Source organism: Diuraphis noxia, unplaced genomic scaffold (assembly GCF_037042655.1).
Source record: "Diuraphis noxia isolate RWA-SAM2 unplaced genomic scaffold, SU_Dnox_SAM2 contig0003, whole genome shotgun sequence".
Taxonomy (NCBI): domain Eukaryota; kingdom Metazoa; phylum Arthropoda; class Insecta; order Hemiptera; family Aphididae; genus Diuraphis; species Diuraphis noxia.
Window position 1 is genome coordinate 34778860 of NW_028301713.1, and position 72089 is coordinate 34850948.

At 28.4% G+C, this 72089-nt stretch overlaps 6 protein-coding genes and 1 pseudogene across 11 annotated transcripts in view; 2 read left to right on the forward strand and 5 right to left on the reverse strand.

Moving 5' to 3' along the window:
* The first annotated feature begins 11642 nt into the window (after positions 1-11642).
* LOC107167851 (uncharacterized) lies at positions 11643-35131 on the forward strand. Of its 6 annotated transcripts, none has more exons than XM_089224648.1 (8): positions 11645-11815; positions 16849-16928; positions 19228-19371; positions 19629-19709; positions 20722-20970; positions 28343-28657; positions 30639-30853; positions 34957-35131. In XM_089224648.1, the coding sequence occupies exons 1-7, from the start codon at positions 11797-11799 to the stop codon at positions 30783-30785; spliced, it is 1035 nt and encodes a 344-aa protein (XP_089080774.1). In that variant the 5' UTR covers positions 11645-11796; the 3' UTR covers positions 30786-30853; positions 34957-35131. The 6 variants fall into 6 exon arrangements, with proteins under 6 accessions (XP_089080778.1, XP_089080774.1, XP_089080776.1 ...); XM_089224650.1 differs by having other exon boundaries at positions 30639-30756; XM_089224649.1 differs by lacking the exon at positions 34957-35131 and adding an exon at positions 33590-34314.
* Positions 35132-37455: 2324 nt separating this feature from the next.
* Positions 37456-43700, reverse strand: LOC107167837 (glutathione S-transferase-like; annotated as a pseudogene).
* LOC149057262 (uncharacterized) lies at positions 41052-42351 on the reverse strand. Its single transcript, XM_089224656.1, has 2 exons — positions 42079-42351; positions 41052-41772 (listed from the first exon to the last, which is right to left on the reverse strand). The coding sequence occupies exons 1-2, from the start codon at positions 42100-42102 to the stop codon at positions 41416-41418; spliced, it is 381 nt and encodes a 126-aa protein (XP_089080782.1). The 5' UTR covers positions 42103-42351; the 3' UTR covers positions 41052-41415.
* Positions 43700-47975, forward strand: LOC149057263 (uncharacterized). The gene is made up of 3 exons (XM_089224596.1): positions 43700-44767; positions 44952-45034; positions 46233-47975. The coding sequence occupies exon 3, from the start codon at positions 46310-46312 to the stop codon at positions 46652-46654; it is 345 nt and encodes a 114-aa protein (XP_089080722.1). The 5' UTR covers positions 43700-44767; positions 44952-45034; positions 46233-46309; the 3' UTR covers positions 46655-47975.
* A 12158-nt stretch (positions 47976-60133) lies between these two features.
* Positions 60134-64857, reverse strand: LOC149057264 (uncharacterized). The gene is made up of 3 exons (XM_089221917.1): positions 63348-64857; positions 63082-63164; positions 60134-61876 (listed from the first exon to the last, which is right to left on the reverse strand). Exon 3 carries the CDS (start codon positions 61797-61799, stop codon positions 61455-61457), a length of 345 nt encoding a protein of 114 aa, XP_089078043.1. The 5' UTR covers positions 61800-61876; positions 63082-63164; positions 63348-64857; the 3' UTR covers positions 60134-61454.
* Positions 64858-65002: 145 nt separating this feature from the next.
* LOC107167255 (NIF3-like protein 1) overlaps positions 65003-72089 on the reverse strand; it is a 10102-nt gene continuing 3015 nt past the window's right edge. The window contains exons 2-7 of the mRNA XM_089221916.1: positions 69532-69848; positions 68194-68302; positions 67924-68080; positions 67720-67843; positions 67082-67220; positions 65003-65316 (exon numbers count right to left, since the gene is read on the reverse strand). Of these exons, the coding sequence (XP_089078042.1) occupies positions 65051-65316; positions 67082-67220; positions 67720-67843; positions 67924-68080; positions 68194-68302; positions 69532-69848 (1112 nt within the window). The 3' untranslated portion in view covers positions 65003-65050. The remainder of the gene's footprint in view (positions 65317-67081; positions 67221-67719; positions 67844-67923; positions 68081-68193; positions 68303-69531; positions 69849-72089) is intronic.
* Positions 71355-72089, reverse strand: part of Ciao1 (cytosolic iron-sulfur assembly component 1) — a 3745-nt gene continuing 3010 nt past the window's right edge. The window contains exons 2-3 of the mRNA XM_015516222.2: positions 71904-72089; positions 71355-71833 (exon numbers count right to left, since the gene is read on the reverse strand). The exon at positions 71904-72089 is cut by the window's right edge and continues 513 nt beyond it. Coding sequence (XP_015371708.1) covers positions 71502-71833; positions 71904-72089 — 518 coding nt within the window. The 3' untranslated portion in view covers positions 71355-71501. The remainder of the gene's footprint in view (positions 71834-71903) is intronic.

A 72089-nucleotide genomic window follows, 5' to 3' on the forward strand; every position in this document is an offset into this window, starting at 1 on the left:
AATGAGTAAATAAAGGCAAGTTATGTTTTTGTTATCTTGTGCTTTATAGAGGCAATAAATATATTAATATAATAATAATACAGAATTATTAAGAGTAATAATAATAATATAATGATATATCACCGCTAAAATATATTCAAATGCAAAAAAAAAAAAACAAAGCATTATTAATTTAAATGTTATCAGTTTTATGGACATCTTAATCAATAATCTTTCAATCGGTTAGTCGATAGGACTACGGAAGTCTTATTTTGTACAAGTACACTTATGCTTCCATCATGATCATCGAAATTATATTCTTAGTATAAAATTTCAACATAATTTCTTGAAACGTATTTATCCAAATATTTAAATTCATATACCAAATATCAATCATTATAATTATTACAAATTTTTTACCTGGGTTACTAAATATATAAAATACGGTAACTATAATTATATAAATTTGTACCTAACCATACTGGCTTACGTGCTGTCTTCATATATACTAATTACCATAACATTATCTTAATAAAAACCATTAGGTACCCGTGATACACAAAAAAAAAGTTGCCATAATGATTAAATCAATATTAGCAAGTTGCGTGTAAAAATATAATTTAATATGTCCGTTGTTGATGAAATTAATGTAAGTATATTTTTTAATGATATAAAAACTAAATACAAAATCATATAATATAACACATGATAATAATATTATATTCTTAGTTCATATTTATACCGAGAGCTTTATATTTAAAATTTTAAAAATAATCTAAAGAAATTATTTAAATTATGTTGTCATTATAAAATATATAATACGTTAAGTTGTTAAGTATATGCGATATGTCTTTGTACAAATTTCAACAATTAGCTTAATTACTTACACCTTTTACACAATCACATTAATTGTATTTGTATTTATATCTTAAATGTTAATTTTGAACAATTAGTAGTTTATATTTCAATTATATCTGTCCATCACCAAACCATGGATATTAATTTAATGAAAACGAATTAAGTTAGTGTAAGGTTTAGTAGGCATTCTTATATTAAAAGTATGATAAAAATCTATACTTATATATAGATGTAGTCATGTATAATAATATATTTTTATTATAACATGAGTATTATTTAGCAAATATTAGTTGGTAGTTTGGTACTAAATATTAATTAATATATGTAATCATCTAATTTTTTTTTTATTTGCAGTTTCTATTAAGTTTATCGAATATTCTATCAGTAACTTATCATTTAAAATTTTAAAAGATGTTAAGCATTAGCCATTAAGGATCGAATAAAACATACATATTATTATCGTCTGTTTGTATTTATTCTTGAATTTAAAATTTAACGATGAATTACAAATAAACTAGGAATAAAATCTGAAGGACATTAAATTATTAAGAATTTGATTATGAATTTATTATAAAATAATGGTTTTTAAACTTTTGTGGTACTTGACTTTTTGAGAAAAAAATTTAAATAAAATACTCAATTTATAACATTGTTTAATAGAATTTGCGTATTTTTTTTCAAATACAAGCATGCCTATATCTATACTTTTATACTTTAATATTATAAAGAGGAAAGATTATTATTTGTGTTTGTTTGTAACGAAGAAACTCGAAAACTAATGGACAAATTTAAACAGTTCTTTCACCATTAGAAAGCTAAATTAAGAATATAGGCATTATTTATCTTATTACTAGAAAAGAAAATGGTCCCTACTAAAACTTGAATAATGTAACCCAAGGTATAAACAAATTAGCCATAAAATGTCTTTCATCGCATGCGCTGCAGAAACTATTGATGATAGAATAAAAATATGTTCTATAATATTAAAGAACATATAAATATCTACAAAAAACTTCATAACATTATATGCCCAAGGTCCAACTATTATAATTATGTCACTATATAACTACTTTTTTACATTGTTATTTTAGTTGATATAAATACCGACCGAAATCAGACAATGATGACATTGTTATCCATGTACCTTTTTATTATTCCTTATGCAAAACATTTTTTCGTGTTCAAGACTGTTTAATATCTGTAGATGACTTTTTGAATTATTCTAAACGGACATTCCATTCAAAAGATATCACGAATAAAAAATGTCAATCTCAACAAAATACTAATTGGAAAAATAACACCACTAGCAATAATTATTAACGGTCCTATAAGGCCTGTTCGCTTGCTCATATTCTGCGGATCTTGATGATACTCACAGATTTGAAATTTCTTTAAAAAGATTAAAGTTTCCTCTAAATGTATCGTCTGCCCTCACATTCTCACAATAAATAAATCCCAGGAATAAACACTTCTCGATGGTTGGCATCAACCTAAGAAAAGAGTGCTTTTCTCATAGATAATTGTATGTTTCCCTCTCTCGAGTATATAGGATCATCTGAAAATAAATATGTTTTGTTGTCACCTACAAATATCACTGTCAACGCAGTATACAGTGAAATTTTAAGGAAAAACTTGTATAGTAAAAAAGTAAGACCCTATAACATTTAAATGAAGCTTTAAAATAAAAATGTAAATAAATAGATGTAAAATATAACACGACTAAAAAAAATAAAAATAAAATAGTAATAATAATAATATAACTAGCAATAGCAAAGCATTGCTGGGGCATCAAGTCTATAATAATTCAAAAAAATAATTAATAATGAGAATTAATATTTGTGTATTATATTAATGTGTGTGTATATACACCAGAAAGACGGTAGTGTCGAGGACTCCTGTCATAGTCCATGGGTGAGACTGCATGTATATAATTTTGAAAATAGCAACATGCATTTTGATGGCATAAAAAATAATTATATAATTAATAAAAATGCATGTTGCTATTTTCAAAATCATATACATGCAGTCAATAATTGCAGTCCACAAATCACAAATATCAATTTTATAGTGCATATTTTTAAATTTTAAATGCATATAAATCATTTTTCCCTGGGACTCAAATTACCTACTACCTTATTTTTTCTGGGACTCAACTTACCTACTACCTATTTCCCCCGGAACTCAATTTACCGAGTAGTGTCATTTGGGACTCAATTTACCAACCCCGGTTATAACATAATGAAATAATCACTTTAAAATAGCATTTATTATTATTTAATTAACAGATAAAGGTGGTGTGACAGCCCCTCCAATTTGCTCCGACAGTCTGTTAATAATTAATGCTTATGATTTTATTACTATTTATAGTAGATACAGTTCAGAGATTAAAGTTATAAGACGACGTTAAATACCTATTAATCAATAATCAGTTATCCGCGTTGGATTTCGTACAGATATATTTTATCATAAAATAAACTGAGCGTCTGAGCTGATAGTATAGGTACAGGTAACAGATGCGAATAGAATCGGGCGATCGTAAGTACAAAGAAAACAATGATACGTGTATACTTACTTTAAAGGTTTGTACCCATATAAAGTGTAGGTAAAGATATAATATTTATAATATAAGTGAATTATCTAATTTAAATTCACTGAAACCTATTATGTACTTTTAAAATAATTTAATATGAAATTCTACATGTAGGTTTCTATCAAAATATAAATTATAATTTTATGAAATCATATACAGAGTGATTCAACAAGTATGCTCATCTTAATTTTTTTTTTGATTCTGGTTTTTTGAATTTTTAAGTTTATTTAAGGACCATATTTTTTAACTATTAGGTTTTTAAAACAATTTAAGAAGTTGTAGCGATGGTAATTTTGTTTTTACAAGAATCACCCTTTTTTATGAATACATTTTAAATATGATGATTTTTTTGAAAATGTTATTGTATTATCTACATCAAACTTCACACGAGTATTTTTTAATTTTTTAAGCTTGTATACCAAGGATAATACGTAATAATAATGGCCAATGGGTTTGGAAGATACAGGGGATATGAGGATTTGAAAATTATATAATTAAATAAATATAAAAATAAATTCATCGTTTTATAATTTGTAAACCTTTTTGGAGTATAATAAATACCTAATCAGCCCTAGATTCAAGATTCAGTTTCACATTTATTTTGTATTTTTGTCGAATTATTTTTAATGTCTATATATTATCCTTAATATATACATTTTACTATAAAAATCTTTAAGAAATTACGAGTTAAAATTTTAATTTAGATAAATTGAAATATAAAAAAAATGTATTAATGATATGACAGTAAAACAGTTAGGTATAAAAATCTATGTATTTGAAAACACTGTTCTTAAGTATATTTAAAAATTCTAAAATAAGAATTTAAATGAATTCATTATTGAAAGAAAAAATAAGAGTACCTAATAATATATGCTTGGTGAATCATCCTATTTAGAAAATATATAATAAATGTATTAAATCGGTTGTTTAAACTTGATCAGCGGTGTAATCAATAAGTTCTGACTATGTATTTATCACTTTCAGAAATAAAAGTTTATAATTAAAATATAAGTTTTTAATTTTAATATGCTGTGAATTTCATAATATACTAATCATGAGCATTTATTAATTAATTAATTTTATTATAAATTTATGCTCCAACATGTTTGTTATTTGATTATTATAATATAATGATAGTTGATGAAATAAAAATTAACAAAAAAATTATACTTGAACTATTCAAATATACGTCAACAGATATTAATATTGTATTTATACTTTTATTTTAAATCAGCAAACGTAGTTTATTCTTTTAGCTTAATCAATAAAATTCAAATTATAGAATAACAAATTAATTTTCATTTTCTTAATTAGGTATTTACGACTTTGCGTCACATATACGCTCTCTTTTCTTGCACAAGCTTAGCTTTTGAAAAGATAACCAAACATTAGTTAATTTATGCTTTATATAACATGTTTGTAAATTAAATTTATAATTTGGTATCAATAAATATTATTATTATTATTATTAATTTACTAATTTGATGTTTTAAATTAATTTTGTGTTAGGGAAATTATGAGTTTGAAACTTTTGAAATTGATAAGATTTCAGTGTGAGTTTTCAAAAATTGAAGTTCGACCGGTTTTAAGTTAGGTATTACAGTGTATGGGGTGTATATGGCTATATATGTATATGTAATGAATAATATTAATATTTTTTATGTTATTATTAAAATAATTATTTGCATAACATAGCTTGATAATACTATATTTTATAATTCTAGACCAGCGTTTCTTAAACTGTGTTCCACGGAACCTTGGGGTTCCGCATAGATCACTTCAGGGTACCGCGAAGCTTAAGTAATTTTTTTTTAAATGTTCAAGAAAATTACTTTAAAATATCCTTTATGGAAAATAATACTTGTATATTAAATAATAATGCATAAGCCATATGGAATAATCTATCAGCTAACTCTATACATTCAATAATCTATACTTCTACTCAATATTATAATTTATTTGCAAATAATCCTAAAAAAAACTAGAAAGCTAAAAAGAAGTAGGGGTTCCACGATAAAAGTGGACATTAAAAAGGGTTCCATGGATAAAAAAGTTTAAGAAACGCTGTTCTAGACCAATAATTCTTCACCAGCCTATGCTTCGTACAAACTATAATCTGCAGGGTTCAACCACTTTTGACTTACACCTTCATAGGGCTCTGTCCTTCAATTATTCTTTACTCGTATCACCTTTTTTTGTTCATTCTATCTGTTCTGTCCTTCCATATCTTATTCGATCTCCCACTTCCCCTTCCATCCTTCAAAAAAAATATTTTTGGGGGATAATTATAAAACATATACATATGAAAATATATGAATATAATAATGTTATATACTTAAATACTTTACTGATAATTGATACTCATGGGGTGAGACAGGAGTCATTAATAACGCAAACAAGTCACAGTCATCATAATCATCTATATTTTATAATATTTCATCTAGAGTGATGGGAAATTGTCTTTTCCCGTTTACCTTATTAGAAATTAATGGAAATATACGGTGGGAATACTTCTACTTGTATGATTGTATCATATTATGTTATGTATGGTATACACAATTTAATATAAGAAAACGTTCATAATTGTATAGATTAAATAATAAAACCTGGTTAAGTCGCTAAAAATAATATTGAATTCGTTATTTGACGTTTTATATTATAAATGGTACGTTTCAGAAAGGTTACATTGATTGGATATAACGCAATTATTTATTACTAATTTTACTTACTATTTATCACTAATTGTTTTAATGAAAATCAAATAATATTTAAAATGTTAAGTTTTTCAATTTTATGGAGGTTTTAGTTTACATAACTACTCAAGCTACCCAAGTTGTTGCTGGATACGTGCGTTTCATGCAAAGGTTAGGTCAAATCAACAGCTATACAGTAATGTATATTTATACATATGTTTGAAACCAAAACTATTGAATAAATATGAATAATTATTATTTAATTATAATATGTTGAAATACCCACAATAACAGTTATTTATAAATCACCATCTACAGTTATCACTATTCCAGATGTACTTATAGGTACAAAGGGTACAATGTACAAACATAATATAGTTGCTATACTGCGATTTAATGGACTAAAAGAGTGTCTTACACATTCTCGATATTAGATATTATAATTACGGAAAAGCTGCAAGATAAATCAATATTTATTTACAAAATATTATATAATAATATGTTCGACTAAAAGAAAACATGTGTAATTTAAACATATTATTTAGTTCAAAGTTCAAATAAGACTTTACTAAAAAAGCAGCGTAATAGCCAATAGGATGAAATTAGTATTTTTTTCCTGGTTAGAACCGACAGCAGAGGAAGATGAAATTAGTTTAGCGATGTTAAATAAACAATAAATTTATATTCCATGTAATACAATCGTATTATTTTTTAGTCAATGTACTAATTTAATTAAAAATGATCGAAATATGTAAGTAAAATTACTGAACATTTTGGATCTTTTTATTAGGTCCTATAGGTATTTATAAACATTTTTAATTACATTTTTTGTCGTTTTTACTTCTTACAATTTTTGGTCTAACTTTCTAAGTAAATTCAAAAGTTGACACAAGGTTATTAAAAGTTTAAATTAGATACAGATATATTTTTGAAATATGAAAAATGTATTACGATTTGTTTTTATAGCATTATTTGATATTTTGAATTTCAAATTTTATATTTATACGAATAATATAAATTTTCCTTAAACTTTTGTAACTATTTTTTTGTAAAAAATATTAATCATAGAATCTTGGTCATGTATTTATCTTTAAAATACTTAACACTACCATTACAATTACAGTTCCAGTTTAGTTGCTTAACATCTGCTCAACTATGAGGCTACAAAATATATTCGATACTTACTTTACCTTTACGAGATCGAAGATTCTCTGTATGTTTTTTTAAAATAATAATATTTTATATCATAGATTCGTACTGCATACTTATACATATACGATATACCTATGGGTTAACATGTATGGTTAGGTATAAACACTATAGACCATGTGCAGTGTGCACTATTCTGATGATTTGATAAAAAAAATTTGGGGTTCATCTTTTTTTATGCACTACAATTTATACATGATATATATAATGTAGCTTATAGTAGTTTGTAGGTGTATAAGCACAATAATGTGTATAAGTTGCTTTTTTTACATAGAGTTGGCTATTTGAAAACTTGATAATGTGTGGTAGGTATAGCATATGCGTCCTTAGGGATGACTACGTGGCACTTGCCCCCCCCCCCCTAGAATTTTAAATTTGTTTTCCAAAGCATTCCTATCTGTAATGCACCAATTTAGTAAATATAGATTAATTTTAAAATGTAAGCATTAAATTTATAAAAAGATCTTCATTTATTGAAGATAAATGCTTCCCTCTCCCCCTAGAAAAACGTCTGGAGACGCCCATGATATGCAGACAATAATTGTATGAAATAACATTTTGTTTTGCCCGTTTAGTATAAATATCATAAATCACTTATTATCACCACGTTACTGGGTTCGCATGGTTTATGTGTCAGTCCCTAAAATTGTGTGTAGTACGACACTCTTTGTGTAGTACGAGAAGTTCAGTGTGTAGTACGAAATTTAAAAGTTTGTTATTTACATTAAACCTTTATAATAATATTCTATAAAATTGTAAAACAACAATATTAATCAGGGCTCTATTTAGGAATTTGACACCAAGGGGCAACAAAAAAATACGCCTCATTAATCATTATACAAAATACAAATTTAAATTATAAAAAAATTAGCCCCCCCTCTCCTACTCAGCCACCCGGGGCAACAGTACCCTGTAGCTCCCCCCTAAATACGGCTCTGATATTAATACAGGATATCAGTAAGTTCTTCGATCACAAAGAATAAAAAAAAAACCATAATAATTTACATACTTAATATAGGTAATTTAAATTTATTTTTATTTATTTACTGATATTATGTATTATTATTATTATTACTATTTCTATTTCACAAATTTTTTTAAATAACCTTTACATTTGTTAAATAGAAGTTCTACTTTATTTAAATAAAATTATTTATTGTAAATACATATTATTATTAATAATAATTGATAGGTACTATGTATAATTTAGATTGGACTGATTTGGGACTATGTGTGTAGTACGAAAATTTGGATATTTTAGGGACTGATGGGTGTAATACGCGTAGACATTAACTGTATAGAATACGCGTATATGCGCACAATATTGCGTAAATTATTAAATTCACACAACACACGAATATATTCTGATATTATAAAGATTATGAGTATTATGTAAAAATATTTTCCCCGGCTAGTCGTGGTGTAGGCGTTTCACTGCATTCGTAATTCTGCACGCATCGATATGTACACCAAAGAGGCAAAGAGTATTGGATAACAGCTGTACATCCGCCGAACGGTCAATCTACGACGCAGGTGACCGTGTGCATATGCCGTATGTATAATATACTATAATATGTATAAAAGATGTATAAGTATATCGATGACGACCTCGTTCGTCTGGAATACATATATAATAATAATATGTATAGTTTAATCATCGTTTTGAACAAAAGAACAACAGCGACGATATTTTTGTTTATGAAAACGATACGCGCAGGTAAAAAATATATATCAGCTGTATACGACTATACCTATGTTTTATCTGTCGACGATAATATGATTAAAAATTAATATTATTGAATTGGTAATCGGTGAAACCTGTAACAATAGCTTGTAGGTGTCGATTTTTATTATTTTAGCAGATGAAATAGAGTATCACGCATGTATACAATATAATATTATACATGTTATTATACTGCGATCATTATTGCAGCGATGGTTGAATCGATGCGGGTGACTGGACGGACGGAGGTACTCTAATATATATATTTTATGTTTATATTTATTTTTAAAGCACCCCTACTAATTAGTAAATATTTTCACTACATCGGGAAACGTTCTTTTTACAAAATATTTATTTATTTTTTTATCATATATTATTTTTGTAATCTCAATCTCAAAACATTTTATTGAACACGATTATACCTTATTTCGAATTTCCGATTATTATGATACTGCATTACAACATAATAGTGAACTGTGTAAAAAATAATTAATTATTATTAGGAATTTAATCTAAAAAAAGCGGGAAAAATTTAGGTTTCTAAAATAAATTCCAAATTAATCAAATCAGATTCATCATGCACACGACTCATCCAGTAATTCATGGTAGGTAATTTAAAGTACCTATGAATAATATTTTTAAATTTCAATAGTATAGCTAAAATGTTTATTTTTGGTTATTTAATAGGTAATTTCATCCAAATTCGAACTTAAAATAACTATTAAAAAAACTGCATATTTGTATAGTTTTTAAATTTTTTTAGCGCAGAATTAACTAGTTATGTGGAAACTTTGTTTTTAATTTTCAATCCTTAGCCATAAAAGTTAAACGTTTTATAAATTTTTAACAACCAAATGATTTGTTAATTTTCAATCCATACATTTTGTCAAAATTTGATCTTTAAATGGTTATATATATATATAAAAAAAAAAACATGCCCATGTATTTTTAATATTTTTCAACTGCTATTATTTCAGCTTATGGGAAACCTTGTATTAAATTTTCAAGTTTTTTAACCCAATGAATACAATTTTATTGACATTTATAGAATATAAACTAAAAAAACGGAAAATTTCAAATGTCTGCTTTAAATAACTTAAAAATAGTTGAAATATTTTGAATATTTTATAAAGTATAGGATTGATAAAATAAACATTTGGTGTAAATTTCAAGTTTCTGCAGTTATTCGTTTTTGAATAACAACAAAATAATTATCTTTGAATTTAAAATATATAAATTGATATTCAACTAATACATTTTTAATTTTATTAGTTCATTTTTATAAGTGATGAGCAATATGTACCAATTATACTAGATACAAAAATAATATGTGATAAAAGTTAACAGGTCATGAGGTTTTGTTGAAAGAAGCCACCCATTGATAACTAACACTTTCTGTTAGGTTAGCTTGATAATTAATTTAATTTAAGAGATCACGATACCATTTACGCTTCAAACGTCTCAGATGATTTTCAGGTATTGTGGGAATGGCAAAGTATTTTATTATTTGATTTGGAACTAATGAATTTATATTATTTTTATTAATGTGAATAAATTACAATATTGTCAAACATATTCATTTAAATCTCTGAAACTATTAATTATTTTTTGATGATTATTGGATGTGATACTTGAGACTACAATTCGAGCACTGATTTATTGACATAACAATGGTAGAAACTCTGGTAAAAGGCAGATAATTCTCACTAAAAAAATAATTAAAGTAAACATTTGTAAAACTAGTTCCCACCCCTCTCGCAAACTAATTAATGTAATACTATAGACAAAATAAAAAAAAAATGTTCAAAACATATTATACTTATACTTAGTGTAATAACATTTTTGTAATATGTTGGTATAAAATGCACACTTGTATTTCTGCCACTCTCTACATCTGCTGCAAATGTATTTAAAATGTTTTTTTTTGGTAGTTGTATTTGATATAATATCTATTTTAATAATATTGTATATTGTGATATGATTGCTAAATGTTACCAATTTTTAAAATAAACAATAAGGACAATGGGGGTATAAGCCCCCTTTAGCCACCCCTGGCTAACCTCTGCATGGTTAAATACTCGAACTTACAATCGTGTTTCGATAAAGAAAAGCGTTAAATAATTCAATATAATTATGTAATACAATAAACTATAATACGTATTTTATAGGCGCGAACAATTTGCCGACGAGCCTTTAACACTGTTAAAGATATTTAAGGGGAGTAGCTCCACCTCTCCCCTAAAATGTTAATCTCTTGTCCACTCCATTATATTATGATGGTTGTGCTAATGTGCGTTACGACCGCAGCTGATACACTGCTGCAGACTGCAGAGTGCAGACGAAACACCTCTCAAAACGAACCGGAGAGGAAGAATATAAAATAATGATAATATCATCTATACATAATATGTGCTGTGTGCATTTTAGATGTGCACGCACAAAATTGTACATAATGTAGGTACGAGGCGGCGATTTATCGATTTTGTGTTTTGGCGGCGCAATGGCGGCGTTGACGGAGGCGGCGGCGGCGGGTCGCTCGAGTAACCAAGGTCACGAGAGAACACCCGCCAGCGGCCCCGGATATTTAACTACAAGTCTGTTATATTTGGACAGACATTGTCGAACGTACCGTCGTCGCAACTGCACGCGCACTATATTTAAAAAAACGATTCATTAAATACATCGTATTGTAATATATTATTTTAAACTTTTAACTCGTGTGGCTAATCGAATTCACGTCCAACATGTTTAACTTGGGAGGAGGTGAGTGTATACATTTTTTTTACGGTTTATCGTTTCAATTATATATATTATGTTATTTTTGTCGATTTCTATATCTATAATGCGCTGGATCGACACAAATTATAAAATATACCTACTGCTTACCTAAGTAGGTATTATTTTATTAAACTCGCTCCGACCAAAAATCGCGGATTTGCCTGAAACTGTATCTTGTATTCTACGTCTGTAATAGTAACGTCTTACGATATGATTTTACATCGATTCACATCTCTCATCGAAAAATATCGACAAATAAATATACTCGACGATACGTAACCTCGTGTATTAATATTATAAACACTTTTTGTGTTTCTTTGTGCGAGCGTCGCGCGAATCGTCACGATCTCGTCGAAAACCGGTCACACAGACCGCGACGTATTATTGCGGTTTTATTATGATTTTTTACGAGTACCCGAGACCAATCAACTAACAAACTCTCAGTGGATACGACAATAATTATTTCATAATCCGTAATAAGTTACAATAACTGCGTTATACTAATAACAAACGATATAATGCGTAACAAGTCGACCGCTGATCGAAAACGCCGCGAACATTGTGAATATTATGCGTTTTACCCGAGACTGCGACTACTTTTAAAGATACAAATAAACGGAATAAACAGTTCTCTTTACTGGGCTATCCTTGAGCCGCGTTATTTTTTTTTTTTTTTAGCGGAATTCCGTATGCGCAAACACACACGGGCGCACGCGTTTTTTTACTTGTCTAAATAATATTAAGCCCGAAGATTTTAAAAGAAAAAATTGGCTTAGTGATAGAAACGTATATTATTATTCGAATTTGACGTCATGTAGCGGTTAGTCGTATAAATAGACGGCACGTATAAATATAGTATATATTATGTGTATAATAATATTGTATACAATAATAATATATATTATAATATCATATGTGCACGTATGCAATGATCGTGTTATAACAGTGCTAGCATATATCATCTATCACGGCCATAAAGCATTCAATATAATATATATGTCGTAGGCATATAGTCAAATCAGGCATTTTATTAAATGCCTAGGCATATAGTCAAAGAATTTAATGTTTATGCAATTTCACTATCCGCCTAGACATTTAGTAAAATGCCTAGTCATTTAATTAAGTGACTAGGCATTTGACTAAATGCCTATTTCATGCCAGGCAAATAATAAAAGAACATTTTGTATTATTTTAAAAATTTAAATATATTTTCTATCAGTTATTTATTGCTATTTTATACATAAAAAAAGCTGTGTATTATTTATTAATATGAAAAACACGTATAGATACTCGTATATGAAATAATATGTTTAATTTTGTGTCATTATGTCAACTATTACTATTGTTTTAAAAATGAAATAATAAAAAATAAATAAAAAGTTATATTATAATTACAAGTTTTTGTTACCTATTACTTGTTGTCACATGTTGTAATTTGGTGGCATTTGCTGGAACATTTAAGATTTTTCTTAAAACACAAGCACCTATTGGTTTGACATTGCCGCTTTCCTGATTGACATTGACATTTAACAAAACCTTGACCGTTGAAAATTGATAAGTTTGCTACTGCTTCACGTATGGACACGTATTTGTCTTTTTGTATTTTGCTGTCTTCTAAACCATTATTTGACACTAGTTGAAGTTCTTCTCTTGAACACCAATTTTTTATTATACCAACTTCTGTGCCAATTTGGTAAACGCCGTTCCGAATGTCTATCACTAACCCATTTATATTTTGACTATCGAGAGGTCCTCGGTCTACTTTTGGAACACTTAATACTATTTGATCACCAACCTCTAGTTCTTTAAATAGTTTTTCACTATTTTCTGCCATTTTTTTAGCTGCTATAGTTTGTCGTTTGTAAGATTCAATGCGGTTAACTTTTATCTGTTTTTCATTATTACATAGCAGACAAATATTTTCAATATCGTTACTATTATTTATAGAATAGCTGCAATTATCATAATGAATATTTCTTTTACATATAGTACATTGGAGTTCACTACCTGATTTTTCACAAACACTGCAGATATTATTTATGTCACAATATTGTAAAATATTTTCAAAATCTTCTTCACTTGATAATTTTTGAATAATTTCGGCAGGTAAGTTTGTAGAACTAAGACCTACCTTCGGTTCAGTGCCAAACAAGGCTCGATATGGCGAACGACCTAAAATTCGATGATGTGAAATGTTTTTTTGCCATTGTACAAAATAAACTCCGATTGACCACTTGGTACTTTTATTGTCTACGACCCAAGCTCGTAACATGTTTTCAACATCTTGATTTGATCTTTCTACAGATCCCTGACTCTGAGGGTGCCGCGGCCGCCCGTGTACTATTTTACACTCAGGCCACAATTCTGCTAATTCTTCAATTATTTTCGCTGTAAATTCTCGCCCATTATCAGATTGAAGTATTTGAGGTGCTCCTTGTTCCAAAAAAATTTTTAAAAGTTCGTGTGCAACTTCGGTGGCTCGTTTTGAAGTAAGTGGTCGAAGATATAAATATTTGGTTGCGTGATCCTGATAGTTCATAACCCATTTAAAATTTCCATCGGGTGTTGATTGGAAATCAATAAGGTCAATTTGCCCTCTTGAATTAAAATCTGCCGATAATATTGGTTTTATAACGACGCCTTTACAAGGTTTTGATTTTTTTTTGTTACAAGTTGTACACAAATTTATAAATATTTGGATTGCTATTCGAGGAATATTGTATTTATTTTTTAAACTCTGCTCAACTTTATCCCTTCCACCATGACCAGTCGCTTTATGACTTTCTTCGATTTTTTCAAAATAGTTTTCATATGGTACAACATAAATAATATTTTCGGTTTTAGTTTTTGGTTTTAAAATAATATGTTTAACATTTCCTACTTCAATCAGATCATATTTACGACATAAATAATATTGGTTTTGAGTTTTAGTTTTACCTGGATTCAATTTCGCATCATTGATTTCATTTAGTGCTTTGTCGTAGTCTTCCTGACTCCATGCCTTTTTTTTATCTTGGTTGTCGTAAATTGATTTTAATTTTTCATAAAACAATACACTGTGTGACATTATATTATATTTTAAAATACAAATAAAAACAATCAAAATTTTAAATATACAAAAAATGTCAATAGGTATACCTATGTTACAATATTACATGCAATCGCGATCACACTACATACGATTTACGTAAACGTAATAGACGTACTAAACTAAATTATTGTACAATTCAATCGCATGTTCTGTATCTTTTTCCGTAACGTCATATTTTTATCGTTATAATCGATAAGATTATAATTTGTCCCACAGTACTCAATATCTATAGATAAGGTTCTCATACAACCTAGTACCAACGTTAATTTTCCAAGGTAAAAACCAATGGAACTTTTATTTTTATTTAATAAGAATATATAGTACTCACTACTCGTACTATAGACTTTACTGACTATACATATATGCTATACAATATACTCGTACCATCATTTATGTCTATCACACCTAATTAGTTATTACCTGAATATATTTATTTTTTATTATTTCATTTTTAAAACAATAGTAATAGTTGACATAATGACACAAAATTAAACATATTATTTCATATACGAGTATCTATACGTGTTTTTCATATTAATAAATAATACACAGCTTTTTTTATGTATAAAATAGCAATAAATAACTGATAGAAAATATATTTAAATTTTTAAAATAATACAAAATGTTCTTTTATTATTTGCCTGGCATGAAATAGGCATTTAGTCAAATGCCTAGTCACTTAATTAAATGACTAGGCATTTTACTAAATGTCTAGGCGGATAGTGAAATTGCATAAACATTAAATTCTTTGACTATATGCCTAGGCATTTAATAAAATGCCTGATTTGACTATATGCCTACGACATATATAATTATTGTAGGAGCAGGCTTTTCGAATTACATTTCATGCCTAATATATAGTAACATCTTTATGTATACGGCCTTGCCGTTAGCAGAGTTGATGTCGTTGGTGCTCTAACAGGAAATTAGCTTTTTATAATATAATTATTATTATTTGTCATCCTCGCAATCGACCGGAATTTGTGCGATTGCATTTTACCGGCATTTGTGGCAAAAATAATATTCAATTCGATTTGAACAAAACACTGGTCTGCTTTACCAGCATTTGACGTGAAAATAATATTCGATTTGATTTGAATAAAACGCTTAGGTGCAGCTTTTGATGCTCGTCATTAAAACCTAAACGTTTTTCTCATGGAATCCGAAATGATGTTTTTAAAACAGGTTTTTTCGCATAATTTTAATGTTCCTACATTGCGCATTTTCATAATATCGTATCATTTGAAATATACACATGTAGCAGATCATAAGTGATTATTAAAAATTTATACATAATCATTCATAATCATTCTTCAATTACTTTTATTCTTATACACCTTATACACATTACACATAGAAACAAATGTCTTAATATTATAAAAAAAACTCTGTGAACTCCGAATTCAGTAAGTATTTTTTATCCAGGAGTTCAGAATTCCTTTGTAAGAAACAAAGCGAACAATATATTACAACTGGAGAGTATTTAATCCTACACGTGCTTATGGAAATACAAAAATGACAGTCCTAGAGTAAGACGGATTGTTTTATGTAGGTGTCTTTAGACCATCGGATAGAATAAAATTATATTTTTACATCTAAAAATGACTTGGTAATTATTTACGCATTAACGTCGAACGAACTTTAGCACCTACCTACTTACTGGTAACAACGATCTGTTAACAACGTACATTTCAAATTCGTTTAAGTCAATTATTATGGCGACGTAAAATTTGAAATGTGTTGTGAAATATAATATTCATATAGATAACATACCTATATAGTTCAGGAATCTGATTTCGAAACTTCACTTATTTGAGAAATATGTCTGTTTATACAAGAAAACCATGTTTCATTATAATTAAAATACCTACTTTTCAGTAATCGAGGAATTGAATTTGTCAAACTTATGTATGTTTTTATTTTATAGCGATGAAAAATATTACAGCAAAAGCTGAAGAATTAGTAGAGGAAAAGAAACATGCTGCAACTTCACTTCTTGAAAAACAAGTATGTTAATAATATTAAGTGGTTAAATAAAAATTAATTTAAAATAAAAATTCCATTTAATAAAAATCATCATGTTATGTTTGTTACATATATAGTAGATTTTTCTCATTTTTTTGAACACTCTAGTTTTCATATATTATAAACATTATAAGAATGTAATAGATCATAAAGAAATTGACATATTTTCCATATGAATAAATGTAAATATCATCGATAATTTCCGTATTTAATAAATCAAATGAAACTAAAAAATAACTGTATTAGCATCAAAAAGTAAGTTCCCTGGTATTTTTTATTTACATTTATTTCAGTTTTGTTAAGTGAATCCTTATATAAAATATATTTATATATATATTTGTTTGTCTTTGGATGATCGAGCTCAGTCTATGAAGTAAATCTGAATTTACTTCTTCTTAATTTTTTGAAAATTAATATTTAATAAGTTCCATTGTATTATACAATTAGGTCTATCGACTATCATTCAATTTTTTATGCAAATATAGTATTACAGAAATATATAATAGTTGTATGACCTTGTATTAATGATGCGTTATAAATCTTAGTATAGTGGAAAACAAAAAATATAAATAAAAATGAGAAAATAATGTATTCTGACAAGTTAATACGTTTTAATATATTCTATCCATAATCCATGTTGAATTTGTATAACAACTTTTGTTAAATCATATGATAAACTTCATGAAAAAACCTGTATTTTCGTGGGATGAGCTTCATTGTTTTGATCACAGATTATACTGCCTTCAAATTATGTCAGTAATCAATAAACGTATGTATGTAAAAAAAGCATGTGCCTATATATTTTTAAGTACATTAACAATTCATCGTTTATAGTTTTAATATGAACTAATAATTTTTTTTAATTTTAAACTACTTGATTCAGTTTTTAACTAAGAGCATTTTCGACCCTTTCCATTTTGAGTCTATTTAGTTCATTTTCCAGTGATTTTAAAGTTATAAGAACTGGGTTGTTCAGAATCAGAGGTTTGAGAGGGGGTCTGTGATGTTGAATAAGAAGTTAATACGTAAGCAATATGGTAGAAATGGCAGAATGAGAAGATAAATGTGTGCATTTTTAAACATACTACTTGTTCAATTTAAACTAAATTTTAAAAATCTTTTAGTCTTCATTTTCTTTATTATATTATTGTGACTAATAATACTTTAACTTCATAATATTAATGGATTAAAAAAGTTTTCCATAAAAAGTCATACGGAATTTATAAATACGTATATTGCAAATTTTACGAATTTAACAGATGCTAATAAAACAATTTACAGTCTACAATAATAATATCAATTTTCAATATAAATTTCAAACAATTATTAGATTATTTTACGATGAGAGTAAAATAACCAGTTGTGGTGACATCGTAAATCTCAAACAAGAGCTCGAGGTAAAATTGTTTTTTACCCCCCTCCTCTGAACGTTCCTGTATGATGTATGTGGCTTATACAGATAAACAATTTATGTTGACATCATATACGTACAGTTAAATATTCATACATGATGTACATGTACCTATTATGTATTATAAATATTTTCACATTTGAATTAGCTTTTGTGCTTCTTAACTTGTTATAGTTCATATCAATTTGTACTATTTGTAGTCTGTACCAATAATTTTAAATTAAAATATTAAAGTATAGAAGAATACAACCAATTTATTTTGGGAATGTTTCATGTTTTAGTTTTAAAGTTCGAAAATTGTAACTATACACATTTACAGAAAAAATAATCTATACCTATAGTTTATTTAGATATATAAATTGGTTTTATTTGGTAAATTCGTAATATCAATATAATAAAGTAAAGCTCGGTGAATAATAAGACACAATGTTCTCTTAAAATTTTTTGTTGTCATTTATAGAATTTAATATGGGTATGAAATGTTCAAAATTGGAAGCATAACACCAATTCATACGTGATAAAGATAAAAAACAATAAATTTTATTGTGGTGGCTTTTAACATAATAATCTATTTCGATAATTGTTAATTGTTATTATTCTTTTACGATTTAATGTATATATGTGTATATATTATTAACTATTTATACTGATAAATATTAGACATTGATACGTAACCATTTTACATAAGTTGTATAAAATACATGAATAAATTGCAATAATAATAATAATAATTTATGTATTATTAATAAATCATTTTTTCATCGTACCATTGTATTGTATAATATTGTTTTTTACAAACAATGCTGTGACAAAGTGATACAAAGTATATACACATATCATATACACTTGCGTTGACTATGAAATTCTTAGGTAAAAGAAACCGGTGAGTTTTTATCTAACACTCTCAACGAGGCAGAAGGCAAAGCTGTGAGCGCCGCTGAAGAGGCGAAAAAGGCAGCTGTGGACGGCTTTGACCAGGAGGTCGAAAAACTTGCTGATAGTGCCTTACAGGAGGTATTAGATGGGGCTTTATGGATTATGATATATTGCTAGCTGAACCTATATATAAAAGCTTATAGCGGAAATAATTTGTTTATCAAACTTGGGCTTATAAACACAACATTCATATTTATATTTTGCATTTTATTTTGATCACTGTGCACGATTATTTTAATATAATTTTTTTATACTTTTATGTTACAAAATAATTTGATACTACTTAAACCGTGTATCGAATGGCTTTGTCTGTAATTATTATAATTTTTTTGTAGACTTCTAAACATGATATTGGTGGTGGTGGTTTATTAGGTGGAGTTAAGAACTCAATTGGTCATGTTGCTAATAAAGTGGAGGTCAGTATACCGTAGAAGCAAAATTTAATGAAATTGTATACGAGTTTTTACAAAGAGACCGAACAAATATGTTTTAAAAGTTATAACTTATAACTGTTGAGGTATGATTTAAAAAAATTGTTTGTACCAGGTAGAATATTATTTTTATTATAATTTTACTATATATAAAAAAAAAAAAATACAACACATAATTTATTATTGGTGTTTGATTATTGATGAATGATTATTATTGTCGTATTATATAATATTATGTTAGAAAATGTAATTAAAAAACATGCTATTATAAATTCCTTTAAAAATATTTCATATTTTATATTAATTATTCTTTGGAAAACTATTTTCATGATTACCTTAGTTTTGTTAGTAAAAAAAAAACTTATTTTAATGTTGTTTAATGTATGATAACATTGTAGATTTACTGATCTAGGAAGACTTTACATACAATGTGTATGACATATAATACAACGAAACTGAATGATTGTATTTATTATTTTATTAAGTGTGTTATTTAACTTTTTTTTTTATTGAAATTTATTATCACGAGTATTTACAATAATTATTGTATATTTTTATATACTATTATCGGTTTTGTTATGTACTTTACTACTTTGCATTTATTATCTATAATAATTATTTTATGGGTTAATTGCGAACGAAATTTCGAAATTCTTATGTACGCGCTGTTATATTATATACGTTTATACTATATAATATTAAATTGTATACTGTTATAGTCTGGTGGTAGTCACGCGGGCCTTGATTTTGGTTCACTGATCGGAAATACGGTTAGAAGCGCCATAGCTACACAAATACCCGTAAGAATTCTTGCAGTGTTGTGTGTTTAAATTTTTAATGTTGTTAACATGTTTGTCGGTGTCTTAAAGTATAAAACTCGCATATAACGATAATACAATAATGTACACCTATTACCTATATATATATAACCAAGTTAAATTTTTTGATTGCAACCTTGCTTGTGTGCACGTGTGTTTGATTCTGTGTAATATTTTAGCATAATATCGAGGGTTCGATGCACAAATTAGAAGGCGCAGCAAGTGCGGTAACCCATAAATTAGATGATTCAGTTGTTGGTAAGGTAGCGCATTCGGTAGGTGATAAAGCTCATCAAGTGACTGATAAAGTCCACGAAGCGGCCGATGGGGTTATTCACACTGTGGAGGGAGTCAAAAGTACGGTAAAAGAAGTCGGCAACGCGGTTAAAGGAGTCTCCAGTATGATTCAAAGCACTACCAACGGAATGGTAAATACAGCACAAGGGATGGTTAACACGCTAGGTGTTATAGCTGGAGGAATGTCCAACGCAATGGGTAGTATGACCAACGGTATAAACGGCATGCTTAATGGAAGTATCGCTGCTTCGAGGATTGCTATTTTGTTAGCGACCAAGGTCGTACCTGTGGCCACGACCGTTCTCAACCAGACGTCTAAAGCCACAGGACTTATATTTGGCAGAGTGGTGCCCAAGGTATGAGTTAACGACTAATCTCCCCATCCACCGAAACACACCTTCTGACAAAAACAATGTACATCGGTTTGTAATAACGCGGGCTGCAGTGTCGAGACGAAAATATTTCGGTTCATTATTATTTTTTTACAAGTATACTTATCAGATATTCTGAAACAAAGAAGCACAATATAATCTTATGAAATAATTTTCTTTGAACACTTTTAATGCTTCTAGCAGCCCTTCGTTAGCGTCAAAGATAAGGTTTGAGTGAAGTCTATTTTGTATCTGTTAGAGTTTCATTATAAGTTATAATCTTTTTTTTCTTTTACTAAGTAAGTACTTACTAGATATTTTTCAAGACGATTTGTGCGTGACATAGTGTGATAATAATACAATAGTGTTACTATCACTGCTCCTATTCAGTTTTTCCTTTTAATTTGTCGATGGTTCAAAATTAATTTTATCTTGATCAAACAACAATGTGCTTAACAGTTAACGTCCAATTTTTTTTTCAAATAAGAGTTAAAACAACACGAAGGTGGGAAAAAATTCAACTTGGTTTTTAAAAAGTTGAAAGAAATAAAAAAAAAAAACACAATACGTAATTTCGTTTTAGTTCTGAATACAGATAAAATATTTTACTGCCTATTTTACACTGCCCGTGAGTTTTGATTGCAAATGAGTTGGCTATTGAAACCCTTCGAACCGATATCTATACAATATTTGTACACGAAAGGCGTTTAAAATACTTATTATAAGAGTATGAGAGAACGAATTTGCATAGGATGAAAATATTGAAATGATTGGCAATTGCAGAAAAAATACTATGAATTCTCTAATATTATAATATAATGAAGATGAAATGTGGTCGGAAAAAGGAGTAAGTTGTAGTAGGTATATAGTAATTGTACTGCAAAAACAACACATAGGTACAATACACGTACACTAACACGTATTAACACACCACTGTCCCCGAATAACATGCATTTTGCTTTGTAGATTGTTTGTTTAAATGTTTGTTGTTTTTTAGTTTGTTGATCGGGTCTCTAACTGTGTAATACAATAAGCACATTAACACGGTGGTACGGATTTGAAATCAATAATGGTTGAATCTATAATATGTATCTATTCGAATTGCCAAGAAAGATACATTTTATGATGTTTATGATCTGTATAATCTTTAAAATATAATGCTCTACTCACATAAAATTAAAAAAAATATTATCCTATAATATTAAAAAAACAAGCTTATTACAATATCATGTATCTACAGATTTGAAAGTCCAAAACTATAAAGGTGGTATAAATGTGTTAAACGATTTTGTTTTTTATTTATTTTATTTTGTTTAATTTTTGTTATAATATTACCTACTATATTATATTGTTATTTATATTTAAATAAATGTACGCTTTATATAAATAAGTGATAAAAATTTTAAATATCTACACTCTACAGACAGAAATCATATAATATATCATCATTATCTCACTGCAATTTATATTTCCCAGAAATTCATTAACCTAATAAAATTATGAAAGTCGTGATATTAACTTTATAAATAATATTGCAATAATGGTATATTATGCAAACTCTAATAATTTAAAAACGCTTAATATGTTATACTGTACCGAATCTTATCCAAGTTTATTTGATTTATTCGTTAATTATTTTTTTCCGACGGGCCTTTATAAATAAAGTGTCTAAGACGTATAGATAATCACGATCAAAAATTTACTACTTAATAGACATAATATTTCATTACCTACTCATGAATCATGATATTATGTAAATATAAACTTCCATAGACATTCATACGATGGACGGCTCGTTGATTTGCTGAAAATTAAGAATTCCGGTTCACTTATTAGTTATCGTAGAGTCTTCGTAACAAAAAACTATACATTATCAATATAATTTAATATTATTACTCAGAAACTGATCATTTATATTACTACAGAAGAGATTTTTTTTTCTGATATTTTCATTTTGACCCTTTAGAGTTCGGGGAATCAAATATTTGAAATACCTTGGAAATATTAAATTTTGGTTACATGAAAAATAAACGGGACACTAAAATAGTACGTCTGGTGGCAATCCTTATAGATATTACGCGGTATAGTGTAAAATATGTATAAAATACAATATCAACAGTAAGTAGCTTCTGGTTAATATTATGTTTCGTAGTAATAATAATAATAATAATAATAATAATAATATAAAAAATATCTTGCAAGAAGCTATATGTATATAATAATAAAGTCGTGCAGGTATATAAAGTGTATATTATAGGTATATGCGCATTTTGTGTTGCCTGTTCTTTAAATCGCGTGGAATTTTAGATTCGAACAATACAATCGTGACGTATGATCGATGCACGGAATGTGGGTTAACCGTACGAACTAATGGTAATAGTATATCATTATGGTGTTTTATTTTATTTTTTATTCTCACCATGTATTATTTCCCGGCTTCTCAAGGTTATTATGCTCGGCGATTCGCCAGTTTAAATGACCACCGAATCGCGTGATGGTGTGTATTAATTTAACATTGTTTAAACTGGAATTCGGTCATTTGTTATCGATGTAGCGTAGTATATTAATTATTTACCGAGTCGGGCGAAAGGAATACCGACAAATGACAATATAACTCGAGCATAATATTTAGATAAATATGTATAACTTACTGATAACACAAATATTTCAAAATTTTTAAAGTGCCTTCAGTGGAGTGTTCATGGACATAATAAAATTGTTCTCCTTATAAGTCAATATTACATAATAATATAATATGCTTAGGTATTCAGATTATCTACTATCGTAACGGAATCATTAATATAAGTCCATTTTTATATTAATTAATGCAGGTATTGATGAAATCATTATTGATTTATAGTTAGTATTTATATGAGAATTAATGTTCTATAAATACGTCTAATTATACGTTAAAAAAATTAATATAATAAATTATTGGTAATAAATATACGAAAGATATTAAAAAAATCATAAAATAATATCCAACAAATGTTAAATATAAATTATATATCCACAGATTAGAAAATGTTATAAATTATAAAATATATTATAATGTAATATAACATTATAAACATTCATATTTATGTAGTTGTATGCAGAATTAAAAAAAATAAACACATAAGGTAAAGTTATCGAAACGAAAAATGCAATATTATACAAATAATAATAATAATAATAATAAATCAAATTATCTAACTATCTCTTTATAGTCGAATGCTAATAAAACATCAAACGTCAGATTATATATGAATTCTAAATAATATTAATAGATAATGATTAGTGTATAATAAATAGACATTTATGATTGATAAAGCATTTAAATACTAATTAATCAATTTATTATTAGAGAGTAAATAAATGGGTGTTGGCAGACTTTGATTATTTACTACACATAATTTCTAATATTCAAAGACTTTTTGACCTTTGTTTAAAACTGCCCAAGACCTTTAAATCGTTTATATCACCTTTATAAAATATCAATACGTTTGGAAACTGTTTATACTTTTATTTTAAATTATCTAACCAATTAAGAGAATACCTAAAGGTTAAAATTGATCATTAAAATATAATCGTTACAAATCATAGATTCATTATTAATGTTCGCTTTTTTAATGTTGCATGCAAACGGTAATGGGTAATTTGTTGAGCGTTATTATAGTATATAATATATTGTTATTGTTAAAAATAAACGACGCTCGAACTGCACCAGCTGTATACATACATAGGATAACTTGTACAGTTGTTGTACTTTATATAATAAAATATGACTAGATTATTTACATTTTTATACTCGAATCGGCTCAAAAGTAATAATATGATTTTTATTTTGCTCTATAATAATTTTTGGCGGCATACGTTATAAATACCATGACATTTATTATTTAGATAATTTCTCAATTTTACGGTTATCATCTATTCGAGGAAGATGCTGCTGCGATTGGTTATTAGTTTTTACCCTGGAGAACTTTAACGATATTATTAATCGTATTCTACGATCGCATACGATTTTTCATACGCATATGCAATAATCGAGTGTATATTATTATAAATTATATTATTATTTATTTTGTCATATTATGTTGAATACACCGAATACGTCTGTATCTGGAAAATCAAATATAGATATTATAAATATGCACCTACGATCGAGTCGTGTCATCAACAAGTTCCGAAAATATAATAAATATAACGTAGTAGATACTATAAAATATAGATACTAAAGTGATAGAAAAACTTATATTAATGAGGCGGGATATGACAATTTTACAGTGTGAAAATATAATTTAGCAATACTATCGCGTACCTCTCATACGGTGTACCTATTATATGCTTCCTACTCTAATGTTTAGTGTGTGAAGTGTCGCATATTATATAAATAATATAGTCGGGGCCACTACTGCCCACGATTTTTTCATCCTCCTATAATGCGGACATATGGACATAAACTGCCACAATACGGGGTGATACATTTGACGTACGACATTTTTTATTTCAGAAAAAAATAATGATTTTTTTAAATATTTCTCTTACGTAATAGTATGAAGTCGTTACCTACTATAAACATTACATTTTAGGAAAACATTACATTTCTTTCTATTTTTATTGTTATCGTTTTTTTTTTAAAAGTATTTTACTGTTTTAAAAGACAATAAATTAAAATTTCATGTAGGTACCAAATCAGGATATTATTCCAAGCATTTCGGTGTATAAAAAATAAATTCCGTACGAATAGTTTATTTTATTAGTTATTAGTATTTAAAGTAAAGATGGGCAGAGAAGTGGACCAACATTTTGAGGGCACCTCTCTACCACTTCATTTTCAACTTTGAATACAGTATAACTATAATATGACTGTAAACTTAAGTACTTATAAATCGTAACCTGACGAAATTCGGTTTTTATGTATTATTGAAGTACACCAAAAGATATTCTGCTTTAGAGAAATGAATTGAAAAATGCGTGTTACATAAAAAAAAAAAAATTTTAAGCGATAAAAATAGTAATAAATATCTTTTATTTTTATTATAACGTTATTGTTTATTATCCGTTTAAAATGAATTGAAATAAAATATTTTCAAAAACGTTACTAGTTTTTGAAATAATGATATAGTGTCTTATATTAAACGGATCACCCGGTATCGTAATATTTGGTATGCCATAAAATAACATTATAATAGACTTGACCTTGCAGGGAACCAACGTTTTATATATAATAGTGTTAAGATAATTTGTTTTGTCTTCCCCTCTTCACAACAACGTATAATATTATATTAATTTTGTACAAACATATAGACGTACATATATTTCATAAAGTGAAAAATCTTAATCGTGTCACTGCGGTAGTGTCTCCACGCGTAGGTACATATATTATTATATTCTGCCTTTTGTACTTCTGTAAGTACGCGTATGTGATTTTTCTGTGTGATTCGAATTTAATTCATCAAAAGCGCCCACGACTTTCTTGTTTTCTTAACAAAATATATACTCAAGATGCGTCGTCATTTATATGATCAAATATTATGTATTAGTATTATTATGTTGTATCGCTGCAAAACATTGTATATGAATCGGTCATCTAACAACTCCTCCTACACGGCCTAAAGCGAGTATAGGTGTGTAAGTCATTTTGGAGTATCGTTTCATAGTATGATTAATAAGTCATAAATCATAATATACTGCGGACGGCCACCAAATCGCGAATTGCGGTATGTGTACGGAATGTAATTCGTCTTAAAAATGCCATTCCCACATTATATATTGAAAATAGCAGCAGCAGTATTCGATGTATTCAATGATTGTGTACACGTTTACGCATAATATGATATAATAATCCGAATATACCAGCGATACCACCTGTGGTATATAGTCGCAGTTTACTTGTAGCTACTACTACTGCAGCAGGTACCTATTCGGACGTTTCCTCCCCCGTCTGTGATTTTCACCATAGCCCAATAAAGGCCACAGCGCCGCCGCACGTATGCATCGGGCATTTTCCGCAATGCCGTACAACCCCCCCCCCCCCCAACTAGGTAGTTTACCCACAAGCAAACGACGAAAAGCTTTTGCGTTCTCATATTTCCACTACACACTTGATTGTCTGTGACCCGTATAATAATATTATGTATATTTTTCAAGGTTTTTCGTACAAAAATATAATCGACTTATATTTCCGAGCGAGTGATTCCAACGGAATTATTTATAAAAGTAATTTAGGTATTACCTAATTGATCTACCTATATATATATATTAAAAAATATATATTTTCGATTTTTTGCCATTCATAACTGCCAATAAGTCCCGAGCGTGGTTTGTTCATCCAATGACGTCATATTATTACATTTGAAATCATCCGTCCGGGGCGGGGGAAACGTCTTTGATATATTATATACTCGGCGGAGTATTCTGTTAACAGTGAAATTATCACAAATAACAGTTCGGGACGGAGTTGAACAGAAATTAAGGGGCCGCCAGGGGCGTCTCCAGACCTTGGCTATGGGGGGGGCGAAATAATAAAAAAATAAATATTAATTTACATGAGAATATGGGATTCAGATACTGAGTGATGAACCATTTTTTTTTCAACTTTTGTAATTTAGAACTATAATAGTCTCCTATCTATAAAATATTTGTGTAATAACTAATAATTACTATGCAAGTCAGTCACCTTACGGGGGGGGGGGGCGATCGCCCCTTTCGCCCCCCCCCACAAGGACGCCCCTGGGGGCCGCAGGTTATAGAACTTTGCAAAAACGGATTTGCAGCAATGCAACAAACCATCTCACAGGTCTATCGAGATGACAACCGTAGTCACCGCTAGTGCAGTTCGTGATGTCGTCGTGCAGCGCCTCGTCCCCTGTCCAAAAGTATAATATATTACTGCAGTGAGACCTCTAAAATATACCGGACAATCTTGGGCATTTTGTCCGCTGTTCGGAGGTGTCGGCTATTTGTCCGTTATAGGTGATGGGTTTCACTGTATAAGCAATAATATATTACATTAGACGATATCGATCGTTATTTTACCTTTACCTATATCACCCGTTAACGAGCACTGCGCGTAAACTATGATAATAAACATTTTGACGGGACCTCCGAAATATACAATTTTGGACCGATATATTGTGATGATTAGGAGAAACCCGCCGCACCGGCACCCACCCCCGTAGCCGCCGCTCCAGAACAGCAGTCGACCGTCGGCCAGGTGGCGTCCGAGGCCAAGACGCTGGTGGACAAGACTGCCGCCGAGCTGAAACCGGCCCTTGATCAGGCGGTGCATGACAAGATCAACCCTTTGGCGCAGGACCTGGCCAAGAAGCTGCAGCCGATCACAGGCGACGTGTCCGCGCACGTCAACACGGCGCTGGCCGAGGGCGTCAAGCAGTTGAACCCGATCGTCGACCAGGTGTCCACCTCGGCCAAGGGGTTCGTCGATGATGCGGCCAAACAGGTACGGTTCGCCCGCCGATACCTATAGATAATCGATAAAATCGATGTTATGTGACATATCGATACAACCTACTTTCATGCCCCCCCCCCCCCCCCCAATAGAGAACTCCCAAAGATTTCCTAAATCTAAATCAAACATTGTTATATGTATTATGTATGATATAATATGTATATAGGTACGTCCGCGCGCGTGTTCGCTGTTGTATAATAATATATTTTTATAAATATATAGCAACAGGTAGGTGTGTCTCGTGCGTATAACAGACGCAAACGTTTTATTGCCATTGCTGTTATATGATATTATGTATTATTTCACGTAATGTTTGCGGTCTATAATATAGATTTATAGTTAAAATAATAATAATATCATTTAACGGCTACAGCAAATATAGACGAGGTGAGACTACTATTTATATATGCATAAATATTATATTGCTAAATGGTTTTCTGATTTTTGACGTAGAGTAGTATACCTGTATTATACCACACACGAATGCGATGATGACTATTGCGGTCATTTTTTTCATATTATGTTTTTATTTTATTTTCATATTTCCATCACACGCCACACCCGGTTTCAGTAGTTATTGTCATGCAGCTTTGTATAGACGCGTATATGTATATATATATTATATACACATTTTACACATAATAAATAATTTTATAAATATATATCATATATGTATGTATCACATTTTATAGTTCAGTGTTTCTCAACCCCTTAATATATATAACTGACATTTCTCACCATAAGTGTTCGACGTGGGGATTAAACTATAAACGTAGTTCCCATGAATTATTTCAAAACAATTTTTTCTTTCATACGTCACGGTTTGGTGCCAAAAGTTTTATAACTATATATAAATGAAATGAAATGGCTATCTAAAAAGCTTTTTGCAACTGTTGGGTTGAGAACCGCTAAATGTACATTATAATGAGTGTAATTGCTGAAAAACTTTAAATTGTTTTGAAAAAATGTTTTTACATACATTTTAGTTGTTGTATAAAACAAAGTTTGAACTATTAAATAAATATTTAATGTCAACATTACTTTTAATTTCTATTATTGCAAAGCAGAATATTTTTTAGATGAGTAAAGTATTTTGATATATAGAAATCAGAGTTTGGACGTGTAGTTTTTGAGTTATAACATAACTACTCGTCCGAAAACTTGACTGTATGGAATATAAGATATTTTACTTTAAAATTTGAATTTAAAAAAATTATGTTATTGAGAAAAGAAAATACTAAACAAATTATAACGCTGAAAAATTCTATAAAATATAATTTTTATTTGAAAATTTCGTCTTAAAACGACTTTTGATTATGTAAAAACCATTTTCAAATATCAGTTAATAGTTTTAAAATCAAAGGGTGATTTGAGTTAAATTAATCATCCTTAGTTACTCATTTGATCAGTTACTATATTATTATCATTAATTATCATATTGCGCATTACCTGTATACACATACCTTGTGTGTATAGGGGAGCCATTCTTTGGTCGCAGAGAACATCGTCCCTCGATATCCATCATACCCAACCCGAAGCTCTTTAAATATTTAAATGGATATTCGTCCTATTTATGTCATCGAGTTGGGTCGATGAGCGATATCGGGTGATGCGTTCTGCGACTCCCTTGCAGCAGTATATACACTATTATAATCATATGTTATACAGAGCGAAACTTCCATATTACGAATACGAATTCTCGTCGTGGGCTGCAATCGAAACGATTCTTACTGTAGAGAATTCCGTTATAAATAAAATAAAATAAATAATTTGGCTCTGAAAATATTTATCTGAACAAAATTCGTTTTTGAATGGAAGTTTTGCTGTATTTTAATATTACCGACGGTCGGTGTGTATTATACACATCACTGCTTATATAATGTTATGTGTACGACGACGTTACATTATTGAATATTAATCGTGCGTTTTGTTTTTGTTTGCGCCTTTGTCGCGCATAAACTCATATCCATAGGTGAGCACAGTGGTTGACGACAAGCTCAAGGAGGCCGACCAGTTGCTCAGCGAGAAGCGCGAAGCTCTCGGGGAACCGGCGAAGAGCATGATGTCCAAGGCCAAGGGATTGTTCGGCTGTAAGTTAGGTTGCTGTACTATCATGTAGGAAAAAAATTTCTCACACAAACCCGTGTACGCACAGTCTACACACACTGTCGATGTATATTATTGCCAGTAAGGATAATCTTTATCGGTTGAACGTTTGTTTATTTTTATTTTCATTTTTTGACTTTTTATTTTTCACACATAATCGGAACGATTGCGGATGATGCGTGTATAAAACGCATGCCATGCGTGGATTTTGTATGGTGGAAGTGTATTATCGTAGCATATAATAATATTATCGTGTAGTATAACGCATTCACATTTTTAATCGCGTCCTATAAGTATTTATTTTTTGCAATATAATATACATTCAATACATAACATACAGTAGTATAACATTGCATTATGCATATTGCAGTGTTAACATTATAACAACTGTGTTCGAGTAACAAGTACCACATAAAATTATTAGTGCAAAATTGTATATAAACTATGACATAAAACCATAGATGATAATATTATTATATTACCTATGTCTAAAATGGTGCAGGTAAAAGTTTGCAATAACATGTATGTAGGTACTTACAATTCGGTATAATATAACGACTACCAGCTTAGATTGAAATTCTCATTTTGATTATCACGATCGATGTTAATCGATCAACTCGTATGTTTTAATGACACATAATTCAACAGAAATTTATCTGAAAAACAGTGGTCGAAATTACATAATACTCTGAGATAAAATATAAAATACTACGTTGTAACCTGCAGGGCTGAGGATTTCGAAATTTCGATGTATCGATTGATTTCATACTGCTTCCGAATTGAGCGTGAGAGATAATTTTGACTATCAAGACATTACCATTTTATATATGAATTTTATTTTGTCTATTTGTTAAATTTTTTAATGCATGTTTGAGAAAAAAAAATTAGGTATCTATTTATTTTGTTTCGTTCGACGATGACGAGTGTTGTCGTAGATCTAAATATTCCACACACACGTTTATATAAATTCATTTTCTATGTTTTATATTTACTGGAAACTTATACGCCATAAACACAATAATATTTGTGTTTATATTTTGTTAGGTTTATTTCGCAGCATCTTGAATGTCTTGGAATATTCGACTTAATTTCCCATAGTGAATATTCGTTTCATGTTTTTTTTTTTTTTTAGTTGAATGCACAGCCTCATTGCAACCTTTATTAAATCGTCAGTATAATAAATTCAATGACATTATAACAGAATCATAGGAATTGTTTAAAAAAAATCTGTTTTGACAATCATTTAGTTTTTATCAATATAAAAATGTATACAAATCGTTTTCAACTAACTACAATCATACATAATTACACAAGTATTATTATTTTGTACTTTTTACACATAAAAATACAATATAACAGTCAAAGAAATAAAGTGTACTTATATATATATATACAGTGTTATACACAATACGTTAAATGATGTTCATTAAAAATACATTGTACTCATTTTGATGATGTGTCGTTATTCATTACTTGATGGAGTGGACTAAAGTGATTAAATAATTACGATTTTACTTAAAATTTTCCACTAATCAATCCCAGCTAACGCAATTAACACATAACGTTATAATACACATCATTCAAACATATAACATTGCATATATAAAGGTTTGCAAGGTGATTTTTTTTTTGAAGGAAAACACTCATTTCCTAGAAAAGTATTAACGTTTTTGGAAATATTTTCCTCATATAGGTAATTTGAAATTCTACTACATTATGAAACAATTTAAAAAAAATATATTTTATTATAGGTATTTCTTATCGTTATTATTTTTATGTTTTTTTTTTTTTTTTTTTACTTATTTTAACGACGATATAACAAGTTGGTACATTTTGAATTTCACATTCCGATGCAAAATGTTTTCCTGAATCTGTCAATGTTTCATAATAAGTTAAGTGAACGATACACTGACATTAATTGTCATCTATGTCTTATAAGTGTGCATTATATAAAATTACGCTCTCAGCAGATCACATTGAGCTCCGTTAGCTTAAAAATTAAAGATAATTTACAATTTTAAAATACTTATAACTCGCTTTAAAATTTAAATGTAATAAAAAACTTATGACGTTGCAAGCTTGATAATTATTTTACTTTTAAATTGTATAAGAGATCAGTTCACTAATTTTTAAACTACAGAGCTAAAGGTGATCTGCTAAGTGTAAAACTTGTGAAAATGCAGAGACAACAAATTTTGGTGTAACGTTCCCTTAAAAGTTGGCCAGTTAAAAGTTTTCAAAGATTTGATGGCCTGATATTTTGTAGGTTATTCAGGTTTTATAACATTTTTCATTAATGTTTTTAACTTAAAACTAATTAACTAGTCGTTAGGAATTTGATTTTGTACATTGAAATTTCTAGAAAAATAATTTGCATAGGAATATGAAATTAAAAATGTATTTCTCTGTAATTAAAAAAAAAGTAAAATATTAGAAAATTATATGTATTAAAAATAAAAAACAAAATTGGTTTTTTTTAAATGTTATTTTGTAATGACTTATAATTTATATATGATTATTTTCAAATTATATTGTAACGAAAAGATTTACAGAAACGTTCATTAAGGGAAAAACTTAAAAACAATCACTCTGCATAACTATTTATTTTTCACCCTCATAACACAATACACATCGATATTCGATTGTACATAATAATATAATATATAATAATATTATTAACACCTTTGTGTGATTCCAATCGAGTCTATATAATATATTATATTGTTAATGGGACATATCGCGGAACACCTAACACATTTTCTCTAAATGCTTATGTAACTATCTCATCTTTGGTTTTTTTCTGTTTTTCTTTTTCAGGAATCAATCAACTACTAATCACTACATATTATATGCGTATAGTGGGAATAGCGACTTGGCTATAAAACTTCTATAGCGTGCTAACTGCTAAACCATTTTAATTTTACTCATATTTCATGATACCTGCATAATATTCCACATCTACCTACTATACTTATGATAAACGAGCATTACTTTAAGTTGCACACGCGTTTAATGTAATGTATCTTTTTTTCTCTGAACTTTATTTTTCTCAGAAATTGTAGTCATTTTAAGGTGCACTCTTGATTTTTAATATGATTTTTTGTTTATATATATACGTCCCATACAAAAAGATTTATTTTATATTATCATAATTATTATTATTATTACCATTATTATTATATACCTTATTTTATTAAGTTTTCTTTATTATTTTCATTCATTTATTTCTAGTCGTTCACAGTATAATGATTATTTATATTCATACAACAAATTCAAATAACTCATACCGTATTTTTCAGTTACTTACCGCTCACGGATTAATAACAATGTACCAACATCAATATTGTATAACAAATCATAATATTATAATATTTTAATGTATAAAAGGCACAACTAAAATAGCGGTCGAGTACACTGATAATAATCAATATGATATTATAAGCATAATCGTCCACAGACATTATTGTTGTAATATTTTTGTTTACTTAAAATCATTATTTGGTATAATATACGATTAACACGCTTGCTATTTTTTACATGAATTCATATATGTTGTTGGTTTTTTTCATACTATCGTCGGGAAGCCGATAATATTGGTTACCTGTGATCTTTTTAAACGGTGGCGTATTTATGATGGAGTGGCGTGTAAGTGTTTCCAGTTTTTACCCCTTCCCTTTCGTTATATTTTCTTAGGTAATGAAAATATCTTAATTTTTTTTAATTTTTTAAACCAAACAAAATATTTCATAAATATTATAATAATTAAAAACTTTCGAAGGTATTTTAAATATCTTTGGTACGTATAGACACTTGCCTAACTATCTACACAATACTATTATGGGAAATTTAACTGGGGTGTTAAGTGATCAGCTCTGTATTTAGAGAATTATTAATTTATATTTAAGTGTTTTAGCGGGGCTTATAGAATTGTTACTTATAATATCGAATCCATTTCATAGAAAAAAAAGTCGTAAATACGCCAATCTGGTAATCAAAATCTATTACAACAGTGCTCTACATCATAGTACGTGCGCATGTCGAATTGCGGTGGTAATGGTATTGCAGTAGTTAGACGTTTGTTAACGGTATTTTGTATCGTGCTAAAACAATGAGATTGATATGATAAAATACCCTCAACACGTTTTGTTCTTTGTTTCTAATTAAAATTTGTTTTTTCTTTTTAGTGAGATGAACACATTGGGAATCCACGTTCAATAGACGTTCATAAATAAATTGGGGTCATTATTATTATATATAGGTACCTTAAACGTTATTTTTTTTTTAAAACATTAATTTTATATTGTAATACATATTTTAGATACTTACTTATAAAAAATTATACTTTTAATAATATTTTAATTTTTTGTTTATTTATTTCCTAATTATTATTACGATATGGATACTTTTAACTACGAAATGAAATAATCACTGCACAACTGTGATTATTTTTTAAACATGAAAATAAATAATAAAATACTATTATAACACGAAATACATATAAATTTAGTTTACTGTTTGGAAATATATTGATATGGCGCAGCTCGAATTAAAATGTATACGTATTTATAAAATAAATGTATCGTTGTTTATTTATTGTATTATAGTAATAGGAAGAAATAATTTTTAATTTTTAAATTGTTATTTCAATCATTTAAAACCAAAATCACAACCGTATTCGTATACTTCTAATTTATAACTATAATATAGTTTATTGTAGTCTGAAATAATTAAATATTTTAAGATTTAGTTTATACGATAAAAAATATAATGCATATTTAAAAAGATATAATTTTAAACAAATTGGTATCCTAAATATTTTGGTAGTTTATCTATATTAAATAGTTATACAACAAGTAGTTATCTTTATCAACAACCGAAATTAAAATATTTAATATCTTTAATACAAAAAATTGTAACTATGTTAAGAAACTACGAATAAGTGAATTAATATCTTAATATCAACAATCGTAACTATATTATGTTCTGTTTAGTATTAAATAATGTACGGAAGGACATAATGGGGTTATAATAAGGTATTCTAAACTTATGTTAACAAAACCTAAAACTATGACTATTATAAATATGATATTGGAGTCGTAATAACTACCATTAATATTTTTCGTGATATAGTTTGTAGTGGAGGAATACTATATAAAATATTGTACAATTCAACTGACGTGGAACATTTTATGGGGGTTTCACTGAGTTAATTTGGGTCAAATATATCAATAAATTATTAGTTTTTTAACACGACAATGACGTATCAAATTAACATCATATAGGGGCTCATCGTAGACATCAATACGTATAATATTGTAACTGTAAGTTAGTACTGTTTGTAATTTTACATTAATCAATTTACAATCGTAATCACTCGTATAATAATTAAAGTTATGTATTGTCCTATTGTGTGTTTAGTATTTAAATATTTTACATTTTTATGTATCACACGACAATTACACCAACTTTATATTAGTACTTAAAGTTCATTAATCAAATTAAAGAAGTTTTAATGCAAATAAAATGCATGCGTATGGTATAATAAAAATGTTAAAAAATTAAGTTTTTTTATCGATGGAGGTGGCAAAACCACTGTTGATAAGCTTATAGCCCATGTATTTTATGTTTATTTTTGATTTTGAGGGAGAAAATTTTTTGTATATTAAGTTTGCACGAATGGTAAACTAAATATTTGAAGCGAAAAAAATACGAAAAAATTAATTTGTATTAGGAAATTTAATAAAATGATATGATTCTGGATATTTGTCTCATTCTTTTATCCTATCTATGATAACTGCAATTTCAATCGATTACTAAACATAAGTTAACAATGTTAACATCATTAACTTCATTATTCTTAAATTAAGATCATTATATATAATTTGCTGAAACATTTCAAATGAAATATATCTAAAGTTCTAAAGAATATAATAGATTATGTTGATAAAATATCTATTTCAATATAATATTATTTAGTACAAGAGGGTGCAAAGGTATATTTTAGCAATCAATGTAAGTAAAATTTCCCAGTAAGCTATGCTAGGCTTATATTTCAGTATTAATGCCCCATGTTTTGATAAGGAAGGAAGAAAGGTGCTAATTTCAAAGATTGACATGAAGGGAGATTCGTGTGTACAGCACAACGAAAAATGTCAAAAATAATAGAATGTCAAATATTTTTTTAACTATGGGCTGGCAAGACCTGTTGTTGGCCCAGTCTGGCCATGTATCTTAGATTTTGAGTGGGAAGGATTCTCGTATGAGTTTCAAAACTATTAGGCTTGGAAGTTGGTGGGAATGGTATATTAATTATTTGTAAAAAAAAAAGATACTACAGTATAGATTACGTGAATGATTACTATTTAAGTATATACTTATAATATAATTAAAAGTTTAGATTAACTATCGATATATTATTAGGTATATAGTTAAGGATAGTAAAACAACAAATGTATATTTTTCCTGTATTGTCATGTTGCAACTTCGTCACATTATTTTATAATTTACATAATATTTCAATAAGTAATTATAATTTGAGTGGAACTTCCATTAAAATTTATGTTTTACAAAATTTAGCATTGAAATGAGAAGTAGATACTTAACACTAATTATATCTTGCGTAAGATGTAATGGTTTAAATTATCGTATACAATTAAGTTGACGGAATTACACAATGTCAAGAGTTAATGGTGTTTTTCAACACATGATTTAATTTTGGGTACTGCCAATACCTTTTCTCGGAGAGCTTGTAAGTTTGGACGATCTTTTAAGTTAAACAAGTCAATATTTGATTTATATATTAAGAAGTCCATCACACTTATAATGAATAAATCAGCCTAAGATAACTGTAAAAAAAAAAAAATGAAAATGTATAGTAATTAAATGTAGTAACGTTTAACCACTATTAATGAAAATATATTATTGTGTAGTTATTTGAATGCATTACTAACTACTTTTTATTACGAATATTAATGATTTACATTTTATTTTATTAGTTATACGCCTTGAAACATCCACTTAAATATATGTGGTATACTAATACTTGGTTATATTGATATATTATTACGATTAAATATTGGTACCTAGGTAGTTAATTATAATATATTACATCAAAAACACTACATCGAACTTCGTGTAAAAAATCAAATTTTTAAGCAGTATAAACTATAGAAAAATTATACACCTTATATGACAAGAATATAAAACAAACAAAAGACATTAGAACTTCATAATAATATTTTTATGAACATTTTTACACTTAAAAAAATAATTTCTCGCCAAAATAGTGAATACGTCAAGTAGCTTTAATGAAATGCGCAGGTACTTAACCTAACCATAGAATAAATATTGGTTCCATCCAGTGCACCATGACCTTGTACCGTGAACACTAAATTGAGTGGGGCGCCGGTCGGCGAGACAACGCTAGAAGCGACTGCAGTGATTCCAGATTTCATTATAATTTCTCATTAAAAAGTGTACACGTTTACTTCATTAAAAACCTACGATTCCGATGATTTTTAAAAAAAGAACCATCTACAGTTTTTCTGATATTTTCCAATTTATTAGGTATTAATTGATTCAGTAGATAATCAGTAATCCCGTATTCCCGTGTGACAAAAAATACCAAATATCAAAAATCAATATCTACATCTGTTTAAATGGGCTACTCCTGCTTCGAGATAATATTATACATGTTTTTATTCATTGTCATGCTGCAACTATTTTTTTAAATTATTATAATCAAGCTCGTTGGATAGTATTACTTATCGTTGATATAACGATATAAGTAATTATATATTTCCATATAATTCAATTATATTATGAAATATAATGCTTAAACCACAGGTAAAATTTGTATTATAAAATTATGATTAAAACAGGTAATCCAACCATTAAATACAATATTATGTCAAAGAATGCTATTATGTTTCTTTCATGTCCCTACGTACCTATTGGAATTATTTTTTTAAGATGCAGGTACTTTGACTATCTAGTAATTTAATATCATACAGTAATTATCTTATAATAATAACACAGCGTTTTGAAATAATTACAAAATTATATTATATTAGAAATATTTAAATAATTAAACCATTTAGGTGTATAATATTATTTACTTTTCCGTTTACAAAGTAACCATTATTTTCAGCTGCAATGTTTTCAAATTTCTCCATATAATATGGAATAGTTTCATTGACTAACGTAACATACTTTGCAGCTTTAGATTCTTCATTTGAATCAAACCAATAAGATCTGATATCTTTAAAAAAAATGTTAATACATTTTAAATGGCTCGTTTAGTATATTTAGACAAAGACTCGTACTGACTTTGAGCAAAATCGTTAAAATTGTCAACGTCGATATCTATTAATAAAGATTCCCAATCATTCCTACCAGCTAAATTAGCCTTTTTGGCTAAATAACGAGAGATGGCCAAAGATTGATTCAATACTTTACCATCAATTTCCAATAACGGGATGACTTTACAAAATGATGGGATGGCTAAACAAAATAGAATTTATATAATACTACACGACTTTAAAACTAATTGATATGACAAGTATAAAGTTTTGTATTTAAACGTATATCTAATGAGAATGTTTCTTATATTTATTTTACAATGATGTGTGTTTTTTTTTTGTGTGTCAGAAATGGACGGTACGTACGCCGCGCTCCGAGAGCATCACTCCTCCACAAACACACGAACACATATATGTGCTACATATGATAGCAAGGACAAGTAAGACATAAAATGTGGTACTTCATTGCAGACTCGTATGCAATATGTTTAGTGATGTTAAATTATAATAACCTATAGACTATAACATAAATGAAAAGCTGTCCATCGGTAATCGTATATATCAAGAACAACTGGATCGATTTGATAAGAATAATACATTTATTACTTTTAGATTCTGAAGGGAGCAGAGGCGTACTCAGGAGTCAGGAGTTTTCAATTGTTGGGGAGGGTGGGTTGAATTGCTTTTTATCACTGGGACTTTGTCACCTTCTTTTTAAAAATTTTGATAGATTATCAACATTGATGTTTGATAGAGATCTAATCTTACAGTTCTTAACAGATAATGCATGCAATCGTTGTATATTGTATGTTGGCATACTCGTACAGTTTAAAATAGATATATTTTCTTAAAGTTTTTTTTAGAAAATTGCTCCTGTGAGTTATATGAGTTATATTATATATAAGCACGAACGCACAAGACTATACATAGGTTAGTGAGGTCATGGGGGAGGTTCAAACCCCACGACCCCCCTCCCTTGAGTACGCCCATGGAACGGAATGATGAATGTATTGATTTTACAATGATGTGTGTGTTTTTTTTTGTGTGTCTGTGTACAGCATGATTAGTTGAAATAATGCTTCAATTTCAAACTTTGGGGGTGGTTTCCGATGGAAAAGTGAATATCCTTGGTGCATTATACCGGTCAAAAGTAAACATTTTCCAACAGTTTTCAAAAAAATCGAGAAAAAAAAAAAGCGGGTAAGTCGTGGATGTCGCTCTGCTGTACAGTAGGTTACAAGTGGATTACTGTAATGGATGGAATTAAATTTGAATCCAATGATATTATATCATTGAATACGAAAAACGATTCTGAGCGAAGACGGTTTATCTGTCTAGGATATATTAAAGATAATTAAAAATTTTCAAATCTTAGATTTAAAAAGAAAAATTTTTATGAATTTCTAGTATGAAATAATTTGCGAATTTTCGTGATTTTCGTGATTTTTACATATGTTGTCAAAATTAAAATTTTGAATGCTTGTAAAAAAAAATTGTGAATACGCATTTCTTTTATTTTTCAATTGCTATTGTAAAAATATGATAGGAGCCATGTATTAAATTTTCAAATCTTAGATATAAAAGGAACATTTTTTATGAATTTCTAGCATAAAATAATTTATGAATTTTCGTGATTTTTACGTATATTGTCAAAATTCAAACTTTGAATCCTTGTAAAAGAAAAATTGTGACTATGAATTTATTTTATTTTTCAACTGCTATTGTTAAAATGTGTTAGAAGCCTTGTATTAAATTTTCAAGCTTTTCTACCGAACAAATAAATTTTTATCGATATTTATAGAAAAAAAAACTAAAAAAGTTGAAAAATTAAAATGTCAGTAAACAGCTCAAAACAAATCTAAATATTTTGAAAATTTTATCAAATATATAAAATACCTATATAATTAAACATTCAGTGAAAATTTCAAGTATCTGCGGTCATTTGTTTTAGACTTTTGGATGGAGAAAACATTTGCGGATATCACGTCCTCTTAATTATACATATTTTTATATACATTTACACGAGATACATATATACATATTATACAATTTTTACATAGTTATTTTGACATAATATACATTAATTTTCATTTAAATTAAGAACAATATTTTATACATCATATTAATTAACATATTATTTTATACAATCGTCATTTCCTCTTGCAAGGCTAACAAACCGTACCTATTTGATAATTCTAGTGGCTAAGAACATATTAGATGGTCTATGGTACAAGACATGCGCCCACATCTTACAAACAATGCGACGACTTCAGTCAATTAACATCTGGCCATCCTCCACGAATGGAGGTGGAGGCAAATAAAACATTGCAGGTAACCAAGGTACTAAATTTTCAATGAGGGGTGGTGGATAGCAAAATCTTGACGCTGCCACACAGCATGCAGCGGCGGTGGCTGCGAAGTGTGAAATAGTGCTGGTCCCACATAATATTCCGGCAGCGGTGGTGGAGGGAATGAAAAACCAGAGGCAATCACATAGTCAGCATATGGAGGTAAAGGTTGAGAACAAAACATTGCCGGGCCCTCATAATATTGGTGTGGTACTGACAAAACCGGCGTCTCCAGTGACGTTTCCGTCGGACATTCTGACGGCGTCTCAAACTGCCTTTCAGATTGCCTTTCATGCGGTCTTTCCACCTGCGTGCCAATATCTCTCGTCTCGACCACGGGTTTTTCAACACACTACAAGGATAATCACACATTATTTTTTTTTCACAATAAAAATTTATTACGCCATATTATATTCAGTCATTTAAAAAGTACTTTTTTCAAAGTTTATAAATAATCAAATAGCTAGAACATATTTTTCCACTGTGGACCAATGTATTTCATTAAATTTATTTTTTTACATTTAGTAATATAAATATACCGATTGAAAATGTGGTTTAAGAAATGAGGTTTAGTAGTAAGCCATTACCCTCCTCCATCGAGAACTGCAGTATAATGTTGTAAATATAATAATTTAATATATATTGTAAATTTTAGTACCAGTCTGTCGAGTGTCTCGTCCATTTAAGATTTATTTTCTATATCAACACTGGTTTCTCCGCAGCTCATCACCGGAGTAAATATGTTGAAAAGTTCTTTAATATTGAACAACGTGTACAGAAGAACGATCATTTTTTGAAGTTATAAGAAGTCTGAGGTAATGAATAACGGACGTCTGCAATGTAAGCTTGTCGAATATATAATGACCAATAACTTTAGATAATTTAAGGCAAATTGTTTTAATTATACAGTTGTTAGTTTATATTTGCTGTCATGTCAACTAACTAAAGCCAGCATACTGAAAATATTATGTTTATTGTTTATATCATATTTAACATCCCAGCTGTACGTCGGTGGTTTAGAGGCTCGTTTAAAATTATGTATAAATATATATATATATATGTTTTTTTGAATAATATCAAAAGCTTACCATGTATCACTGAGAAAAAATCGTATGGAGACCCAGGGAAAGGTTATTATGATATTATTCCATGAATCCGGGCTTGGGAATATCAATTATATGAAATATATTTAGCACTCTATACCAGGTAGACAAACCATATGTATAAAATATAACGAAATACACGATACAATTTTACTATTATATTATAAACATATTTTTATATATTTACTATTTATATAAATATTGTATTAAAATTATACAGTTGAACTTTATTTTTGTTGCTTTAATTTTTTCAATATATTCATCAATGATAGTTTTCTACTTTTTCTAAACTTCTGATGTTAATTTGTTTATTTCGTTATACCTAGGTTAACCTTCCACATTCTAATATGATCATGAATCATGATCAAAATGTATTATTTAATAGCAATATTTATCTGTGGATATTATGTAGTTAAATTGCCTAGCTAGGACGCCGTTTGATCGTAATATATAATTCTTTTTAATATTCTATTGAAATTCTTGGTAAAATGGTAAAAACTATCAATCTACCGGAAACACCAAAATAAATGTATGAAAAGATACAACAGCATTTAAGTTGTAGTTTGTCAATTATAGTAATCGTTCACTAAGTATGCCTGAGTTATTTTAACAAGAAAACAGACAAATTATTTCGGTGCTTGTGAGTAGGTGTATCTCGTATTATTATAATTTATATGCACTTTCGATTTCACAATTCTTTAGTTTGATACGCATACATTTCAATAAAAATACAGTTTTAATAAACTAATAATATCTTACCAGTTACCATGTAGTGCTAACTAGACTTTGGGACTTATATATTGTCGTCTCTAAAAACAATACACATTTAGAACTGTGCACCAACTATCCATTAAAATATCAATTACTTTTTCATTAAAACAAAAAAACATTACGGTGACAGGACATGCAAAACCGTATTCCGTGAAAATCAAGCAATTTTGCGATATATGTCACTATATAGAAATTATAGTTTTTTTAATTCAATTGTTATGATTAATGAATAAACGTTTATATCATTGTTATTATTATTTTTTTTTATTTTTGAAAAATTCCTTATTTAAAAAAGAAAGTAAAAAAAAATCTAAGATAGAAAAAAGGATGATTATGTACGTTCTGGATCACCTCCCCCTTAAATGTTACATGTAAAAGCATAGGCATCTCTGTATAGGCAATTCATAGTACATGCACCTCCCAAACTTGTGTTAATTACTCAATGTAGGCAACCCGCAATACACATTAACTCGTCACAGCCGCCCGATCAGACACGTGACCGACATATATTTTACCCCTCCCCTTTTAGTTCCCCTTATGAAATTTTTTTTCAATATCATATTCTGGTATACAATTGATTCGATCATAGGTATTGAACCTTTTTGGTGTTCGCTTCCTTCGCATCAACTCTAAGCAAAAATTTAAACATTTTAAGCCAAAATACAATTAACACACACACACACATACTTTACTTTATCTTATACATACACACATAAATATAATGATCATGCTCTTACATATAACAATATACAAGTAGGTAGCATACATACACACGAAGCCATATAGTACACAATATTATCTGTTATCCAAAATATAGTATACAACTACCCGTTCAATTACTCACACACACACACACTGAGTCACAGTTACAAATATTTCAATCCACCCCGCCACCCTTTCTTGCGAAATACCTCATTAACCGTCTGTACGACAACAGACCTGTAGAGACATGTCAGAGTATTGTCGGTGATTACCAGACAAGATGTAGTGCAACGAAGTCAGTCCGTGTATTACCGTCTATGTGTATTGTTGTGTTTTGTCGTCCGAGTTCTAAAGTGTTTTTAAGTGTATTCAAATATTTTACAAATATTATAAAAATTTAATTATTTATTTTTCTTAAACAAACACAGTAGTTCATTGTTATACCACTAAGTCTGTTATTGTGCTAATAAATCACTTAGATAAATTAATTTCAAACGGTAATTTAAAGTACAATATATTTTACTATACTTCATTACCTATCTATTCATTGAAGTGTAAAGTATTGTTTCGCGAGTTCAACTAGTATTCTTCAGTTTTCATTAAAAACAATCATGTTCTTGTGCAGTATATGCGATAAGACCTTTACTAGGATCTGTAGTCTACACAGACATGCCAAGTCACACGATTTATCCAATAAGATTTCTTGCAGTACATGCTCAGAAATATTCACACGAAAAGATAACCTCATCAGACATACCAAGGAAAAACATCGTAAGTATTTTTTTAATTATTTACAGATTTATTAGATAATATATTTACCTAATCAAGACTACGTATAATATCATGTTTAATTATTATATTAAAACTCATGTGATGGTAATATTTAATAGAGGTGTAAAAAAAAAAATAATAATAATTTATTCAAGTATATAATTAATAATAATGCTATTTGCAGGTTCAAATATTGCAATTCAAGAGCAACCAAGCGAGAAATTCAAGATTTTTTTAAACCAGCTGAACAAATTTACGATTATGATTGTAAATATATTATTCATAACTTTAAATATATAACTTGGGTAATTATAAATATATAAGTTAGGTACCTACTTTATGAAAAAAAAAAAAAAAGGAAACTTCATGTAGAAATATTACTTTATACTTTATCGATGAATTAAAATTAATATTTCTTTATACCAAAATATTTTAAAATTAAAATGTATTTTTTTTTTTTTTTATTCAATACAATCATAAGTATCTTAGTGAATACACATAAAAACATACAGAAACATCATCACTTCTTAGTAAAAAATAGGAAAAAATATACTAAGTTGCATAAAATCATGGAAAACATATAATAATTTAGATAAAATCCTGATAAATCCCATAATTATCATACTTAACCCCATTAAGATCATATATATATATATATATTTATTTAATTTATATCGAAAGATTACAAGGCCTCACTGAGAAAAACTCGTGTGGAGGCCAAATATATATTAAAAATGTTCGTAAAATTGTTAAATAATTTTGATAAATTCGTGTAATAATTATATTAGTTGAAAATATTTCCATACGATCGTTTTCATTACGCTATTAGCTATACATACATAAATAATTTTAATTTATTATAATATATTTTTAAATATAAACAGATATTTTAATAAATATATTTGATCATATTATACAGATTATATAATAATACAATATGAATATCTTATTTTTCTATGAAAAACCATAAACACATTTAATATAATACCAAAAAAAAAAAAACATAAATAGGCAGCCTACTTATCTAAAGATCTTAATAAACTATTACGAACGCCAGCGTACCTGTCATACATTTTACTGTTACTAATGTTTCATGCTATATAAAAGATCGTTATGTATTATTATTTTAACTGAGAGCTGTATATCATATTTGTTTTTGTTTTTTTGCTTTTACATATATAATATATATACATTACATATACATGTGTAATACTAGAACTTGATACCTACCTCATTTTATATATTTTTAAAAATCGTATTTTCTATACGATAAACACATCACTAATACTTTTTTTAAATTCTTAATTTTGCTTCAGGTATTTTTACTAAAAAAAAAAAACGTTTATATTTATAACAACAGTTTATCTTTTCTATCTCATTAAAATCTTTTATAGATTTTTAAGCTGTAACACGCATTTCTTTAATGTATAGCAATACAATAGTATTTATTTTTTTTTTTTTTCAGTTCAATCTCGCAATGGTCATAAGCGCCCATATCATACGGAAAATTCGAATGAAGCAGCAAATGCTAAAAAAACACGCATGAGCATTGTCAAGACACGAGGATTCATTAAGACAGGCACATCGTTATCGAATAAAATCAATTGGTGTTACGTGAAAAATACAGATAATTTGACCAACTACAGAACATTTTTAGAATCAACAAAAAAAGACTTGATAGAACTACTCAAATCACTATCAACAAAACAACCAATTAAATATAATTTTAAATTAGAAGCAACATATGAACGCCCGAACGTAGAAAATTCAGCAGAGAATAGAGCATTTAAAACCTCGGCCAAGGAAATGTTCATGGATACAGATATTGAAGCTAAAATTAATCAAGATTTTGCCAATCATTTGTTAGAAGAAGAAATTTATTTGTAATTAATATGAGTAGGCAGCCATCACATATTTCTGGATCTAAAACAAGTATTGTCTTACATGCAGACTTTAATGAAGATGTGCCTGTTAATACCATTTGTTATATTTGTTTAGTATCTGGTTCAGAATTTTTTTATGATCTTGCAAATAATACAATTAGAGAAAATATATAGATGATAATATCAAGAAATGTAAAACAAAAACAAAAAATAATGGAATTCCTGAATTTATTGAAAAAAATAAAAAATATAGGAGATTATCAGTATGTAGAAAATGTAATACAAAAAAGAACAATATATCAAAACCACCCGAACTTATAGAAGTTTATGAGTTATTTAAATCAGCTAGAAAACATTTTGATACAAGACATTTTATACAAAGAGGTATAAATAATACTTGACAAGCTGATTTATACTGTTTTTATAGACCAAAATCAAAAAACATTGATCCCAATTATAATTTAAGAAATAAATATAATGAAATTAAAGTTAATGATAATCATAAGACATTGTATAAGGCTAATAATGGTTTTAAATATATTCTTAATGTTATCGATACATTTTCTAAATATGTTTATTCAATACCTTTGAAGACAAAGTCTGGATTGGAAGTATCTGAAGTATTTTCACAAATATTTAAATATATTGTACCAAAAAAATTACATGTTGATAAATGAAAAGAATTTTATAATAAAGATTTAAAACAATTACTAAACAAATATAACATAACAATGTATAGTACTGGTACTGATAAAAAGAGTTCTATGATCGAACGTTTTAACCGTACATTAGGTGATAAATTAAAGAAAGTACTTTAATAGGTACTTTATTTAAATAATGTATGGATCTCTGAATTGCCGAAGATTATTAAGACATAACAATACATACCATAGAACAATAAAAATGAAACCTATTGAAGTTAATAAGAATAATGAGTATGATTTACTTAATAGTGTTTATAGCTATGATATTAGTAATTCTATACCTAAATTTGAAATAAATGATAGAGTTAGATTATCATCAATAATTGATGTATATAGAAATAAATTAAAAACAAATTGGTCTAAGGAAATATTTACAATTGAAAAAGTTTTTATATCAAATGTTGCTTATTATAAAATGTATGATATAGAAGGTACATTTTATGAAGAAGAATTACTGTTATCATTATTATAACTGTATGTATAATGTTTTTTGTATTGTTTAATAGGTAAAATATAAATTTAGATTCATTTAAAAATAGTTTATATTTTTTGTAATTTTAACAGATAAGTCTAGATTTTTTGTAATTTTTAACATAAAAATATAAGGTTGGTTTTTTTTAATGTTTATGTTTTTTATGGTTTTTTTTATGATTTTTAATGTTAATTAAAAAATAAATGTGTGCTCAAGTGCCCCGTTTACTACTGCTATAAAACCGAAACTTAAACCGATCGGAACTGTAGTGTCAGTGATAGTGACAGTGATGATTATGACGGTATGACAGTATGACAGTATGACAGTTTGACAGTATGACAGTATGACAGTCAGTCCATCAACTATTAACGCGCAAACATTGACCGGATCTACTTCGTCGTCGTTGAGCAAGAATACTAATCTAGATGTAATTTAAAAAATTTATTTTATTTAAAATAAAGAAATAAAAATTCACAATTCGAATTTAAAATGTCTATAAGAAATTACTGTGTTTATATATTTTTTAGATTTGTTGGCCATAATAAGAACAATTTATGAGAATCTATATTTTAAATTTTTAATCCTTAGTTATAAAAACTGAACATTTCATAATTTTTTAATTACAATGATTGATAATTTTCAAGATTTTGATACATTTTGTCAAAGTTCAAACTTTAAATGATTATAAAAAAAAAATTTTGCCTATGCATTTTTTATATTTTTCAACCGCTATAGTAACAATATAAGAGGGGCCTTTATTCATTACCTTTTCACGCACTTTGGAACAAATACAATTTTGTTGATATTTATAGAAAAAAAATTAAAAAACATGAAATTTTAAGTCGCCGTAAACAGTTCAAAACAAGTCAAAATATTTTGAAAATGTTTTGGTGTATAAAAAATGCTTATATAAACATTCAGTCAAAATTGCATGTATCTATGGTCATTTGTTTTAGAGTTACATCAAAAAATAAAAATAATTATTCTTTTGTTTTTCGCGGCACTTTTGAAAACTACTGGAAAAACTACCAACTAGATTCACTACTTTCCTATTAGAAAAGATAATGTTGAAAAAAATCTAAGTATTTTTACTGTCCAAAAAGGTGATGACAGACACAAAAAAATTTTTTTTAAAACACACATCATTGTAAAAACAATACATTCATCGCTCCGCTCAGAATCTAAAATAGTTATTAGGAATACCTATATAGGCCGAGCATCCACATGACGTATAAAAATACGGCATAGCGCTTTCAACCATTACGTAAAAACGCGTATATCCCCTTCTACCACAACTGGTCATTCCCATAAATAACGATATGGGAAAGGCAATCTAAAATACTAGCGCTTCTGTAGAGAAATTGCCTATACGAAAAAAAAAATTTAATTTCTTTCAAAATCTGATAATTTTTTTTTAAATCATCTATGATACCAATATTTTTAATTCCACGAAGCTTGGAAACAAGTAATCCAACTCCATTATATATTCTTTAGGAAATTGAGTATGGAGAGTCAATTCATAGTAATTATCAATCATCCATCGTCTAATTTTTAGGATGATATCGCTTTCAACATAATCTACTCTCTACAGCATAAAAGATTGAGTAGAGTGTATGAAAAATTTCCTGAATATGAAAAAAAGATTGTCTTAAAGTACTTACCTATATTAGAAAATCCCATTAATCAGACTTTGAATTACTGCATTATTGAAGAAGAAAGGTGTGCGAGCATGTTTAATGAATTACTCTGTATGCTCCTATTATAAGTAAATTATATTTTTTTAATAATTGACCATTTTCAGTTTTATAACATTTGAAATTCGAATAAGGAGAGGGTTAAAGCTTTTAAATCTAAATAAATAAAGCACAAATAATATACGTGATGCAGTAACAGTTTAATATTGATAAAATAATACATAATATAATGGTTAGATAGATGCACCGATTACATATAGGTATAGGTATAATATATAATGTTACAAACATTGAATCTTAACTACCTATACAATAATAATAATTATAGTTATAACAATGCAGGTACAATAGTTTATTTATATAATATCATTTAGAATTTTGCATAACAATAACTTAAAGAATTTTTGTATTTTTTCTTTTTTTTACATAGACGAACAAATTTTCGGGAAACGGGCAACCATTCAAAACCTATTATACAATATATTAATATTACCAATCGGGAGGGATGGACGTTTAAAAATCGTTTATTTTATTGAATGTATTTTATCTACGACACGAAGGCGTACGGTTTTACGGCGTTCGTTGTCTTCGCGTATAGTTTATGCCACCACTGCACCAGAATAATAATAATATAATATTATGGACCACGATAATGGTGGTGAACAGGATGACGGATTGCTGCGGAGGAATTACTTATTATGCGAGGATATTGTGTGACGTAAAACCGTGAAAATAATAATATACCCATCGCGTCGGTGATCGAATCCTTATGAGTATATCATATATACAATAAACTATAAAATATTACGTAATTGTCGAGGGGGGAAGGAGGTGTAATTTTTATAGAAAGAACAAAAATTATAGTTGAAAAACATAATATTATGTAATTAAGATTTACAGCCAGGTGATGTTTTTCTATCCTGCAATTGGTGTCTGTAAAGGAGGATCTTCGTCGAGGGAGTTCACGTAGATGAACTGCAAAAGTATGACGAAAACGAACACGGGCACGACGGTGTACGACAGAAACATTATGACTTTGCTGTTGTTGTTGTTTTTTCGGAGGAAATCGAGTCTGGTACCTAATATGCGTTACTGCGATGTCTGTTATTTCGGAATCTGTTGCTCAACGACGACGAAGTAGATCCGGTCAATGTTTGCGCGTTAATAGTTGATGGACTGACTGTCATACTGTCATACTGTCATACTGTCATACTGTCATACTGTCATACTGTCATACTGTCATACTGTCAAACTGTCATACTGTCAAACTGTCATACTGTCAAACTGTCATACTGTCATACTGTCATACCGTCATAATCATCACTGTCACTATCACTGACACTACAGTTCCGATCGGTTTAAGTTTCGTTTTTATAGCAGTAGTAAACGGGGCACTTGAGCACACATTTATTTTTTAATTAACATTAAAAATCATAAAAAAAACCATAAAAAACATAAACATTTGATATAAAAACTTTTTCAATTGTAAATATTTCCTTAGACCAATTTGTTTTTAATTTATTTCTATATACATCAATTATTGATGATAATCTAACTCTATCATTTATTTCAAATTTAGGTATAGAATTACTAATATCATAGCTATAAACACTATTAAGTAAATCATACTCATTATTCTTATTAACTTCAATAGGTTTCATTTTTATTGTTCTATGGTATGTATTGTTATGTCTTAATAATCTTCGGCAATTCAGAGATCCATACATTATTTAAATAAAGTACCTATTAAAGTACTTTCTTTAATTTATCACCTAATGTACGGTTAAAACGTTCGATCATAGAACTCTTTTTATCAGTACCAGTACTATACATTGTTATGTTATATTTGTTTAGTAATTGTTTTAAATCTTTATTATAAAATTCTTTTCATTTATCAACATGTAATTTTTTTGGTACAATATATTTAAATATTTGTGAAAATACTTCAGATACTTCCAATCCAGACTTTGTCTTCAAAGGTATTGAATAAACATATTTAGAAAATGTATCGATAACATTAAGAATATATTTAAAACCATTATTAGCCTTATACAATGTCTTATGATTATCATTAACTTTAATTTCATTATATTTATTTCTTAAATTATAATTGGGATCAATGTTTTTTGATTTTGGTCTATAAAAACAGTATAAATCAGCTTGTCAAGTATTATTTATACCTCTTTGTATAAAATGTCTTGTATCAAAATGTTTTCTAGCTGATTTAAATAACTCATAAACTTCTATAAGTTCGGGTGGTTTTGATATATTGTTCTTTTTTGTATTACATTTTCTACATACTGATAATCTCCTATATTTTTTATTTTTTTCAATAAATTCAGGAATTCCATTATTTTTTGTTTTTGTTTTACATTTCTTGATATTATCATCTATATATTTTCTCTAATTGTATTATTTGCAAGATCATAAAAAAATTCTGAACCAGATACTAAACAAATATAACAAATGGTATTAACAGGCACATCTTCATTAAAGTCTGCATGTAAGACAATACTTGTTTTAGATCCAGAAATATGTGATGGCTGCCTACTCATATTAATTACAAATAAATTTCTTCTTCTAACAAATGATTGGCAAAATCTTGATTAATTTTAGCTTCAATATCTGTATCCATGAACATTTCCTTGGCCGAGGTTTTAAATGCTCTATTCTCTGCTGAATTTTCTACGTTCGGGCGTTCATATGTTGCTTCTAATTTAAAATTATATTTAATTGGTTGTTTTGTTGATAGTGATTTGAGTAGTTCTATCAAGTCTTTTTTTGTTGATTCTAAAAATGTTCTGTAGTTGGTCAAATTATCTGTATTTTTCACGTAACACCAATTGATTTTATTCGATAACGATGTGCCTGTCTTAATGAATCCTCGTGTCTTGACAATGCTCATGCGTGTTTTTTTAGCATTTGCTGCTTCATTCGAATTTTCCGTATGATATGGGCGCTTATGACCATTGCGAGATTGAACTGAAAAAAAAAAAAAATAAATACTATTGTATTGCTATACATTAAAGAAATGCGTGTTACAGCTTAAAAATCTATAAAAGATTTTAATGAGATAGAAAAGATAAACTGTTGTTATAAATATAAACGTTTTTTTTTTTTTAGTAAAAATACCTGAAGCAAAATTAAGAATTTTTTTTTTTTTTTTTTTTTTTATTTTTTTTTATTTTTACAAGTAATATACAATCTGTATCATTAATACATAATACAATAAGAATATATGCTAAGAGTAAATATGACAGGAAAATAATTTGATGAAAGGAGCCACCCATTGATGACACTTTCTGTGAATTCTTAATTATTTACTAATTTTTTTTTTTTTTTTTTATATATTATTATTATAACTATAACAAATCACGACACCACTTGCGCTTTAGGCGTCTTGGGGGATTACCTGGTATAGTAGCGGAGGCCAATTTTTTAATAAGTGGATTCGCATGAGTGCTTAGGTGGTTGTAGAATCTTTTATAGAAACATTTGGATTCCTCTGCTATTGTTTTTAGTTTTAGGTCTGAATGAAGGGAAAAATTTGAGACGTAGGGAGGTGCATTTGTTAGTTTCCTTAGGGCAATGTTTTGGAATGCTTGAATTTTGTTAACGTTTGTTTTTTTTGCACTACCCCATAACTGCAGACCGTACGTCCACATTGGTTTGAGTAGACTTTTATATATAAGAAGTTTGGTGGACGTGGAGGTATATTTATTATTGCATAATACCGTTTTTAACATGCGTAGGCGATTATTTAGAGCTAGTCTTTTGGTTCTTATGTGGTGGGCCCAAGTAAGTCTTTGATCAAGTGTTAGACCAAGGTATTTAACAGTAGGAGAGGTAGGAATGGGTGTGCCATATAGAGAAACATTTGGACACGGAGCCTGTCTGAGGGTGAAGGTAGCGTGGATAGATTTACTTTGATTAACTTTGAAACGCCATATGGTAAACCAGTTTTCCATGTAGGTAAGATGATTTTGTAGATTTGAAGAGGCAATGAGGGGATCGTTGTTGATAGAAATTATCGCTTTGTCATCTGCATAGTCGGCTACTGACGTAAAAGGAGTGGTTGGTTGGTCTGAAGCATAAATGTTGTACAGGATAGGGGATAATATGCCACCTTGTGGAACACCAGCGTTTATAACTGCTATATCCGAGAAGGCAGAACCGTAGCGAATTTAAAAATGACGTTCTATGAGGTACGATTTTATAATTAGATAGTAAGCAGGTGGAAGGAATTTTTTAAGCTTATACAGTAGGCCATCATGCCAGACTCTGTCAAATGCTTGAGAGATGTCTAAGAACACACACGTACAATATAATTTTTGTTCCAGTGCATAGGAAATAGCGTCAACTAATCTGTGCACTTGGTGTATAGTCGAATGAGAAGCACGAAATCCGAATTGGGTATCAGGTAGTACATTATTTTCAATAATAATGGGTAGTATACGTTTTAGAATTAACCTTTCAAGTATTTTAGCAAAGAATGGTAAGATACTAATTGGACGATAGGATGATGGAAGATCAGGAGGTTTATTTGGTTTAGGGACTAATATTATAGTTGAAAATTTCCAGAGAAGTGGAAAATATGAAAGTCTAAGAATTGCATTGTATATGTGTGAGATGTGGACGATGGCTCTTTTTGGGAGACTTCTAGCTACTTCAGCAGTTATAAGATCGAAGCCAGGTGATTTATTCAGAGAGCTTTTTTGAATGGTATATTTAATATCGCTTGGAGTGAATGGTTTGACTGGTAAAGAGACGGGAAGTGGAGAATTAAGAAACTCATCGACCTTATTCAAATGCGCATCATCACTTATATTAGAGTGTGGCTGAAATGTGTTAAATAGATGAAGCTTAAAAAGATCAGCCTTTTCGGTGTCCGAGCACGCTAAACTGCCATCAGATTTTTTGATTGGGAGATTTGGTGCTTTATAACGTAATATTTGTTTTGTTGTTTTCCAAAGAGTACCTTCCTTTGGAGAAAGATTAGATAGATGGTTTTGAAAGGCTGTAGATTTAAATTTGACAAGAATTTTTTTCAGGGAATTGGATAAATGGTTATAATTTTGACGGTGGGAAGGAAGACGAGTGCGTTGATAGAGGGCTCTGGCTCTTCGCTTTTCAGAAATTTTTGTACGTATATACATCGGAAGCGAGTCTAGGATAGAAGGGGGTGGATTTGTGTTTGTAGCCGACCAGGCAGCACTTTGAATGATATTAGTTATAAGATTATTTATCGCTAAATCTATGTCTTCGGGTGTTTTTAGTTTAATATTTAATTGAATTTCTGCATTTACAAAATCGTGAAATTGATGGAGATTTGTAAATTTATTAAAAAGTTGTGGTGTTTCTTTTTTAGTAGGAGTTGTATTAAGGGTTAGAAGAACAGAGGAGTGATCTGAATTCAAATCAAGGATATTTTTAGTGGTGCAATATAAATTATTTGGGATTTTGGACACAAAGATATCTAATATATCTGGATTTTTTGAGGAGGAGGATGGCCAATACGTTGGTCCCGGTGGAGCTAGTACTTTAAATCCTTTAGTGTTTATAAAATTATATAATGTAAGACCACGCGGATTATTCACACGGCAGCCCCAAGACTGATGTTTTGCATTGTAGTCGCCGCCTATAATAAAGTTATTTTTAATTGTGTTAAAGTACTCCGTGAATTGTGTGTTAGTGACATTGTGTTTTGGAGGAGAGTATATTGCTGCAACAGTGAGTGAAGTGTTATTTACAATAAGACTGATAGCACAAGATTGGAGAAAATCTTGACAAAAGTTTGGTAAAGGTTGAAAAGCAAGTGTGGATTTTACAAATATAGCAACGCCCCCATGCGCAGTGTTATCTGGATGGTTAGTTTTGATTAATGTATACCCAGGGATACGAACATAAGAATATTTAGTGAAATGAGTTTCTGTTATGAGCGCAATATCGATGCGCTTATTATTTAAAACAGTTTCTAGTTCAAGGGCGTGATTTTTAAGTCCATTTGCATTGAATTGTAGTATTAGGAGTGAGTTGTCAGTGACAGAATTTTTATTGTTAGAATTAGGCATTGTTTTTATCTATTAAGCTGGAGATTAATTTTGTGAGAAGAGATAACATAGGATGGATGAGAGATTTAAATTCATCAAGAAACGATGACAACGTTTTATTTATGTCAGGAGCATTGGTTTCTGGAGCAGTTGGTATACTATTATTGGTGTGCAAATTGTGCGTAGCCTGAGCATATGTTTTTGTTAGAGGTGGTGGTTGACTAGGTAAAGTATGATCAGGAAGGTGGCTACCTTGTACATTTATAGGCTTAGATCTAAGGTTATCGTGTATAAAATTAAAATTACTTGTTGGGCTGCGTCTTTTCCGGCGTTGAATCTCTTTGTAAATTGAGCAGCCCTTGTAGTTGGCTGGATGGTTTCCTGAACAATGTGCACATTTTGGAGGAAGATCACGTGAGTTAGGGCAATCAGAAGACTGGTGATCGTCACCACAGCGGACACATCTGGATGTATAGCCACAATATGCTCTAGTGTGGCCATATTGTTGGCAATTGAAGCATTGACTAATAGTTTTTGATTTATACGGTTCTTCTATTTTGATTTTGGTGTGCAATAGCGATGTAAGTTTGAAGATTTCATTTGCAAAAGTAGTAGGCTCAAGATCAACGAAGAAGAGGGGGAGGCGGTTTTTTGTTACCTTATGGAGAACATTAGTTACTTGTCTTACCTCGAATAGGCGAACAGTTAACTCTTCTTTGATTAAATTTAATGGTGTGGTTGGGTGGAGGTTACGAATAACGACTCGTAAAGGCTTGTCCTCCTTGAGCTGGTACGTATGGAACTCGGCTTTTTCATCTCTAAGAAAGTGCACTAATGCTCTGTATGCAACAGGGTTCGTCGTTTGGATTTTTAAACAATCAGACGTAGACTTACATATAAAGTTATCGACACCAATAAGTTCTATTAAGGTCAGGCAAAGTTCAGGGAAGTCTTCAACTCCTTTGACGAATATAGGAGGAGGTGGTTTGATTGTATCCGGAATAATCGGCGGTTCTGAATCGATAAGATTGTCGTCCAAGTTTTCGTCTGTGTTATCATTTTGAGAGAGAACTACAAATCGATTTGTTGTAGAAAATAATTTTTTACGTATTTGTTGGGATTTGGGTGAAGTAGGATTATCAGATACTGAGGAGTCTGAGTGGATTCTTTTTGATTTTTGCTGAGTTTTCCACTCGCCGTCTGAAGAACTGCTAGTTTTGTTTGTATTTCTGTTTGAATGAGATCCAATATTTCTATTTACGTTTGTGGACGAAGTAGATTTATTATTATGATTTGTCATTTTCAGGTAGAACTGTGATTAGTTTAATTACGGTAGAATCGAAGTACTGGACAGCGATAGCGTATTTATTAATATAATAGTAATTAAAATTACTACAAGGCCGCCGCGGCGGCACTTGATAAGAAACGACGTATACCGTATAACGCGTATACGCACACCTGGTGGTTTGCGAAATATTTATTTGTGTTGTATGCTTGTAACGAAGCAAGTGATTAAGATAACTTAAAAAATCGCACAAAACCGAAGGAAGTTGAATAACATTACAACCCGTAAGCAAATTCGTGAAATTTGAGGTAGGTAAGGAGAACAGTAAACACATTGGAGGCGCACAGAGAGAACGCGTGCGCACCGGTTGACTGCTATCGCAGAACTGAAAATTAAGAATTTAAAAAAAGTATTAGTGATGTGTTTATCGTATAGAAAATACGATTTTTAAAAATATATAAAATGAGGTAGGTATCAAGTTCTAGTATTACACATGTATATGTAATGTATATATATTATATATGTAAAAGCAAAAAAACAAAAACAAATATGATATACAGCTCTCAGTTAAAATAATAATACATAACGATCTTTTATATAGCATGAAACATTAGTAACAGTAAAATGTATGACAGGTACGCTGGCGTTCGTAATAGTTTATTAAGATCTTTAGATAAGTAGGCTGCCTATTTATGTTTTTTTTTTTTTTTTTGGTATTATATTAAATGTGTTTATGGTTTTTCATAGAAAAATAAGATATTCATATTGTATTATTATATAATCTGTATAATATGATCAAATATATTTATTAAAATATCTGTTTATATTTAAAAATATATTATAATAAATTAAAATTATTTATGTATGTATAGCTAATAGCGTTATGAAAACGATCGTATGGAAATATTTTCAACTAATATAATTATTACACGAATTTATCAAAATTATTTAACAATTTTACGAACATTTTTAATATATATTTGGCCTCCACACGAGTTTTTCTCAGTGAGGCCTTGTAATCTTTCGATATAAATTAAATAAATATATATATATATATATATGATCTTAATGGGGTTAACTATGATAATTATGGGATTTATCAGGATTTTATCTAAATTATTATATGTTTTCCATGATTTTATGCAACTTAGTATATTTTTTCCTATTTTTTACTAAGAAGTGATGATGTTTCTGTATGTTTTTATGTGTATTCACTAAGATACTTATGATTGTATTGAATAAAAAAAAAAAAAAATACATTTTAATTTTAAAATATTTTGGTATAAAGAAATATTAATTTTAATTCATCGATAAAGTATAAAGTAATATTTCTACATGAAGTTTCCTTTTTTTTTTTTTTTCATAAAGTAGGTACCTAACTTATATATTTATAATTACCCAAGTTATATATTTAAAGTTATGAATAATATATTTACAATCATAATCGTAAATTTGTTCAGCTGGTTTAAAAAAATCTTGAATTTCTCGCTTGGTTGCTCTTGAATTGCAATATTTGAACCTGCAAATAGCATTATTATTAATTATATACTTGAATAAATTATTATTTTTTTTTTTTTTACACCTCTATTAAATATTACCATCACATGAGTTTTAATATAATAATTAAACATGATATTATACGTAGTCTTGATTAGGTAAATATATTATCTAATAAATCTGTAAATAATTAAAAAAATACTTACGATGTTTTTCCTTGGTATGTCTGATGAGGTTATCTTTTCGTGTGAATATTTCTGAGCATGTACTGCAAGACTTTAAGACAATCTTTTTTTCATATTCAGGAAATTTTTCATACACTCTACTCAATCTTTTATGCTGTAGAGAGTAGATTATGTTGAAAGCGATATCATCCTAAAAATTAGACGATGGATGATTGATAATTACTATGAATTGACTCTCCATACTCAATTTCCTAAAGAATATATAATGGAGTTGGATTACTTGTTTCCAAGCTTCGTGGAATTAAAAATATTGGTATCATAGATGATTTAAAAAAAAATTATCAGATTTTGAAAGAAATTAAATTTTTTTTTTCGTATAGGCAATTTCTCTACAGAAGCGCTAGTATTTTAGATTGCCTTTCCCATATCGTTATTTATGGGAATGACCAGTTGTGGTAGAAGGGGATATACGCGTTTTTACGTAATGGTTGAAAGCGCTATGCCGTATTTTTATACGTCATGTGGATGCTCGGCCTATATAGGTATTCCTAATAACTATTTTAGATTCTGAGCGGAGCGATGAATGTATTGTTTTTACAATGATGTGTGTTTTAAAAAAAATTTTTTTGTGTCTGTCATCACCTTTTTGGACAGTAAAAATACTTAGATTTTTTTCAACATTATCTTTTCTAATAGGAAAGTAGTGAATCTAGTTGGTAGTTTTTCCAGTAGTTTTCAAAAGTGCCGCGAAAAACAAAAGAATAATTATTTTTATTTTTTGATGTAACTCTAAAACAAATGACCATAGATACATGCAATTTTGACTGAATGTTTATATAAGCATTTTTTATACACCAAAACATTTTCAAAATATTTTGACTTGTTTTGAACTGTTTACGGCGACTTAAAATTTCATGTTTTTTAATTTTTTTTCTATAAATATCAACAAAATTGTATTTGTTCCAAAGTGCGTGAAAAGGTAATGAATAAAGGCCCCTCTTATATTGTTACTATAGCGGTTGAAAAATATAAAAAATGCATAGGCAAAATTTTTTTTTTATAATCATTTAAAGTTTGAACTTTGACAAAATGTATCAAAATCTTGAAAATTATCAATCATTGTAATTAAAAAATTATGAAATGTTCAGTTTTTATAACTAAGGATTAAAAATTTAAAATATAGATTCTCATAAATTGTTCTTATTATGGCCAACAAATCTAAAAAATATATAAACACAGTAATTTCTTATAGACATTTTAAATTCGAATTGTGAATTTTTATTTCTTTATTTTAAATAAAATAAATTTTTTAAATTACATCTAGATTAGTATTCTTGCTCAACGACGACGAAGTAGATCCGGTCAATGTTTGCGCGTTAATAGTTGATGGACTGACTGTCATACTGTCATACTGTCAAACTGTCATACTGTCATACTGTCATACCGTCATAATCATCACTGTCACTATCACTGACACTACAGTTCCGATCGGTTTAAGTTTCGGTTTTATAGCAGTAGTAAACGGGGCACTTGAGCACACATTTATTTTTTAATTAACATTAAAAATCATAAAAAAAACCATAAAAAACATAAACATTAAAAAAAACCAACCTTATATTTTTATGTTAAAAATTACAAAAAATCTAGACTTATCTGTTAAAATTACAAAAAATATAAACTATTTTTAAATGAATCTAAATTTATATTTTACCTATTAAACAATACAAAAAACATTATACATACAGTTATAATAATGATAACAGTAATTCTTCTTCATAAAATGTACCTTCTATATCATACATTTTATAATAAGCAACATTTGATATAAAAACTTTTTCAATTGTAAATATTTCCTTAGACCAATTTGTTTTTAATTTATTTCTATATACATCAATTATTGATGATAATCTAACTCTATCATTTATTTCAAATTTAGGTATAGAATTACTAATATCATAGCTATAAACACTATTAAGTAAATCATACTCATTATTCTTATTAACTTCAATAGGTTTCATTTTTATTGTTCTATGGTATGTATTGTTATGTCTTAATAATCTTCGGCAATTCAGAGATCCATACATTATTTAAATAAAGTACCTATTAAAGTACTTTCTTTAATTTATCACCTAATGTACGGTTAAAACGTTCGATCATAGAACTCTTTTTATCAGTACCAGTACTATACATTGTTATGTTATATTTGTTTAGTAATTGTTTTAAATCTTTATTATAAAATTCTTTTCATTTATCAACATGTAATTTTTTTGGTACAATATATTTAAATATTTGTGAAAATACTTCAGATACTTCCAATCCAGACTTTGTCTTCAAAGGTATTGAATAAACATATTTAGAAAATGTATCGATAACATTAAGAATATATTTAAAACCATTATTAGCCTTATACAATGTCTTATGATTATCATTAACTTTAATTTCATTATATTTATTTCTTAAATTATAATTGGGATCAATGTTTTTTGATTTTGGTCTATAAAAACAGTATAAATCAGCTTGTCAAGTATTATTTATACCTCTTTGTATAAAATGTCTTGTATCAAAATGTTTTCTAGCTGATTTAAATAACTCATAAACTTCTATAAGTTCGGGTGGTTTTGATATATTGTTCTTTTTTGTATTACATTTTCTACATACTGATAATCTCCTATATTTTTTATTTTTTTCAATAAATTCAGGAATTCCATTATTTTTTGTTTTTGTTTTACATTTCTTGATATTATCATCTATATATTTTCTCTAATTGTATTATTTGCAAGATCATAAAAAAATTCTGAACCAGATACTAAACAAATATAACAAATGGTATTAACAGGCACATCTTCATTAAAGTCTGCATGTAAGACAATACTTGTTTTAGATCCAGAAATATGTGATGGCTGCCTACTCATATTAATTACAAATAAATTTCTTCTTCTAACAAATGATTGGCAAAATCTTGATTAATTTTAGCTTCAATATCTGTATCCATGAACATTTCCTTGGCCGAGGTTTTAAATGCTCTATTCTCTGCTGAATTTTCTACGTTCGGGCGTTCATATGTTGCTTCTAATTTAAAATTATATTTAATTGGTTGTTTTGTTGATAGTGATTTGAGTAGTTCTATCAAGTCTTTTTTTGTTGATTCTAAAAATGTTCTGTAGTTGGTCAAATTATCTGTATTTTTCACGTAACACCAATTGATTTTATTCGATAACGATGTGCCTGTCTTAATGAATCCTCGTGTCTTGACAATGCTCATGCGTGTTTTTTTAGCATTTGCTGCTTCATTCGAATTTTCCGTATGATATGGGCGCTTATGACCATTGCGAGATTGAACTGAAAAAAAAAAAAAATAAATACTATTGTATTGCTATACATTAAAGAAATGCGTGTTACAGCTTAAAAATCTATAAAAGATTTTAATGAGATAGAAAAGATAAACTGTTGTTATAAATATAAACGTTTTTTTTTTTTAGTAAAAATACCTGAAGCAAAATTAAGAATTTAAAAAAAGTATTAGTGATGTGTTTATCGTATAGAAAATACGATTTTTAAAAATATATAAAATGAGGTAGGTATCAAGTTCTAGTATTACACATGTATATGTAATGTATATATATTATATATGTAAAAGCAAAAAAACAAAAACAAATATGATATACAGCTCTCAGTTAAAATAATAATACATAACGATCTTTTATATAGCATGAAACATTAGTAACAGTAAAATGTATGACAGGTACGCTGGCGTTCGTAATAGTTTATTAAGATCTTTAGATAAGTAGGCTGCCTATTTATGTTTTTTTTTTTTTTTTTGGTATTATATTAAATGTGTTTATGGTTTTTCATAGAAAAATAAGATATTCATATTGTATTATTATATAATCTGTATAATATGATCAAATATATTTATTAAAATATCTGTTTATATTTAAAAATATATTATAATAAATTAAAATTATTTATGTATGTATAGCTAATAGCGTTATGAAAACGATCGTATGGAAATATTTTCAACTAATATAATTATTACACGAATTTATCAAAATTATTTAACAATTTTTACGAACATTTTTAATATATATTTGGCCTCCACACGAGTTTTTCTCAGTGAGGCCTTGTAATCTTTTGATATAAATTAAATAAATATATATATATATATATATGATCTTAATGGGGTTAACTATGATAATTATGGGATTTATCAGGATTTTATCTAAATTATTATATGTTTTCCATGATTTTATGCAACTTAGTATATTTTTTCCTATTTTTTACTAAGAAGTGATGATGTTTCTGTATGTTTTTATGTGTATTCACTAAGATACTTATGATTGTATTGAATAAAAAAAAAAAAAAATACATTTTAATTTTAAAATATTTTGGTATAAAGAAATATTAATTTTAATTCATCGATAAAGTATAAAGTAATATTTCTACATGAAGTTTCCTTTTTTTTTTTTTTTCATAAAGTAGGTACCTAACTTATATATTTATAATTACCCAAGTTATATATTTAAAGTTATGAATAATATATTTACAATCATAATCGTAAATTTGTTCAGCTGGTTTAAAAAAATCTTGAATTTCTCGCTTGGTTGCTCTTGAATTGCAATATTTGAACCTGCAAATAGCATTATTATTAATTATATACTTGAATAAATTATTATTTTTTTTTTTTTACACCTCTATTAAATATTACCATCACATGAGTTTTAATATAATAATTAAACATGATATTATACGTAGTCTTGATTAGGTAAATATATTATCTAATAAATCTGTAAATAATTAAAAAAATACTTACGATGTTTTTCCTTGGTATGTCTGATGAGGTTATCTTTTCGTGTGAATATTTCTGAGCATGTACTGCAAGAAATCTTATTGGATAAATCGTGTGACTTGGCATGTCTGTGTAGACTACAGATCCTAGTAAAGGTCTTATCGCATATACTGCACAAGAACATGATTGTTTTTAATGAAAACTGAAGAATACTAGTTGAACTCGCGAAACAATACTTTACACTTCAATGAATAGATAGGTAATGAAGTATAGTAAAATATATTGTACTTTAAATTACCGTTTGAAATTAATTTATCTAAGTGATTTATTAGCACAATAACAGACTTAGTGGTATAACAATGAACTACTGTGTTTGTTTAAGAAAAATAAATAATTAAATTTTTATAATATTTGTAAAATATTTGAATACACTTAAAAACACTTTAGAACTCGGACGACAAAACACAACAATACACATAGACGGTAATACACGGACTGACTTCGTTGCACTACATTTTGTCTGGTAATCACCGACAATACTCTGACATGTCTCTACAGGTCTGTTACAGACGGTTAATGAGGTATTTCGCAAGAAAGGGTGGCGGGGTGGATTGAAATATTTGTAACTGTGACTCAGTGTGTGTGTGTGTGAGTAATTGAACGGGTAGTTGTATACTATATTTTGGATAACAGATAATATTGTGTACTATATGGCTTCGTGTGTATGTATGCTACCTGCTTGTATATTGTTATATGTAAGAGCATGATCATTATATTTATGTGTGTATGTATAAGATAAAGTAAAGTATGTGTGTGTTAATTGTATTTTGGCTTAAAATGTTTAAATTTTTGCTTAGAGTTGATGCGAAGGAAACGAACACCAAAAAGGTTCAATACCTATGATCGAATCAATTGTATACCAGAATATGATATTGAAAAAAAATTTCATAAGGGGAACTAAAAGGGGAGGGGTAAAATATATGTCGGTCACGTGTCTGATCGGGCGGCTGTGACGAGTTAATGTGTATTGCGGGTTGCCTACATTGAGTAATTAACACAAGTTTGGGAGGTGCATGTACTATGAATTGCCTATACAGAGATGCCTATGCTTTTACATGTAAAATTTAAGGGGGAGGTGATCTAGAACCTACATAATCATCCTACTGATAGATTATATATAAATATTAGTTCAATAATATTTATCGAAAATATGCAAAAATAAGACTTCAGATTCAGGAAAGAACTTTGTTTGCATGCAAAACAGCACGTAAAAAAAATAGTGTTTCTCTAATCTCCATGATAGTCTGACCAGCGAAACAAATCATTAAGGTTGGTTATTTGTTTCAAAAATCAATAAATTTCTATGACTTATCTATATATGTAATTATTTCCTTTTTTTGTCTCTTGTTAAAACTAGTAAACTATAACGATATATAAATGTTCTTATTTATTTTCATTAAATTCTTCTAGTTTTTAAATAAAAATAGCTCCAACGTTGAGGGTTCTGGTTTATTCTAGTTTTGACTATAGTCATATCAGTGTTGACAAAAAAGGGTTGTTAAAATTAATATTGTTTTTTAGATAAATCTTGGTTTGACGGATTTCTGGTTTTAACTGTAACATATATTACTATACAATGTATTAGTAAATGAGAATCGAAATAGAAAAACAAACGGAAATATTATGTACGATTGTATTATAATATAAATAATGTGTTTATATTGTATTCAAACAAATATCAACGGATCTCTGTCGACTTTCGAAACGTGTACGTTCAACTGAGGCATCTCTGCTAACAGTCGGCCAGCGAACACTTTCAGATAGCTCCGCTCGGTGTTGCTGTGGTTGGCCAGTACGACCGTCACTTTGTTGTGCACTGCGTCCAGCACGTCGTGATGAGACATCTCGCCGGTCAAGTATAAACCGGCGTCGACACCGCGCAATACGGACGCACCTGAACCGGCCACCACCGCGGCTGAACCGATCGTCGACTCTGTAAATCACGCAAATAATTATACATATTATTCTAATATAATACAATGTGAAATTATAATGCGTTAGTGCTTCGATTTAGATGCAATTAAAAACAAGAATAAAATAGTTATTATTCTATCAATTTTGAAAACTTATTGATCTATAGACAATTTTTTAAACAAATCGTCTTAATTAAGCACTTTCACTTTGATTTTTATACATTCATCAAAATCGTTTATTTAAATCTTACGTTAAATATAAAATATTTTGCTCACGCTGATAAAATGAACTTTATAAGTCGTATTGTCCGTCGTAAATTTTAGATGCAACTACGGAAAATGCCGTCGATTATCATATGAGAGGGAACCCCAATCAACGTTGTTTCAAGTATAACAATTTTTTCGATAAAAAATAATTGAATGAGGTAGAGGAAGTGAGAAACGCCCATTTAACTTCTACATCGGAAAATTACCTCTCTGGGTCATATATTGCATAGTTGTGTTACCATCATACCAGTACCGGGAAGTATATACTATACAGTACTCTTTCAAGTATACACTATATATACAGCAATAACCGAATATAATGAAATGGTAATTTAGACATTTCTAATTTTGATTGGTTGTACACAGAAGAATCATATGATTAGTATATGTTCAACATGCCATTTATTGAATAGTTCTACAAAAAATTATTTTATTCTTAAGTATACATATTTAAATTATATGGCATTAGGACAATTTTTGAATATACAGTATTTTATGACAAACACGTATATATTTTTAAAACGTACAAAAATAAGCCTTGTCAAAAGTTAGGCATAAGAATTATGTAGGTGCCCATTTAAATTGTAATGCTATATTTATACTCATAAATAGGACCTGGAAATGTATGCATTTGCATATTTTTATTTATTAAATTAAAAGTAGCTAGATAAGACACAAATTTGAATCTTAACCTAATGTGATGGTATGTAAAATTAAATGTTGCATATTTGGAACATTTTTAATTTTTATGCATATTTTACCATTTCTCCAAAATATAATTCATATTTATGAAAAAATAGTATTAAGTTATTAATACTATAAGAGTTAACGTGATGTCCTATACTCCTATGTAAGACCTGCGAATATGAAACGAAAAAACATTGCTAAAAATCGACATGCATTTTAATTTGAAAATGTATCTAAGTCTTTAGTTGTTTAAAGTTAACTGTAACTCTCCAGGTAACTTTGAAATATTGTATTATAAAAATATACCTAATAAATTTGTTTTTATTAATTTTTGTTCACAAATATTTATTTAGATGCGTGGATGTTCAAAATACAACATACTCAATCGAATAGAACATACGAAATACAATTAAATTATATCAACAACCTCTTTCAAGTATACACTACATACATCCAGGGTCGAATATAACAGTAATGAGTGAAATTAAATATCAGAAATAAATAGAGTAAATAGAAATAGTGTAAAAAAAATATTATAATACAATTTAGATGTGTAAAAACATATTATATTATTTCAATGACTTTATTTACATGTAAAATATAAATATGATCGAAAGTACATATTTTTATCAAATTTTATCTGGATAAAATTCCTAGAAATTGTATAAAAATCTGGAATCTCCTCCCTATCTCATATTAAAATTCTATATGTATAGTTGTGATTTTATATATCCTGTATATTATGATCGTTACTATATATTACTTTGTATATATTAGTATTTTCATAAAATATGAAAATGTATAAAACCATTGAATCATATTGTAATTTACCTAATGTCGATCCTCTGGCTAGTGCTATCATTAAATTGTCAACGCCCAAATGACATTTGATCTTTTCAATAGCATCATTGATCGTCAGTCTGTTTCTAAATTGACAACAACGACCGGAGCCGGTAGAATACAACGGCAACTGAAAATATTAATTTTCGTCAAAAAAATAATGAATTGGTATTGCTATATTTAGACATTTTTTATTTTGATTGATTGCAGTATACAGAAGAATCATATGCTAAAGTATATTATGCTCAACGTGCCAAGTAAAGAATTATTATACAAACAACAATTTTATTTTTAAGTACATATTTAAGTCGATTCTTTAAATATACAGTATTTTATGACAAACGCGTATATATTTTTAAAATGTATAAAAATAAGCCTTGTCTATAGTTATGTTACATAACTATGTATAAGAATTATGTAGATGCTTATTTAAATTTGTAATACTACATTTATACTTATACGTTTTACTGAACGTAAATGTATAATTCATCAGAAAAATCTAGTGGTTTTTTGTATATAGGTACTAAATATAAATTTATATATATTTTTATTTTTTTTAGTGTTTAGTGTTGACATAAATAACCAGGTAATAGATGCATTGCAACCCTTATATATAATAGAATACTAACCGATTCATTTTTGTTGGCGTAAAAAAAAAGGTTGTATTTTGGAAACTTGGAAACTTTATTCAGCGTCACTAAAGAACTTGAATTGCATAATAGTTGAAGTTGAGAATCATTGCAGTTTACAACTCTGTAAAAAAATGTACAGAAAAATATTAATCAATAAGATACGAGCATTGTAACACTAAAAATTGAATAGCTATAATTCACTTGAAGTGTTTGTCGGATTGAAATTCTGACGATTCTATGATGGTTCTGATTTCTTTTCCACCCAACGGAGTATTATCGCTCAATGACCCAGATAAAGTAACGACATGGCTAAATTCTGGATTTATGTTTAGCGGTTGTATTGTAGACACCGTACCGTCTATAATATATAAATTATAGATAAATTTGTTATAATATCAATTCGATGAAATTCGAACATCTTACTGAACAAAAAAAAAAAATAATAATATTTAATGTAAAATATATCCTTACCAAAACAACTAATCAACCAATCGGTTAAGCCATTTTCTACGGCGTCCCACGAAGTATGAGGCGAATATATAGCGATTCCTCTGCTTAGACAACGACTTACGATACGACTCTATAAATGAATACGAAAACATAAAATATACGGCAGTACAGTATTTATATAATAATAAATGTTCAATCTCAAAAGTTGTGAAATAACACTCTAGATATTTTAATGGCAAAATGATATCATTAGATTCGGAGTTTTCCACAGTTGAATAAAAAATAATTTTATTTATCTCATTATAACGGAATAAATTTAAAACAATAAAAATGTTGTGCGATTTATGTTTTGAGATTTTCAAAATAGTTTTGAATTTTTCTTCCAGTATATTCGTTTTGTTATAGAGCAAAATTAATATACCAATATTGGCAATATTGCAATGCAATTTTGTTACATCAATGACACTCTATTCAATATAATATAAAAATTTAATCCTATTTCCAAGTAGGTATTTAATTATTCAATATTTTAAAAATTTGGATAAGAGTAGGTAGGATAAAACATAAAGTTATGATTTATAAAATATTTTATTAATATTCTGAATTGATTTTTATGAGAAACGATGATTTTTAATAATGTACCTATTATGAATAAAGTTATTTTTAATTAATCAAATTGACAAATTGATATTAAACTTAAATTTAAGTTTGACTCGTTTAAGTTGAAATTGGCTGGTTTATGAAATTTTATTGTTTTAAAAATTTTAGCATTAAACTTCGATTTAATGAACGTATTATAATAACTTAAAAGTTATACCCGTGGTACATAATGTATTTATTTTGAATCGATATTTGAAGATTATAATAAATTAATAGAATGATTATCGAAGTATAAGGGTGTGAGACGCAAATCACTACTTGAAATGTACATAAATAACTGTCCCTATGGTATCTATCCGCTACGTAATTTACAAGCGATGTAGACGTGTTTGGACGACTATCCACGTAGGCGGGTTCATTAGATATATTAAAAAGTAAAATAAAGAAAACAAAACGTTTAAAAGAAAAAAATTTAAATATTCAATACTGTAACAATAAGATGAATAACTTTTCATTGAAATGGTATGCGGGGCATTGAATCAGCACAAGCTCGTTACGATTTTACAACTCGACTGGGAGTAGCAGATGGCCACTTATTGAAGTAAACCACCGTATTCTCCACGATGGAATATATAATTCGTAATATTATGTACCTATTATTTTTATGCCATCGAATTTCTAAAAATGTACGTTTTTTTCTAATTTTGTGTTCGTAAAGGACGGGACAATTAAAACACATATCAATGTTTATATAGGTACCTTCCAGGAGTCCGAGGTAATTCTTTTGAATGGAGTGAACACCGGCGGATGGTAGGAAACGATGAGATCGGCGCCAACGCCCACGGCTTCCTCCAGCACGTCCTCGGTTAGATCGTTGGTGAGGAAAATGCGGCTTACAGGTTTCTGGACGTCCGGTTCTACCAACAGACCAACATTGTCCCAAGACTCTGCAAGGGTCAACGGCGCCAACTTCTTCAACGTCGAGACGACTTCCGACAGTGTCGCCATGTTTCGTTGGCCGGTCACGCAATAACGTTTTACAGTCCACGGGTGACTTACGGTGCGGGTCGCGGTTGCTGTAAAAAATGTATTATTTAAAAAAAATGTTATTTGGGCGCTTTGATCCTTTATCGTCGACCTTGACCCATGAGAGTATGTACTGCAATCAAGGGCGCGCGCACACTGCACACGAAGTGCTGAGGGTGGCCGCATGCCCTCCTGCTATTTTTATCATTATAAATCGTTTTATTATAAAAATACATGTGCTGTGTTATAACACGTGATATATCAAGGAGATTTTTTACTCCCTTCCACCTGAGTTTTGTTTTTGCGGGCGCTCACCATAGAATGCTGCGATTTAATTACAAAAAAAAAACATTGCTCGACGCTCCGCTCATCCGCAGAATCCAAAAAAAGGGGAAGTACCTATATATCTAACCACTTCGATATACTACAGATGTCGAGTGTACATGGTCATAGTCAAGTAAAAATCACTAAATCGCTGTAGGTAATTATGTGTTAATTTTGAATTCAAGGATAAAGTTTATTGCATGCTAAAAACGTTTCAGAGCGAAAATGGTTTGTCAGCTTATAGTGCTACCTAAGTATATTTTTCGATATAATTATATTTATGACGGTATTATATTATTTATTATTATTATTATTATTACATAAGTATTACAATTTTGTATTTACGGTATTTTGATTACATTTTTGCCAAAAAACAACGTTTTTATTTTATTATTACCTAATAATAATTTTTATAATATGTAAATTTTAAACACACCATTAATTTATAAGTCAATAACGACTTTCAGTAGGAGTATGTGAATAGGCTAATTGCAATATGGTACAAGTACAAATAAAAAATAAATTCCTATATCGTAAAACAATATATGTAAAGCAAATCCGGTTCAACATTTTAATGGATTCATAACCATTTGAAATTAAAAAAAGCCAATATTTAAAATCAGATTTTTATATTGTATGTTATAATATACCGTTAAATAGTCAAAACGAGACTATAAACAAGTTAAATAATTGCAAGCATTTTCAATATTTTTTAACAAAATCGAAAAATCCATTAAATATTTTAATGCCGAATAAGAAAGTATAATTTATGTTATAGAATATTCTTTTAGTTAAGTTTTATTACATACAGAACAGCTATTTTAATTCAAACATCTGTATTTTCTTAATTAATGGCCCAAATTTGAATATCAAAATATATTATATACCTACCACACACATTTTATGTTAACCTAAGCTCATTGTGATGAACTCCACATTTTTAATCCATAAAGTAGATACACACTAATGGGTATATTATATTATTATTAATCTAACACTGACTAGAATTACACACTTGGTTAATAGACAAGCATAATGTTAGAAGCCTTAAAAATAAAAAGTTATAGGAATGTTTTTATTCTGTAAATTATTTATGAACGATTATAATTTATATTAAATTATTTTCATTTTCAAATTACTTTTTAATTGAATATAAAATACAACTATAGGGGTTTCTTCTTGACAAACTTTATCACATAATAATGATTAATAAACATTGATTATAATGCATGTTTACAGATGTTTTGCTTTAATTACTAAATAATCATCTCATTAAAAATATATTTTGAAATAATATTATAATTTCTATACAATACAATGATATAATATCAATACATAGATTATGGTATTACACAAATTTAAATGTTTTTGAGATAGTTTTATGTTGATTCCATTTTCCAAATTTTTACCAATCCATCATCGCTGCAAGATGCTAAAACTCCTTTAACTACAGGATTCCACTGAACAGAATTGATATCTTGTGAATGAGCTTCACTCACATGTGAAACACATGAAAAAGATGGTTGATTACGGTCAGATAAATCTTCTTCTTTAAATATTCTTATGGAATTGTCACCACATGCCGTGGCAATTAGATCTGTTAAATGGCACCAAGTAACATCATAAATTGGTCTTGTGTGAAATCCACTGATTGTGCATACACATTTGTACACAAAATTTCCATCTTTAACAGAAATTCCCTCAGGGTTACCTGTAATAAAATTATGAAATAGTTTTAACATGTTAAAAATAATTTTAAAAAAAATAATAACTATTTATACCTGGTAGATATTTTTGCCATATTTTTAGAGTCCGATCGTCACTGCTAGTCACAAGTCGATCACCAGTCTTGTCAAACGCTAAACTCCAGACAGTTGATGTGTGTGAGCTCAAAGTTCCCACACAAGTCCATTCCTTGTCTGCATCTTCCATGTACAACTTGACGCTGTTGTCATAACTAGCAGATG

Excerpts from the sequence above, each read along its gene's own strand:
- LOC107167851 (XM_089224648.1), top strand. Across the intron at positions 19,710-20,721 it reads ATGTTGCTAATAAAGTGGAG|CATAATATCGAGGGTTCGAT; the intron begins GTCAGTATACCG and ends GTAATATTTTAG. Across the intron at positions 28,658-30,638 it reads TCGATGATGCGGCCAAACAG|GTGAGCACAGTGGTTGACGA; the intron begins GTACGGTTCGCC and ends TCATATCCATAG.
- LOC149057262 (XM_089224656.1), bottom strand. The coding sequence starts at position 42,102 with ATGGACGAGACACTCGACAGACTG. Across the intron at positions 41,773-42,078 it reads ACGAGACACTCGACAGACTG|TGTGTTGAAAAACCCGTGGT; the intron begins GTACTAAAATTT and ends TTATCCTTGTAG.
- LOC149057263 (XM_089224596.1), top strand. The coding sequence starts at position 46,310 with ATGAGCATTGTCAAGACACGAGGATTCATTAAGACAGGCACATCGTTA.
- LOC149057264 (XM_089221917.1), bottom strand. The coding sequence starts at position 61,799 with ATGAGCATTGTCAAGACACGAGGATTCATTAAGACAGGCACATCGTTA.